The sequence below is a fragment of the Cucurbita pepo genome, unplaced genomic scaffold, assembly GCF_002806865.2.
Source record: "Cucurbita pepo subsp. pepo cultivar mu-cu-16 unplaced genomic scaffold, ASM280686v2 Cp4.1_scaffold000109, whole genome shotgun sequence".
NCBI lineage: Eukaryota > Viridiplantae > Streptophyta > Magnoliopsida > Cucurbitales > Cucurbitaceae > Cucurbita > Cucurbita pepo.
The window spans coordinates 213,444-285,532 of record NW_019646433.1 but is presented as its reverse complement, the minus strand read 5'-3'; the positions used below and the strand labels follow the sequence as shown (position 1 = coordinate 285,532).

General features: G+C 38.1%; 2 protein-coding genes and 2 pseudogenes across 2 annotated transcripts; 3 read left to right on the top strand and 1 right to left on the bottom strand.

Moving 5' to 3' along the window:
- The first annotated feature begins 4,099 nt into the window (after positions 1-4,099).
- Positions 4,100-7,924, top strand: LOC111783869 (beta-Amyrin Synthase 1-like). Its single transcript, XM_023664702.1, is given in 13 exon segments — positions 4,100-4,312; positions 4,386-4,664; positions 4,754-5,005; positions 5,568-5,756; positions 5,851-5,964; positions 6,144-6,263; positions 6,328-6,450; positions 6,534-6,632; positions 6,723-6,782; positions 6,878-6,924; positions 7,020-7,422; positions 7,498-7,581; positions 7,657-7,924. Coding segments are annotated over 13 exon segments (2,094 nt in total). The 3' UTR covers positions 7,768-7,924.
- Positions 7,925-39,263: 31,339 nt separating this feature from the next.
- Positions 39,264-47,775, bottom strand: LOC111783853 (annotated as a pseudogene).
- Positions 47,776-53,076: 5,301 nt separating this feature from the next.
- LOC111783870 (beta-Amyrin Synthase 1-like) lies at positions 53,077-55,958 on the top strand. The gene is made up of 12 exons (XM_023664703.1): positions 53,077-53,370; positions 53,442-53,693; positions 53,836-54,024; positions 54,131-54,244; positions 54,339-54,458; positions 54,524-54,646; positions 54,724-54,822; positions 54,912-54,971; positions 55,059-55,105; positions 55,211-55,613; positions 55,688-55,771; positions 55,848-55,958. The coding sequence occupies exons 1-12, from the start codon at positions 53,110-53,112 to the stop codon at positions 55,956-55,958; spliced, it is 1,863 nt and encodes a 620-aa protein (XP_023520471.1). The 5' UTR covers positions 53,077-53,109.
- A 3,780-nt stretch (positions 55,959-59,738) lies between these two features.
- On the top strand, positions 59,739-63,748 carry LOC111783868 (annotated as a pseudogene).
- The last annotated feature ends 8,341 nt before the right edge of the window (positions 63,749-72,089 follow it).

Below are 72,089 nucleotides of genomic sequence, written 5' to 3'. Positions count from 1 at the left end.
ATGATAGTACGGACGCGTACGTTACGAGGCAGGAATACGATCATTATAGTTATCATAATGTTGTGATGACCGAGCAGGAATACGATCATTATGTTTATCATAATGTTACGACGATCAGGTAGGGGTACGGTCATTATGGTTAACCTAATGTTGTCGTGACGGTTACTAGTTCTAACGGGTGTCTGGCCTAAGGAGCTCTCGGAGTATGCTCGCTTGACAAGGAAGGTGGCCCAGTGGTGTGCGAATTGACTAGTGAGTCCATACTTGCACGTATGAGCTGTGTATAAAGTATATGGTACACATCCAAATTACCCGTTAGGACAGTACCATAGGAAAATGGATTTAAATGATAGGTCCCATCATTGTATTAACATGTTCTTGCATTTAATCCCAATAGTAGGGTCACTTATTGAGTATTTCTTTAAATACTCAAACCATGTGCTACTACATTTTTTAGGTTAAGGCAAGGCATTCCTGTACGGCTGACGACCGCATTGCAACTCAAGACCATGGCACATGCATAGGGTAGTCGTATTTATTTTCTTAGACTTGGTTTAGAATAGGATGTTTTTTAATTTAAACGTTTATTTATTTTATTTAGCCTTTTGTTGTGTCGTTTTTAAATATGTTTTCAAAACACGTAAGTTCATGGCTGTGTTTTAAGTTCAAATGTTATGTTTTATGAAAGTTTAAATAAAGTATTTCCGCATTCAATGTTATGATATGTATACAGTAGTGACCTTAAATCAAGTAGAAAATTCCGGATTGTTACAAATAAACTTCACGATCGAACTAGAACTAGAGATGTAACACCTACAATAAGAATTAGCTGCCCATGTAACACCTAAAATAAGAATAAGGAGTATAGCACCTAAAGGATCGAAGGAAATGAATTAATGGATTAAAAAAAAAGTCATTTCAAAGACATTATCAATCATTAAAGGAGTTAAAAAAGGCATTTGGAGAAGGATTAGAAAAGAAAAAGTAAGCAAAAAGGAGGAAAATGTCATTTTTCTCATTTTTAAGAAACTTTTAGAATTGAAGAAATGACCAATGAGGGTTAAATAAAAAAAAAAAAAAAAAAAATCAGATTTTTTTAGAAAAAATATTAAAATAATAAAAAGTAGCATATTACAAAAATGCCTATAAAGTTCTACTTAATTACATAATAGCCATCGAAGAAAATCAGATTTGAATTCTATAACGTCCATTATTATCTGTATCATCCCATTCAACCGGTTAGATTGAGCTGAAATTTGAACATGTTTGAGAAGACTCACAATTTCTTAAACAGATAAATGCATTCAAAAGATGTGTTTTTACATTCTTAGGTTCTTAAACTTTAATTAAAAAAAATTTCGAACCATTTTCTATCCCATCTTCCTTCAAAAGATTTATTTAAAATAAATTTTTAAAAGCAAAAATCACCTAAATGCCCATCACCTAAATGTTCAAATATAAACAAAATGAGTAATACTTAAATTCATAATGTTAGACGAACACGACTCTCCTATATGGTATGATATTGTTCACTTTGAATATAAGCTCTAGTAGCTTTGCTTTGGGCTTCCCCAAAATGACTCATACCAATGGAGAGTGTATTATTAGATTATAAACCCATGATAATTTCCTAAATTAGTCGATGTGGTACTTCCATCATCCAACACATAAATCATACCTTCGATTTCAGACCGATTTAGGTGATTCAAAAGCTTATAACAAAAAAACAATAACGTTTTGAGCAACTTTTTCTAAACGACGCTGGACCAAAAATTGCTCCAAACTTGTCATATTTGAAGATTGAAATCGATTTTCTATACTTTTTTCCAAGAAACCTCAAGCCCTTTCTTTCCTTTTCTTTTCCTTCTTTTATTTTTCCCTCTTAACTTCTAGAATGGTAACCCATCAATTATTACTGCATAGGGACAGTTGGGGAACAACGAACTAACTCAATTGATAAGGGTCTACTTATTATAGAGAAGAGATGTGTGTTGTCACCATCTATGACTATTGACATAATAAACAATACTATTATGAGAGCTTTGATTGTGCTTAGCAAGCCTGTCAGGTATTATTGTGAGAGCTTTAAATAATGTATAGTAGCAAACTTGTTAGGTACTATGGAGGGAGCACCGCTTAACACTCAATAGTAGACATTATGGAGCTTTTTGAAATCGAAAAGATTAGGGTTTTAAAGACTTAATGCTCAATAGTAGGCATTACGTGAGCCGATATCATAAAAGTATCCAATTCTATGGCTGTGCAAACTAACGGTTGAAATATGGAGCATGCTCCCTATTTATATTAAAAAACTGAGATATATATAGTAAGTAGTATATCTGTTAAAATTATATATAGTAAATTGAAAACATGTATATCCCATAGACACAACTTTAAAAGTACTTTCTCCGTCGTTATACATGAAGTATCAATATAAACTTTTACCAATATTCCTCATTGCATTTTTTCTCTCCTATTTCTTTGTGTTCATCTAGATCGAGTGTGTGCATTATTGTACGATCCTAACAACTTGTACGAGGCGAAATTCACCCCGATCTGTGAACATAAAAAACTTAAAAGAAAATGCAGATTAAAGACTATCTCCACCGGAAAGATCTTCACCTTTTAATGAATGCAGATTATTTTGGAAAGTAATAGAACATGCCAACTAATTTGTGGACTAATAATTGAGGCTGTAGTCCAATTCTGTCGATTCAACATAAATGTTGGTTGTGTTGGACATTGAATTTATTAGGAGTAGGTGATAGTTATAATTAAACCTTCCACTTTAAAAAATAAAAAATAAAAAAAAAAAATAAAAAAGCATCGTTATAATAATGTATGCAAACGGAACCAACATAGAACATTAGAACTCTTTAGAGTAAATTTTTTTAATCATTTTTTTAATAATTCATTGGNTTTTTTTTTTTTTTTTTTTTTTTTTTTTTTTTTTTTTTTTTTTTTTTTTTTTTTTTTTTTTGAAGTATAATGAAAATATTGATTATTTTCTCTTGATTTTATTTATATGTGAAAATGTTGACGTTGATACGGAGGCACATAAAAGTAATATCCTCGTCTATATAACAAAAAGACATTTGTGTGAAAAGGTACAATTTCGAGAGTGAAAATGTGGAGACTTAAGCTGGGAGAAGGAGCAAACGATCCATACTTGTTCAGCTCCAATAACTTCGTGGGAAGACAAACGTGGGACTTTGAGGTTGATGAAGGCACTCCAGAAGAGCGAGCTGAAGTGGAAGAAGCCCGCCAAAATTTTTATGTGAATCGCTTCCAAGTTCAATGCAGCAGTAACTTTTTTTGGAAATTTCAGGTTTTCTTTAATGATTGCATAAATCATTTTAAGTATTTATCTATTTTAAGTTTTAAACCTTTTTTTAGTCGTGTTTTACTTTCCTAAGTTTAAATCTAAATGGGAATAACTACCGTGTTTAGTTATTTAATATATATTTTTTCCGATATCAAATATAGTTTGATAGGTTTAAAAAATATGAAATTTAATTTATTGTAGCTCCTCTATCTTCCTACCATTTGCATATTCCATTCGTACTCACCACCAGTTGCATAAGCTAGAGCGGAGAATGAATCCATTTTTATAAGAATGTGGAAACTTTTTCCTAACAGATCCGTTTTAAAAACTTTGAGAGGAAACTCAGAAGGAAAATCTCAAAGAAGATAATATCTGGTAGCGGTAGACTTGAATTGTTATAAATCGTATTAGAGGCAAATACGGGGCGATGTGCCAGCGAGGAGGCTGAGCCCCATAGGAGGTGGACACGAGGTGGTGTGCCAGCAAGAACGCTGGACTTTGAAGGGGGTAGATTGGTGGGAGTCCCACATTATTTGAAAAAGGGAATGAGTGTCAGCGAGGACGCTGGCCCCGAAGTAAGGTGGATTGTGAGATCCCGCATTCGTTGGAGAGGAGAATAAAACATTTTTTATAACTGTATGGAAATCTTTCTATTATATACACGTTTTAAAAACCTTGAAGAGAACTCTCAAAAAGGAAAATTTAAAGAGGACAATAAAACAAATGAGAGTAGGTTGGAAATGAAGTTATAATAAGTTATTGAATATTATGAGAATGCAGGTTCTAAGAGAGAGAAATTTCAAGCAAACAATTCCAGTAGTGAAAGTGGAGGAAGGAAGAGATGGGGACGAGAAAGTAGCATTAATTAAGAAGGAAACAGTGACCATTGCACTGAGAAGAGCCACCAAATTCTTTGCAGCCTTACAAAGCCACCATGGCCATTGGCCTGCTGAAAACTCTGGCCCTATGTTTTACTTCCCTCCACTGGTACTCTTCCTTTTTCTATTCATTTTATCTTATATAATTCTACCACAATATTACCCTTTTCTTTTCTTTTCAGGTATTTTCGTTGTATATTACGGGACATCTCCGCAACATATTCTCAGAGCACTACCGAAAGGAAATCCTTCGCTATGCATATTGTCATCAAAATCAAGATGGTGGATGGGGATTGCACATTGAGGGACAAAGTTGTATGCTTTGCACTGTTTTTAACTATATTCAACTCCGTTTGTTGGGGGAAGAACCTGACAAGGATGAGTGTTTTAGAGCTCGAAAATGGATTCTAGATCATGGAGGTGCTATTTATATACCTTCCTGGGGAAAGATCTGGCTCTCGGTTAGTACTATTTATATACGTCTATACTATTTTATTTGAAACCGCGTAACTCAAATTTAACGAACTAAACTTCTAATTTAACTATGTAGATTCTGGGAGTTTAGGAGTGGGAGGGAGCAAACCCTATGCCTCCAGAGTTTTGGCTGTTAGGAAAATTACTTCCTTTCATTCCTCAAAGTTTGTTTTGCTATTCTAGATTGACACTTCTTCCTATGTCGTATTTATTTGGGAAGCGATTCGTTGGAACTCTTACCCCTCTCATTCTTCAGTTACGCCAAGAAATCTATACTCAACCTTACAATCACATTAAATGGAGTCCAACACGCCATTATTGTGCAAAGGTAAGTTCCTAAACCATTCAATCCTCCCTACAAAAATGCATAAGTAAAGAGATTATAGAATTTCTACACAAATCAATATTCATCATTTCAAAAGGTTTGAGATTTCTATGTGTAGAAATTTATCATTTCCATTTCAAGTACGGTATGAGACTTTGATTATTTTGATTGAATTGGATATGATCATGCAGGAAGACAAATGCTTTGAACGTTCATTATTTCAGAAGCTCACATGGGATGCTATTCAATACTTTGGAGAACCCATTCTTAATAGCTGGGCCTTTAAAACGATAAGAAATAGAGCTNTACGCCAAGAAATCTATACTCAACCTTACAATCACATTAAATGGAGTCCAACACGCCATTATTGTGCAAAGGTAAGTTCCTAAACCATTCAATCCTCCCTACAAAAATGCATAAGTAAAGAGATTATAGAATTTCTACACAAATCAATATTCATCATTTCAAAAGGTTTGAGATTTCTATGTGTAGAAATTTATCATTTCCATTTCAAGTACGGTATGAGACTTTGATTATTTTGATTGAATTGGATATGATCATGCAGGAAGACAAATGCTTTGAACGTTCATTATTTCAGAAGCTCACATGGGATGCTATTCAATACTTTGGAGAACCCATTCTTAATAGCTGGGCCTTTAAAACGATAAGAAATAGAGCTCTTCAAGTAGCTAAATGTCATATGGATTATGAAGATCATAATAGTCATTACATTACAATTGGATGCGTTGAAAAGGTTAATTTCATACTTGTTTTTTCTTTTATAGTTAATAACATTATAGGAATAAATGTAATTGAGCTAATATGGTGGAGGGGTATTGAACATGCAGCCATTGTTTACACTTGCTTGTTGGGTTGATGATCCTAATGGAGAAGCTTATAAGAAACATCTTGCTAGAATCAAAGATTACTTATGGATTGCTGAAGATGGAATGAAGATGCAAGTAAGCATTACCCATCATTAAATACTTTGCTAATTATAAATAAATAAATATAATCTTTGGTCTTAAAATGTCAATTTCAATCCAACATTTAAATAGATTTATGACACATTGTTATAAATATACATAGCAAATAATAAGAGAAATATATAAAGGACTAACATATAGTCAATCATGAGCAGAGTTTTGGTAGTCAATCATGGGATGTTGCTTTTGCCATTCAAGCACTTCTTGCAACAAATCTCCATCATGAATTCTCGGAGACACTTAAGAAAGGGCATGACTTCATTAAACAATCACAGGTACTAAATTTTTTTAATTTGAATAAATATTTTTTATATTATTTAAATGTATTCTAATATAAAGGTTAGAGAGAATCCTTGCGGTGATTTTCGAAGTATGTATCGTCACATATCAAAAGGAAGTTGGACATTCTCTGATCAAGATCATGGATGGCAACTTTCTGACTGTACCGGAGAAAATTTACTGGTATTTTATTTTGTTTTCATAGTTTTCAAAAAAGATATTAAATTACTAATCTCTCATATATATATATATAAATGACGTGTCAGTGTTGTTTGAGATTTTCGACCATGCCTTCCAACATCGTAGGAGATCCCATGGAACCACAATGGCTTTTTGAAGCTGTGAATGTCCTACTATCCCTCCAAGTAAGGATTGTAATTTCGAATTTGAGTTAGAATTATCTTTTTCTTGTCAACTTGGGGATGAATTGCTGAATTTTGTTGTCAAATAAATAGGCAAAAAATGGTGGAGTTCCAGCTTGGGAGCCTACCGGAGTTGTACCATCGTGGTTTGAGGTAGCTGAAGCCTTATTCCATATATAACTATTTTGTGAAGCAATACTTAAATACATAATAAGTCATCACAACTAATTAATATAATTATTTTTCAGCTATTGAATCCCGTAGAATTCTTAGAATATACGGTATTGGAGCTCGAGTAAGTAGACAATTTAAGAATATTACTTGAAACATATTACATACGGATAAATGACATTGAACTGATTATTATTTGGTTTGTTTTGGTAAAATTAGATATGTAGAATGCACGTCATCGTCGGTACAAGCACTTGTTCTGTTTACGAAACTATTTCCAAATCACAGAAAGAAAGAGATAGAAACGTTTTTAAGTAAAGCAGTGAAATATATGGAAGAAACGCAGAAAGAGGATGGATCGTGGTATGGTAATTGGGGAATTTGTCACATTTATGCAACATACTTCGCTATAAAAGGATTAGTGGCAACTGGAAACACTTACCATAATTCCTCAACCATACGAAAAGGTGTGGAGTTTCTTCTTAAAATTCAATGTCCAGATGGTGGGTGGGGAGAGAGTCACATTTCATGTACGCAGAAGAAATACATTCCTCTTCCAGGAAATTCTTCCAATCTCGTTCAAACTTCTTTTGCTTTAATGGCTTTGATCCATTCTCAGCAGGTTTGTTTTACCATCTTTTACTTTATAATTATGTAAAGCTTATATATAAAATAAAGAAATGATGTATGTATGTAGGAAAAGAGAGACCCAACTCCTCTTCACCGTGCAGCAAAGCTATTGATTAATTCTCAACTGGAGGATGGTGATTACCCTCAACAGGTATGCTATTGTAATGTGTGTTTTGGTTAAACTATAACCTTTATGATACTAAAAGAGAGAGTTATTTGTATGCAGGAGATAGGTGGAGTATTTCTAAACAATTGCATGCTACACTATGGACTGTATAGGAACGTATTCCCATTGTGGGCACTTGCAGAGTTTTGTAATATGGTTTCATTGCCATAGTTTCAACCAAATTTATGTAACATGCTTTCCACTTTTATTCATTACATTTCCATATACTATACATGTCACTCGATACTCGAAATTAAGGGAGAGACCAACCGATTATACCATGAAAGCTTGTAATAAGAGATAAACAATGTTCATGTGGTATATGAAATTTCATAAAAGAATTTTATGGGGTACAAAATGTATGATATAGCTAAGCATTACTATACGAATTTGTAAATGCCCCAGGTCACTTCTCTGTGGCTTCATGACTCCCATACACTCTCTTGCCTATATTAGCGACATCATTCACCTAAAAAAATGTAGAAAGAGATGATTATAAGAATACTCTGTAATCAACCTACTTGTAGGCTCTTTTCACGTCCTTAACCTGGTAAGTATCTATGGCCTTTACTTTGGGTTCTAGGGAGTACATACTAGGTCCTAAATCATTATTTTATACAACTTAGGTGGCTTACGTTACTTATGCAGTGAATGATCAGTGTCCTAAATTGAGGTACGACCTCATAAGTAAAACTGAGGGGTCAATAGGGTTGGATCGAATCTGTAAAGCTCTCTAAACATCATTCGTGGAGGGTAGCTAACAACCCTTCCACGGGACCATACCACCAATAAAATTTGGGGTTGCGATCCCCTGTGTGTCGGTTAGCTACGAGGTCAACTTATGTGGTCCACACTCTCCAGCTCAAGAACAGATTTACGACTTAGAGGTCCTGTTTAGGAGACCCTTAGTTATCTCCACTAGGTTGGGCACGAGTCACACTACCCTATTCGACTAAGCCTAGCTCGATTGTAACAAAAAAAAAAATGTTGTAACATTCCTCAATCCCGCACTCATAAAACTTCCTCCTCATTCCCCTCAAAAACAAAAAAAAAAATAATATAATAATAATAATAATAAATAAATAATAAAAAAAAAATCAAATTTCTTCTTGTATACCATAAAAGTTTTCCTCACATCTTAGCAATTATACAACAGCACCACCGTAGAAATTCTCCATGAGTTCTGATTAGTAATGGAATGATTGTCTTTAAGAAGAGATCGTCACAGTTGAAGCACCACGGTACAAGTGGAAAAGAATTCGAGGGACAAAGACAAGCTAGTTCAGAATTAGATAGAAACTTTGTATAAGGCCAACCAAGTAAGTGATCTTACAATCAGCTCGGTTGGAAGACTTGTCTTTATATATGACGACACGTGCTTAGTGGTTCTTGTACGTGTCATTTATGCTTTATATGTTGATGTTTGATATTATGATGACGTTATTTGATGATGATATGATGACGATGACATAATGATAAGGATGTATGATATTATAATGACATTATTTGATGAAGATATGATGATGATATTATGATGATATTGTATGATGATGACATGATGACGATGTCATGAGGATGATGTATGATATTATGATGATGTACATGATGATGATGACGACATAATGATGATGATGTATGTTAATATGATGACGTAAGATTGTATGATGATGAGATGGTTTAACATGATATTATTCCATATCAAGATGATGTGCATGTATTGAATGTCATGATGCATTATGACGATGATTTATTTTTCTAAAGATACAACCCTAGTTGAAGTTAATGATGATGAGCGTATGAAGACCAACACCTACATGTTACTTAGAGTAATATATGAACGGTGTATAGAGTTGTGATACGAAGATGATTTAAAGATGAAAACTATAGGGACCGCATGCATTTTGTATATACATATACATTGGGATACTTCCCCATTTATGATGATGAGTATGAATGCGTACGCTATGATGATGATGATGATGATGATGATGATGATGATGATGATACCTCGCATGACTCTCAAGGGTCTGTTGACCTCTGGACGTTGCTACGGTCAACTAGCTCGATTATGATGGGTCTAGGGGGTGCGAACCGCCAAGAGATCCACGCTTGCATGTGTGGTCCGTGTGGAGGGAAGTACTATACATCCAATTTTTTCAGACGGGAGATCACCCTTATCATGGTTTTTAAATGATAGGTTCCTAAATCATGAGTTTTTTGTGTTTGCATTTCCCGACCCCAATAGTGGGGTCACTTACTGAGTATTTTTAAAAATACTCAAACCGTGTGCTACTTCTATTTCAGGTAAAGGCAAGACATCCTTGTAAGGCTGACGACGACATCAAAATTAGAGACCATGTCACATGCATAGGGTTGTTGTACTTATTTTCTCACGCTTAGGTTAGAATATGGTGTTTTGAAGTTTAACGTTTATTTATTTATTTAGTATTAAGTTGGATCATTTAAAAGATGTTTTTGAACACATAAGTCCATAGTAGTATTTTAAGATGAAGTTTATGTTTTATGATGAAGTTTTAAACGTTTAATTTCACATATGAGTATAGATGATGATAACGGTAGAAACTCTTGGTAAGTGAAAATCTAGGGTCGTTACAGTATTGTGAGATCCCACATCTGTTGGGAAGGATAACAAATCATTCTTTATAAGGGTATAGAAACATTTCCATAGCAGAGCGTTTTAAAAACCTGGAGGGGAAGCCCAAAAGTGATGGTGTTACTATAACACGTGCAGAAGCAATTTGGATCTCAGGCACTCTAAGTACATCAATTATAGTAAATTAGCTAGCATGTTCAAAAGTATTAAAACTCAATGAGTTTGAATACTAATCTTTCGTAGTTCAAAATTCCTTTTTCCTCACGAACCGGTTTCGAACCACCACTAGTGTCTTCCCTACTATTCTCCGGCCTTAGAACGGGATTGTGGAATCCGGTGAGTGACTAAACTTTATATGAATTATAGGAAAAGAATATAACCAAATGAATCGATTAAATTAAAAGCTAAGAACATAATTGTTAACTAAACCAGGAGGAAGACAAAGGAAATAAGAAAAAATGAAATAGAGATGGAAATAGAGAACACTGGGAAAAGAAAAGAAAAAAAAAAAAAAAGAAGGGAAGATTTGGGAGTAGGAATAGATTAACAAAATTGCCAATAATATCTAGTTATAGTGAAAATAATTACAGAGGAAGAGGGAAGATTGAGGAAAGATTGGTTGAAGAGAATTTAAAAATAAAATAGGAAATATTAGAGAGGAAGAGGGAAGATTGAGGAAAGATTGGTTGAACAGAATTTAAAAATAAAATGNTGGTTGAAGAGAATTTAAAAATAAAATAGGAAATATTAGAGAGGAAGAGGGAAGATTGAGGAAAGATTGGTTGAACAGAATTTAAAAATAAAATGGAAAATATTAGAGGGCATGGAACTCCATCCAATTTTGTCTAACAGTAAATATCAGAATTTTAACAATGTAAATGAGAGAAATAATTTTATAGAGTTCAAACTTGAAACTAATGTCATGGGCTCACGTAGGTTGACTTGGATTTCAAAGGACGGAATCGAACTTTCATTAAGGATATATTCGTGACAACGACTTAAGCTAACCAGGTAAGTGACCTTACTATCGGCATGGTTATATTTGATGTTGACACGTGCCCTATAGTTCTGCACGTGTCAATATATTGATATGTGTGAATTGTCTGTGGATCGATATGCTTCCTATATGTTATGTTATGTTATAATATGTGGATTGTATGATAATAATTATGGTACGATGTGCTCTAGGAGATGTTTGGATAGGATACAAGAAGGATGCACAAAACGAAATGTAACAATAGGAGTAAGATACGTTCATGAAACGTTAAGGTTAGGTTACATACCGGAGTGCTATGGATAGGAGAGATTGATGAAAGAATACAGTTAGGTTATGGGTAGAAAGGGATAGGTTTGTGATAGATTGATAGAACGATGGCGTTAGGATACGTTCTGGTGATGATATGACTAAGATACGTTACGTAATGATATGTCTGTGATAGGTATAAGAACGTTAGGGCTATGGTAAGTTAGAGAACCGTATGACTATGAAGTGTTTATGTTATGACTTGTTTATTATATGATGCATTGTATGCTAGATTATTGTGCTTAAGTACGTAGTTATGTGAGCGTGAATGGATGCTTTTAGTCTGATGTGATGTGTAATGCATGTAACGATGTGTGGTCCTTGAACGATTATGGCTTGTTTGTATGAATATTTGAATGTAACTGCATGAATTGTATGACATGAAATACGGTAAATTGCATGAAACATAACCCTGTTAGGAATATGTATGATATGTAAAGAAATGAGAATGAGAATGACATGTAAGCATGAAAACGTGACAGGGGGTTATGTTCATTAATGATAACTATAGGACTAGTGGGACCTCATGCATATTGTGTGCTCATGCATTTGGGGAGATACCCCTATCCCATCACGAGGGTACGGACGCGTACATCCAATGGCAGGACAACGATCGTTATGCTTTGCATAGCGCTGCCGTGACGGTTCTAGTTTTAACGGGTCCCGGTGGGCCCCCAGAGCATGCCCACCGGCTAGGGACAGTGGCCCAGCGGTGTGCGAACTAGCTGGTGAGCCCATACTCGCACGTATGGGCTGCGTGTAGAGTATATGGTACACGTCCACGATTACCTGTTAGGATTACACCGTAGGGAAAACGAAACGAAACGAAACGAAACGAAACGAAATGAAAGATAGGTCCCATCATTTCATTGCATGTGATTGTTGCATAACCCCGATAGGGGGTCACTTACTGAGTATTCTAGAAATACTCAAGCCTCGTGCTACTTTACTTTTTTCAGGTTAAGACAAGGCACTCCTATACGGTTGACGACGGCATCACAACTCGAGATAATGGTGCATGCATAGGGTAGTGGTATTTATTTTCTTAGTCTTAGGCTAGAATAAGATGTTTTTTAAAACTTAAACTCTTATTCATTTTATTTAGTCTTTTGTTGTGTCGTTTTAAAGATGTTTTCGAAACACGTAAGTCCATGGCTATGTTTTAAGATAAAGATTATGTTTTATGGAATTTAAATGAAGTCTTCCGCATTTAATGTTTATGGTACGTATATAGTAGCGACCTTAAATTAAGTAGAAAATTTCGAGTCGTTACAATAAATAACATGACATATGACAATGAGTTTTTTGAGGAATTAAGAGACACTGAAGTCAAGAGAGTGATGATTGACAATGGTGAACACTTGGAAGTCAAGGGAAAAGACACAGTAGCTATAACAAGCTATAAAGCTACAAAATTTATTCCAGATGTTTTATTTGTACCTAACATTGATCAAAATCTCTCAAGTGTTGGTCAGTTACTTGATAAAGGCTATAAAGTGTTGTTTGAGAATAAGCAGTGTTTGATCAGAGATGTTAGTGGCAAAGACTTGTTCAATGTCAAAATGAAAAGAAAAAGCTTTGCTCTAAATTCAATGGAGAAAGAGCGGATGACCTTTATATCCAGAGCTAGTGCCACTGAAATTTGGCACAAAAGACTTGGCACTTTCATCATCGAGGTTTGCTTCATATGTAGTCAAAGAAGCTGGTAGAAGAACTCGTTGACATTGTTGATGACATGCCTCTTTTCCGTGCTTGTAATTTTGGGAAGCAACATAGGCAACCCTTTCCTAAACAGGCATGGAGAGTCTAAAAAAAGCTGCAGCTGGTTCATACTGATCCTCAGCGAACACCATCATTAAATGGTAATATTTATTACATTTTTTTTATTGATGATCTAACAAGAATGTGTGATCTTCTTGCTGAAGCAAAAGTCAGAAGTTGCAGGTGTATTTTGGAAATTCAAAGCCAGAGTTGAGAATGAAAGTGCATGCTTGATTCAGACTATAAGATCAGATAATGGCAAGGAATACACTTCATAAACTTTTAACAGGTTTTGTGAAGAGGTTGGAGTTGAACATCAATTGACAGCACCATTCACTCCTCAATAGAATGACGTAAGTGAAAGGAGGAATAGATTCATTATGGAGATGACGAGATGCATGCTTCATGAGAAGGATCTTCCAAAATGCTTTTGAGGCAAAGTAGCAAACACTATTGTGTGCTTGCAAAATCGAATTTCAACAAAAGCTGTGAAGGACATGACATCATTTGAAGTTTTGTATGGTTACAAATCTTCTTTAAAGTTCCTTAGAGTATTTGGGTGTCTTTGCTTCACTTACATTTCACAAGTCAAGCGTGATAAGCTTGACAAAAAGGCACAAGCTGGCATCTTTGTTGGGTATAGCACTATATCTAAAGCTTACAAAATTTTTCCACCATACACTAGTCGTGTTATTGTGAGCCGAGATGTTCATTTTGCTGGAAATGAGCAATGAAATTGGGAAGAACTGACGAAGGTGAATAAGATTTCTAATGCACCAAACAATTTACTCTTTGGTAGCATGTTAGAAGAGTCTGAAGATGAACAAATAGAAGAGTCTAAAGATGAACGACAAGAAGAGTCTGAAGATGAACGACAAGATGCTTTGGTTGATGATGCACCTGTCAGAGGAGGAGCTTTCGATGATCGAGAAAAACAAAACCTGGGAGTTGGTTGATTGACCTCTAAACAGAAAGATAATTGGAGTAAGATGGGTGTTCAGGAAAAAGCTTGGAGTTCGCAGCATCTATACAAGAAGAAGTGTTAAAGATCACGTGTTTTTTTAAGATTGTTGTCAGTTAGTATCCGATTAAATCTCCTTATAATTAGGAGATGATTTAGTTTTGATTTGATCTACTGGTTTGTTACCAGATTTTTTGCAGATTTTTAAGTAGAATTTTTAATATATTTTTATATTCTCTATGTATAGAGCCTTCTTGCTCTTCATAATACAAGCTTCTCATCAACCATTCAATCACTCATTCTTTCACTAACAGCCTTATCGTTAGGAGATGATTTAGTTTTGATTTGATCTACTGGTTTGTTACAGATTTTATGCATATTTTTAAGTAGAATTTTTAATATCTTTTTATATTCTTTATATATAGAGCCTTCTTGCTCTTCATAATACAATGTTCTCATCAACCATTCAATCACTCATTCTTTCATTAACAGTGACATTTCCACCTAAACGTTGACATGGTGCTCTCACAAATTGCACCTTCCTATTTCATCAAGAACGTCCAAGAACTTTAGGTTAGTCCACGAATGTCTAGATCGAAATGTTTATCAAGATTTTTGTGTGTTAGCGGCGTTTTTTGTTCTGATTCTTGGACTCATACCCTCATCAGTGTTATCTCCTTAAGTTTTGGAGTGAAGTTGGCCAATATTCTCGTTGGAATAAGAGTTTCAAGAAAATGCGATTTTAAGTAAGAACCCGTATTTTTTCCCAAATTCAAAATCGAATAATAAGAAAATTATATTGTATGAGCAAAATATGAGATCTACAATGTTCGTGAAGAAACTTTGTTGATTTGGGTTATAGATTGGAAGATAAAAAAATTCGAAGCAAATAGATCGAAAACGTGAAAATCCTAATGATCTGGAAAATTGAAAACATGCAGGAGGAGAGAGAGAATCGCCGCCACGCGTCACCCAACATACGGAGAAGTGCAGCAGAGTTGGTGAGTGAAACATGGCACAATTTCGTTGGAGAACCGTGTCACAACCATACTATGAAGAGAGTAGGTTGTGACCCTCACATCATGGCAAGCAAAGCGACGTCCCTCAAGAGACACCCATCCGGCCATATGCGGGCCAATATAGAAGAGTGCCATGATGCGATCGAGGAGGACGATGCACCATCCAACACACTACCACGCAAAGTGGGCATTGAGGACAAGTTGAGACATAACAAGACAAAGACATTAGAATAGACATGAAAGACAAGATAGGCTCGTTGAAGGGCCGGGTAGGGCCCCGAGCCTTAACCTCAAAAGTCGGGGTTTCGGAAGAAATTTGGGCATGCGGTTCGGGAGTTAAGCCCGTCCATATGAAATATGAATGCTCGCCAAGTTTGGTGTCAATCAAACACCGGACAGACAATGCACGACACCATATGACCACTCTCCAAAATCATGTCTACACCTGGTAGAATGAAAATGGCTCAAAATGTAGGGGTACTATGGTGTTAGCTCTCCACCATCCCTGGGCTCTGTGGCCTAAGTGAGCTACCCTGTGGCACATNAGGTGAAGGTGGTGGTGATGATGGCCTTGCTCTTCTTCTGCCATGGTTTTGAGAGATTTGGTATGGAAAATTGTTGCTTTGTTGGGGTGGTGTGATGTTTGGGTGTGGGAGAAGTTGGATTTTATACTACTTTGCAGGGGTAATTGTGGAAATGAATTAAGTGTTCCAAAAGTCGGAAGCTTAAGACTTAAAGAGACTGTTAGAAAATAATTTCATAATTATTGTCCAAATTTAATTGTTAGGTTGGTGGAGCCCATCTCTAGGAGTATAGAATATTTTGTTTCTACTCAATATCGAGTACCGGTTAGTTTATTTAATCTTGTATTAACTGTAATTCATTTGTATTTACTATTTGTATGTCAAATTATGTCAGTTAAGGGAAGTTTAGCGGTTAAAGGAAGTTTAGCGGTTAAGGAAAGTTATTAGCCGTTATTATTGTGTAGCTATTCTGTCTATATATGTACTGTGTAACAAGTTAAATAAGAGGAGTAAGTTGGTTCCTCTCTTAGTTGTATGAGTGGTTTCTGACATTTGATATTAGAGCCAAGTTACATGCCAAAGATCATGTCATCAAAGTCTACAACAAAGGAAGGTCTGGTATCACTCCAATACCCGACGTTATCGAGAACCAACTACTTAGCATGGGCTATGAAGATGAAGGTCTATTTGCGTGCTCAAGGGGTGTGGGACGCAATCGAATCAACTGAGTCTCTGGATAATCTTGATGAAAGAAAGGATCAAATGGCCTTAGCAACTATCTATCAAGCAATCCCTGAGGAGATGTTGTTTTTGTTAGCAGAGAAAGTGATAGCAAAAGAAGCATGCAGACGTTAAAAACTATCCATGTCGGTGCTGAACGTGTAAAGGAGGCAAAGATCCAAACTCTGAAGATTGAGTTTGAAATTATGAATATGAAGGAGTCCGAGACTATTGATGATTATGCAGCAAGGTTGACAGGAGTTGTTAATAAAATACGTACTNATAAGTTTGAAGAGGCATACTTGGTGAAAAAATTTCTCCGCACCCAAAGGCAATCGTTGAGTGAACTCTATCTTCTTTGTGTTAGTTGACCTAAGTCAATACCTTCTAAGTTTCTTCATATCGCATAGGCAATAGAGCAATTTGCCGATTTAAAGGTGATGACCATGGAGGAAGTCATCGGCCGTCTTAAAGCATACGAGGAACGGATTAGTGGCAACAAAGAGAACGCTGAGCATGTTTTATNTAGTGGCAACAAAGAGAATGCTGAGCATGTTTTATTGACTCAAGGAGAATGGAAAGCAAAAGAATCGAAAGGCAAAGGTGAAAGTTCAATGTTCGAGGAAAAACGTAGCGACAATGGAGGCCATAGCCGAGGGCGAGGTCCCAGTGGTCGCTGGAGAGGGAGAGGTCATGGACATGGAAACGACTCGTTACATCAAGAGAAGAAGGGTGACAAGAGAAAGGTAAAATGCTACAATTGTCAAGGCCTAGGCCACTATGCCTCAGAATGTCGGAAGATGAAGTGTTATAATTGTCAAAAGATTGGCCATTATGCATCCCACTGTAGATCGAAGAAAAGAGAGGATTAGGCGCACTTGACTGAGATGCAAGGTGGTGAGTATGAACCAGACTTACTTACAGCACAAGTTTGTGAAGTCCGAACTCTCGGTTCACCAGAGTTGACGGAGATGGCTCTTTATGAAGAGAAGGTTGTCCCGGAAGAAATTGAGAAGAAAAACAACACTTGGTTCCTAGATACGGGAGCCAGCAATCATATGACTGGTTGTCGAAGTTGGTTCTCGGAATTGAACGAGTCAGTGACCGGCACGGTGAAGTTCGGAGATGGATCACTTGTAGAGATAAAAAGATGTGGAGATGTGATGTTGCAATGTGAAAATGGAGATCACTGTATCCTTTCCGATGTATATTTCATTCCTAAACTTAAAAGTAACATTATAAGTTTAGGACAATTGGATGAACAGGGCATTAAAGTTGAGATCGAATATGGTTTACTTGTCATTTTCACAAAGGCAAAGGAGTTCTTGGCAAAAGTGAAGCGGTCAAGAAATAGGCTATATACAATAGGCCTCAAAACAACGAAACCAACATGTCTACTTGGTAAGTTGTCTGAAGATTCTTGGTTGTGGCATGCTAGATATGGNTAGGCCTCAAAACAACGAAACCAACATGTCTACTTGGTAAGTTGTCTGAAGATTCTTGGTTGTGGCATGCTAGATATGGGCATTTGAATTTTGAGGCTTTAAGAAACCTGTCTACGAAACAAATGGTGAAAGGAATTCCGCACGTTGAAAGGATCGAACAAGTTTGTGATAGTTGTGTAATCACTAAACAACGAAGAACACCATTCCCACAACAAGCGAATTTTCGAGCCGTTAGTGTTCTACAATTGGTGCATGGCGATTTGTGTGGTCCAATTACTCCAACAACTCATGGAGGCAATAAATTCTTTTTGCTGTTGGTAGATGATTTTAGTAGATATATGTGGATTGAATTGCTCAAAAATAAATCTAATGCATTCTTGGGATTCAAACGTGTAAAAAATAAAATAGAAACTGAATCCGGAAATAAATTGCAAGCGCTTAGAACTGATAGAGTATTAAATAAAAGCTATGGTCCTCCTTAAATTTAGTTAAGTTGTTTTGACCTTTCAAAGTTCTAAATTCACGCTAATGGAAGAGCGTAAATTTGGCCGGCCATTTTTGGCTAACTTTGGGCGAAGTTTTAGGCCACTCTTTCTATTTTGTAATTATGTTTGTTATTTAAAGAATTCAACTGATGAGAAACAAAACATCGGGTCTTCAGCAAATTCTCTCCCTCTCTCTTTTTACTTTCCGCTATTATTTCTTCAAAGGAACTTTCTTCGGCCGTTTGTTTTTCGTCGACGTTTTGCCAGAGTCAACAAGTGGTATCAGAGCCAAGTTGAAGCGATCGGTGGTATATCATTACAGAAGAGCTAATCTTATCAATAGTCAAGTTGAATAGCTCAAGTGGTTAGAGTGTCGACCTAACAACACCGCCACAAAGAGGTCGACGCCGTGATGACAGGCATCGAGTTGTCATTGAGCCTATAGGCGCAAGTGTTATGGCACGCCATCGAGCGGATCACGGGGCTCGCCAATAGCAAGACTATGTAACGTCGAGTAGCGGAAGAAAAATATCGCTTCAGCTGTCGACAAGGAGGGCCGTCTACTCCTTACGGAGGAGGGGAATGGCTTGCACGCCTACAGCTCCGCGACAACACTGGCGAGAGCAACGGGCCCTTTCAAGGGTTATGGGGCACGCTGTCGAGCAAGAGGAAGGAGAAACGATCGAGTACCAGGAGGATCGACCTGGGAGGGAATAAAAAATCCCGTTGGGTTCGGTGTACAGCGAGTGCGGGAATCCAACATCGAGCAGCTGCGGAAAGAGCTCTCGGAGATCCGCTTTAAGGACGGCAAATCCATCGATGATTTTTCAATGCAGATCACGGGGCTCGCCAACAGCATCATCACTCTCGGTGGCAGCATCAGCGAGACAGAAATCGTGAAGAAGAAGAGAGGTGATCGGAAGACTACGTAACGTCGAGCAGTGGAAGAAAAATACCGCTTCAGCTGTCGACAAGAAGGGCCGTCTACTCCTCACAGAGGAGGAATGACTTGCACGCCTAAAGCTCCGCGACAACACTGGCGAAAGCAACAGGCCCTCCAGCTACAAAGGCGGTAAGAAGCCATGGCGGGAATCCAACATCGAGCAGCTGCGGAAGGAGCTCTCGGAGATCCGCTTTAAGAATGGAAAATTCATCGATGATTTTTCAATGTGGATCACGGGGCTCGCCAACAGCATCATCACTCTTGGTGGCAGCATCAGCGAGACAGAAATCGTGAGGAAGAAGAAGAGGTGACCGGAAGACTACGTAACGTCGAGTAGTGGAAGAAAAATACCGCTTCAGCTGTTGACAAGAAGGGTCGTCTACTCCTCACAGAGGAGGAATGGCTTGCACGCCTAAAGCTCTGCGACAACACTGGCGAAAGCAACAGGCCCTCCAGCTGCAAAGGCGGTAAGAAGCCATGGAAGTCCCATGGGTGCACACGCGGGAAAGATGGGGATTAAAAAGAGTCGACCGATGGCAGGCCGATCCAGTGCTCGAACTGCAGGAAAGAGAGGTCACCTAAACAAGAATTGCTGGAGCAAGCTCAGGAACAAGGAAAAGGCCGAGAAGGCCCATGTGGCTCCAATCCGAGGAGGACGAGCACGCTCTCTTCATGGTAAGTGTCATATGTCCCCAATTTCGATTCCAAATCCACGGAGGTGGAGGTAATCGATGATGACGTCGAACCTGAGGAAGAGCTCTAGCTGCGCGTAGCTAAGGCCCGTCTACTCCTCACAGAGGAGGAATGACTTGCACGCCTAAAGCTTCGCGACAACACTGGCGAAAGCAACAGGCCCTCCAGCCGCAAAGGCGGTAAGAAGCCATGGAAGTCCCATGGGCGCACACGTGGGAAAGATGGGGATTAAAAGAAGGAGTCGAACGATGGCAGGCCGATCCAGTGCTCGAACTGCAGGAAAGAGAGGTCACCTAAACAAGAATTGCTGGAGCAAGCTCAGGAACAAGGAAAAGGCCGAGAAGGCCCATGTGGCTCAATCCGAGGAGGACGAGCACGCTCTCTTCATGGTAAGTGCCATATGTCCCCAATTTCAATTCCAAATCCACGGAGGTGGAGGTAATCGACGATGACGTCGAACCCGAGGAAGAGCTTCAGTTGCGCGTAGCAAAGGCGACACAAGCTGGGGATCCAATTCAATTGAAGGGAGTAGCGAGTGCTCGCTCAGATCGGTGAGAGGGACGAGCAGCACGAGCACCAACGATGGATCCTCGACACAAGGGCAACAAATCATATGACCGGGGCTAGATCTTCATTCTCCGAGCTCAACTCGGGGATTCGAGGGACGGTGAAATTCGGCGACGGCTCCGTTGTCGAGATCGAAGGGCGCGGTGACACAATATCACTTTTGAAGGCAGCGGACTAGTGATTGTGTGGTACTCACTTTCCAACGACAAGTGAGCTAAGCCAATTTGTTCTTGCGTCGCCTACGGCCAAGCGACGTATGATCGAGCCTCTAGCCTCAGTTTTAAAAGAAGGTTTTAGAAAACGAGAAGAGAGAGATTTTAGAAAGAGACGTTATACAAGCAAGCAAGAGAGAGATAACAACGGCTTAACATATATAACCTTGGGTAGGGAGAAGTTGACAACTAGTCATATCCCCCTATAGTACATTCTGAGGCTTTCATGTCTGGCAGGTCTAGACATGATATTTTTCAGGTGTCATACGCCCTAGAACTACAAAAGTAAAAACACTAGAATGAAAAGACATGACAAGGGTTTGGCTTGTCATGAGCATGCGGCCATGGGCAACACGCCCTGGACGAGCATGACCGTGACATCCTCCCCCACCTAATTGGTTGACGTCCCTGTCAACCGACTACTTTCAAACCTTGCGATGTGGGTGGCGGCGGAGTTCAAATCTTCGGCGCGTTCCCAGCTGGTTTCCTCTGTAGGGAGATTCTTCCATTTGACAAGGAATTCGCGAATCGTCCGTACAGGTCTTCCTATCTTCCTAACCCTGTCGGCTAGGATCTCCTCTACTTCTTTGGTTTCTTTTTGTTGCAGATCGATGCTCGGTCTCGTGATTGCATTTCGTTGGTCGTCGTCTGGGTCAGGGTGGTAGGGCTTCAAGTTGCTCACATGAATTACTGGGTGGATTTTCATCCATGCAGGTAATGCAACTCGGTAGGAGGTAGCCCCGATCTTTTTAAGGACTTCAACCGAACCTTCATATTTTCGAACTAGTCTCTGGTCCTTTCGGCTGCGAAATCTGATCTGTTTTGGTTTCAGCTTGATGAGAACTTGATCTCCCGCTCGAAATTGAAGGGGGCGACGCTTCTTGTCTGCCCACTTTTTCATATGCTTGGAAGCCTTCTCTAAATATGCCCGGGCTATATCTGTTGTCTGCTTCCATTCTCTTATGAAGTTTTGAGCTTGAGGGTTCTTTCCTGCATAAGAATGATCAATAATATGGGGTAAGGCCGGTTGTCATCGACTTACAATTTCGAAGGGACTCTTTCCCGTAGACGAGCTTGTCTGACAATTGAAGCAAAATTGGACGACATCTAATAGTTGTATCCAGTTTTTCTGGCGAGCGTCGAGAAGTGACGTAAGTATTCTTCGAACAAGCAATTGAACCGTTCTGTCTGTCCATCGGTTTGAGGGTGATAGCTCGAGGAGAAGTTCAAGGTTGTTCCCAAGAAGGCGAATAACTCAGTCCAGAATGTTCCAATGAATCTGCCATCCCTATCGCTGATGATGCTCGACAGAATGCCCCATAACTTTACAACGTGTTTGAAAAATAGTTGGGCTGTGAGTTCAGCCGAGCATAATTTGGGCGTGGGAATGAACGTTGCATATTTTGAGAATCGGTCTACGATAACCAAGATGGCGTCATATTTCCCGACTTTTGGGAGGTGTGTTATGAAGTCCAGAGACACTTTCCCAGGGTCTTGTTGGCACGGGCAGAGGTTCCAAGAGTCTTGAGACTTTGGCTTTCTCGACTTTGTCCTGTTTACAGATGAGGCACGTCTTGGTGTATTGCATGATGTCGTCTCGCATGTTTGGCCAGAAGTACCCCTTTTTTATTAGGGCGTTTGTTCTTTGCCACCCCGGGTGTCCGGCCCATAAGGTATCATGACATTCCTGCATGAGCTTCTTCCTCAGTTCTCCCATTCTTGGGACATACAATCTGTTTCCTTTTGTCATTAGGAGGTCTCCCTCAACCCAAAACTGTCGTGTTTTCCCAGGTTTAGCTAATTCGATGACGGCTTTGGACGATGGGTCTTTATGCAGGTGTTCTTTGATGATGTCGCGTATCGATCTTACTAGAGTGGATATGGGCTAACATGCACAGGGCCGCATGTTCACCCTTTCGACTCAGTGCGTCGGCTGCTTGATTACTTTTCCCTGCTTTGTGTTCGAACTTGAAGTCGAATTCGGCCAACACTTCCTGCTACCAGGCTTGTTTTGCCATCAATTTTGGTTGATCGAAGAAGTGGAAAATGGCGCTATTATCCGTCTTCACCACGAACTGTGTATCTCCGTTCGGCATCGTTGAGCTTTCGACTTTCGTAAGCGATGGGGTGGCCTTCCTGAATAAGGACCCCACCTAGGGCAAAGTCGGAAGCATCTGTTTCTAGTTCAAATGGTTTTGTAACATCTACCAACCCGAGGACAGGACCCCTCGTCATGGTTGTTTTCAGATCCTCAAAGGCCATTTGACAATTATCTGACCACGACCAAGGGTGGTCTTTCTTCAACAGCTCTGTCAATGGGGCGGCTCGTCGTGAAAACCCTTCGACGAACCGCCTATAGTAGTTGGCTAATCCTAAGAAGGACCGCACATCGGATACGGAAGTAGGAACCTTCCATTCTTGTATAGCTTTTATCTTGTCGCTATCCATGCTAATCTGTCCACATTTGATGACATGTCCAAGGAAATTGATGCATGTTTGTGCGAAGGCACATTTTTCTTTCTTGACATACAGTTGGTTCTGCCGCAGCTTGTCGAACACCAGCTTCAAGTGCACTTTGTGTTCCTCCAGGGTTGTGCTGTAGACAACTATGTCATCGAGGTATACTATGACGAACTGATCCAAGTATTCATAGAAAACTTGGTTCATCAACGTGCAGAAAGTAGCTGGGGCGTTTGTCAAGCCAAAGGGCATTACTAGGAATTCGAAGGCCCCATATCTTGTTACACACGTCATTTTGGGATCGTCTCCTTCGGCAATACGTACTTGGTAATACCCTGATCACTGTTAAATAAAAGCCATTCCTTATTTAGTTAGGTCTGAATTCACGCGAATGGAGAAGCGTGATTATAGGAGCCATTCTTTTGGCAATTTGGGCGAAGTCTTCGTCCACTACTCCTATTTTTGTATAATTGTTTTTTCTATTTTTGTAATTAGATTTGTTATTTAAACCGTTCAACTGAAGTAAAATAAATCATCGAGTCTTCAGCATTATTATCAGTGAATCTCTCACTCTCTCTCCTTTTACTTCCGCTAATTTTTCTTTCGAAGAAAACCTTCGGCCTATTTTTCGTCGACTTCCGAATTGCCAGAGTCAACAATCACAAGTCCAAATTCGTGAAGTATTTGGCCCCGTGAAGTTGGTCGAACAAGTCGGATATTATCGGCAGTGGATATTTGTTGCGTACCATCACCTTGTTTAAGGCTCTATAGTCTATGCACAGACGCAACGTCCCATCCTTCTTCTTCTGGAACAGTCGGGGGCCCCATAAGGTGCCTTTGCCGGGTGGATGAATCCCGTCGTCAACAACTCATCTAGTTGTTTCCTCAATTTGGCTAGTTCGGGCGAAGCCATCCAGTATGCGTTCTTTGCTAGCGGCTTAACCCCGGGGAGGAGTTCGATTTCGTGATCAAGGCCTCGACGAGGTGGTAATGTTTGGGGTAAGCTCTTTGGCATTATGTCGGCATAGCTGTTTAGTACCTTCTTGATTTCGTTTGGGACAGTTTCTTCGGTGGTTGCTTCTTCCATCAGTGGTATGGCCATAAATGTAGGTTTCTCTCGTGCGAGTCCCATTTTCAATTCTATGCCCGAGATCATTCGAAGGTTACCTGGTTTCTTGATGCTTGCAGGTATTACTGTGGGGTTGTGGTCGGTGATCACCAAGCATTTCGCCAGTGGCATTGGGATAACTTTGTGTTCTAAGAGGAACTTTATCCCAAGTACCACGTCAAAGACGTCCATGCGAACCACGACAAGGTCTAGCTCCCCTGTCCAATCTCCTATTTTAAAGGGGACTCTTTTGGAAACTCCCACAATAGGCAAGGCCTTAGAGTTGACACCTTTCATTTTCCCAAGGTCTGTTCCTATGGTGAGTCCCAATCTTCGGGCTTCTTGATCGGTGATGAAGTTGTGGGTCGCTTCTGAATCTATCAGAGTGCTCTTGCTCGGTCGAGAATTTATTCTCTATTATCTCCTTAGGTTCGACCTTCCGTTGGAGGGCTGAAAAGAATTTAAGCGCGTCCATTAGGGGATTGTCTTGATCTTCCTTCTTGTCTAACATAGTCTCGACCCTTGCGTCATTGCTCTCTTGAATGGACACTTGGAGCGCAGTGAGAGAGGCCCGATGAGGACAGTAGGATACTTTGTGGGGACCTTTACACAGCATGCATTGTAAAGGCGTCGTCGGGTGGTTCCTTTGATGGTAACGTTCTCGAGATATCCCCACTTGGTTGTTCTGAGGAGGCCTATCCGTCCATCCACTTGGTCTGTCGTTACCTCCGTTCGGTCTGTTGGGGCTTCCATTTCGATGACCTGGTGGTTTGTATGTTTTTCCCCCAGTGTTTGGGGCCGGTGTCGTTCTTCTTTGGGATCCCGCTTCGTTCCCATAGTCTACCAGTCTCTCGGCGTAGGCCATTGCGGCAGCTAGGGTTTGGACCTTGTTCTCATGTAGCTTTATTTGTGCCCACGGCTGCAACCCATTTATGAAGAAGAACACCTTGTCCTTCTCTGAAGTGCCACTGATATCTAGCATCAGGGTTGAGAACTGTCTGACATAGTCTCGTATGCCTCCAGTATGTTTCAGGGCTACTAGTTTCTCCATTGCTATATGTCCTGCGTTTTCGGGGAGGAATTGTTCCCTCAACTCTTTCTTGAGGTCCTCGCACGAGTCGATGGTGCACAATCCATCCTCGATGTCTTGTACCTTCGTACGCCACCACAGTTTGGCATCGCCTACGAGATACATTGAGGCTACGGTCACCTTCTTGTCGCGGTACAAGCCGTTGTGGCTTTGAAGTACTGTTCGACATCAAAGATGAAATTTTTCAACCCCTTGGCGTCCCGATTCTCTTTGAAGGCTCTAGGGTCTGGGAATCGCAGTTTGTTGGATCCTACATTAGTTTGCCCAGCCGTGTCGTTCTCCACGGCTTTCATAGTCACTTCAATTCGAGTGCTCATGGAGGCCATCCTGTCTTGGATGTCGTCGAATTTTGTTCTGAATTCATCAGCTAATCCATTGAACAAGCTCATCATTGTATTTTGTAGCACGTCGAACTCTTCGCCACGTCCCTCTATGTGCGCGATAGAGCTATCCGANCCGCACCGATGAGCTGTTGGAGCTTGTACACGGCGATATCTGTGGGCCCATCAAACCGGCGACCCCAGGCGGTAAGAGTCTCTTCCTCTTGTTAGTCGATGACAAGAGCNCTGCGATTGGCAACCCATCCAGGCGATTACCCATTGCGTCGATTTCTACGACTTTCTCACTCATTTCGATCACCCGTTTTTCCAGAAAGCGGAGGGTGTCAGGGACTTCTTTGAGGAACAACATTTCCTCCTCTATTAGCATAAGCCGATCGGCTTGTGCTTTGGGTGTCGACTTTGTCGTCGACATGTTTTCGGTCTTTACTATGTCACGGAGCTAACAAAGCTCTAATACCACTTGACACAATCGCACTTTTGAAGGCAGCGGACTAGCGATTGTGCGGCACTCACTTTCCAACGACAAGTGAGCTAAGCCAATTTGTTCTTGCGTCGCCTACGGCCAAGCGACGTATGATCGAGCCTCTAGCCTCGGTTTTAAAAGAAGGTTTTAGAAAACGAGGAGAGAGAGAGATTTTAGAAAGAGACGTTATACAAGCAAGCAAGAGAGAGATAACAACGGCTTAGCATATATAACCTTGGGTAGGGAGAAGTTGACAACTAGTCATATCCCTCTATAGTACATTCTGAGGCATTTCATGTCTGGCAGGCCTAGACATGATATTTTTTAGGCATCATACATCCTAGAACTACAAAACTAAAAACACTAGAATGAAAAGACATGACAAAGGTTTGGCTTGTCATGGGCATGCGGCCATGGGCAACACGCCCTGGACGAGCATGACCGTGTCACGCGGCACCATCCTGTTCATCAGCAAGAGAGGCGAGCACCGCAAGCTGACCGACGTCTACTTCATCTTGGAGGTGGCGCGAAGGTACGGGCACTCAAACTTTCCTGCTCTAGAAAAGCTACAGAAGGAGGAGATGGTGCACGGTTTGTCGGCAATCAAAGGCGTGAACAAGCTGTGCGACGGGTGCCTCATCGGCAAGCAGAGGCGCACACCCTTTCCGTCTCGGACATCCTACCGCACCGATGAGCTGTTGGAGCTTGTACACGGCGATATCTGTGGGCCCATCAAACCGGCGACCCCAGGCGGTAAGAGTCTCTTCCTCTTGTTAGTCGATGACAAGAGCCGCTTCATGTGGCTAACCCTGCTGCAAACGAAAAGTGAGGCGGTAGAGGCGCATTAAAGCGCGAGTAGAGGCCGAATGTGAGAAGAAGATACGAGTACTGCGCACAGACCGAGGCAGAGAAATCACCTCGGCAAGTTTTGTTAAGTACTGCGATGAGTTCGGTATACAACGGAACCTAACAGTGCCCTACTTNGATCGGCTTGTGCTTTGGGTGTCGACTTTGTCGTCGACATGTTTTCGGTCTTTACTATGTCACGGAGCTAACAAAGCTCTAATACCACTTGACACAATCGCACTTTTGAAGGCAGCGGACTAGCGATTGTGCGGCACTCACTTTCCAACGACAAGTGAGCTAAGCCAATTTGTTCTTGCGTCGCCTACGGCCAAGCGACGTATGATCGAGCCTCTAGCCTCGGTTTTAAAAGAAGGTTTTAGAAAACGAGGAGAGAGAGAGATTTTAGAAAGAGACGTTATACAAGCAAGCAAGAGAGAGATAACAACGGCTTAGCATATATAACCTTGGGTAGGGAGAAGTTGACAACTAGTCATATCCCTCTATAGTACATTCTGAGGCATTTCATGTCTGGCAGGCCTAGACATGATATTTTTTAGGCATCATACATCCTAGAACTACAAAACTAAAAACACTAGAATGAAAAGACATGACAAAGGTTTGGCTTGTCATGGGCATGCGGCCATGGGCAACACGCCCTGGACGAGCATGACCGTGTCACGCGGCACCATCCTGTTCATCAGCAAGAGAGGCGAGCACCGCAAGCTGACCGACGTCTACTTCATCTTGGAGGTGGCGCGAAGGTACGGGCACTCAAACTTTCCTGCTCTAGAAAAGCTACAGAAGGAGGAGATGGTGCACGGTTTGTCGGCAATCAAAGGCGTGAACAAGCTGTGCGACGGGTGCCTCATCGGCAAGCAGAGGCGCACACCCTTTCCGTCTCGGACATCCTACCGCACCGATGAGCTGTTGGAGCTTGTACACGGCGATATCTGTGGGCCCATCAAACCGGCGACCCCAGGCGGTAAGAGTCTCTTCCTCTTGTTAGTCGATGACAAGAGCCGCTTCATGTGGCTAACCCTGCTGCAAACGAAAAGTGAGGCGGTAGAGGCGCATTAAAGCGCGAGTAGAGGCCGAATGTGAGAAGAAGATACGAGTACTGCGCACAGACCGAGGCAGAGAAATCACCTCGGCAAGTTTTGTTAAGTACTGCGATGAGTTCGGTATACAACGGAACCTAACAGTGCCCTACTTCCCCCAACAGAACGGAGTGGTAGAGCGCCAAAATCAGACCATTATCGGGATAGTAAGGTCATTGCTGGTGACGGTCGGGATGCTTGGGAGATTCTAGGAAGAGGCAGTAATGACGGCCGTCTATCTCCTCAATCGGTCACCAACCCGAAGCCTCGATGGGAAGACGCCATATGAGGCCTGGTACAACAAAAACCCAGCTGTACATCATCTCCGCATGTTCGGCTGCATCGCATACATGAAGGTAACGCATCCCCACCTCGCCAAGCTCGATCCCAGGGGGCTAAAGGTCATCTTCATCAGCTATGAATTCGAGAGCAAGGCGTACAGACTCTATGATCCTATAGGGGGGCGAGCTCACGTATCTCGCGACGTCATCTTCAACGAAGGCACCTTCTGGCAGTGGAACGAAGTGATCGAGGCAGGCCACAACCCAAATCAATTCACGGTGGAGTACCTCGTCACTGAGCCAGAAGGAGGAGTCTAGCATCAGGAACCGTCACCGCCGCCAACAGGTGCACCCCCTGAACCAGTGGAGTTCGCAACACCACGGACTGCGGATTCGACGCTGGATGCCAATCACGATGATGATCTGGTGGTCAGGTACCGAAGGATGGACGACCTAGTGGGAGGAGGTGAACCACTTGGACTGGTAGCGCGCGAGCTCGAAGAAGTGGCCGAACTGCATGCCATCAGTGCAGATGAACCGAACACCTTGGCCGAAGCAGAAAAGAACCCGTGCTGGCTGAAGGTAATGTAGGAGAAGATGACATCCATCACCGAGAACCAGACGTGGAGTCTGGAGGATATGCCACCGAGACANGTTTGGCTTGTCATGGGCATGCGGCCATGGGCAACACGCCCTGGACGAGCATGACCGTGTCACGCGGCACCATCCTGTTCATCAGCAAGAGAGGCGAGCACCGCAAGCTGACCGACGTCTACTTCATCTTGGAGGTGGCGCGAAGGTACGGGCACTCNCAAATGAGTCTTCAAACTGAAGCGCAACGAAAAAGGAGAAGTTGTAAAGCACAAGACACGTCTGGTGGCGAAGGGCTATGTTNTCAAAGGCGTGAACAAGCTGTGCGACGGGTGCCTCATCGGCAAGCAGAGGCGCACACCCTTTCCGTCTCGGACATCCTACCGCACCGATGAGCTGTTGGAGCTTGTACACGGCGATATCTGTGGGCCCATCAAACCNAGTCTGCTTTCCTTAACGGAGAGCTAAAGGAGACCGTCTATGTTCGACAACCACCTGACTTTTTGGACAACGACAACTCCGGTAAGGTACTGCATCTGCACAAGGCACTCTACGGGTTTTGAAAAACCCCACGAGCCTGGAACGCGAAGCTCGACAGTACCCTACTATCACTGAAGTTCAAGCGCTATGCCTCTGAGCATGGCATGTACACGCACGACCATGGCAAGCAGCGACTGATCGTGGGAGTGTACGTCGACGACCTCATAATCACTAGAGGCGACATGGAAGTCCTCGTAAGGTTCAAGAAGGAGAAGTCAAAGAACTTTGAGATGAGCGATCTCGGCGTGCTCAGCTACTACCTCGGCATCGAAGTGCAATAGAATTATACCGGCATCTCCATCTGCCAAAGTGCGTACGCGAAGAAGCTGCTCGACACAACTAGGCTTGCGGACAGTAATCCTACAAGGACGCCAATGGAGGCCCAGCTTCAACTAAGGAAGGTCGGCACTACGACGACAATCGACTCCACCAATTACCGCGGCATTGTCGGGAGTCTGCGCTATCTAGTAAACACTCGTTCTGATCTTGCATATTCTGTTGGATATGTAAGTAGGTTTATGGAAGCACCTAGGGAGAAGCATCTAGTGGCTGTCAAGCGCATCCTGCGCTATGTAGCCGGAACCAGAGGCTGGGGTGTAAGATACTGCGCAGGGAGAGGAAAGGAGAAATCCAAGTTCGTCGGCTACAGTGATAGTGACATGGCCGGTGATGATGATGATCATAAGGGCACCAGTGGAATGATCTACTTCCTCTTAGGCGGCGCGATCTGCTGGCATTCAACAAAACAGAAGGTAGTTGCTTTGTCTTCCTACGAAGCATAATACATCGCCGCTTCGATGGCAGCAACACAGGGGGTGTGGCTTTCGCGACCAATGGAAGAACTCATCGGGAGAGAAAGCGATCCACCAATGCTATACGTGGACAACAAAGCTACGATCTCCCTAATCAAAAATCCAGTTTTGCACGACCGGAGCAAGCAAATAGAAATCAGATTCCACTACATTCGAGAATGTGCAGATCAAGACTCATCAAGATTGATTTCATTCGAACAGAGGAACAACTTGGAGACATTTTCACCAAGTCCCTAGCGCGGGTAAAATTTGAAGAACTACGTTCAAAGATCGGAGTTAATAAGGTAGATATAGCACAACTTTTAGGAAGAGATTATTAATAAAAGCTATGATCCTCCTTAAATTTAGTTACGTTGTTTTGATCTTTCAATATTCTGAATTCACGCTAATGGAAGAGCGTAAATTTGGCCGGCCATTTTTGGCTAATTTTGGGCCCACTCTTTCTATTTTTGTAATTATGTTTGTTATTTAAAGAATTCAACTGATGAGAAATAAAACATCGGGTCTTCAGCAATTTCTCTCCCTCTCTCTTTTTACTTTCCGCTATTATTTCTTCGAAGGAACTTTCTTCGGCCGTTTGTTTTTCGTCAACGTTTTGCCAGAGTCAACATAGAGGTGGAGAATTTGCAAGTATTTAGTTCAAAGAATATTGTGAGAGCAGGGTGATTAAAAGATATTTAACAGCACCCTATTCTCCGCAACAAAATGGTGTGGTTGAACAACGAAACCAAACTGTTATTGCAATGGTGCGAAGCATGTTGAAGTGCAAAAATTTGCCGATGTATTTCTGGGCAAAAGCGTTGAAGACAGCTGTCTACATCCTTAATAAATCCCCAACGAAGAGTGTAATTGAAGCAACTCCTTATGAGAAATGGAGAGGAAGAAAGCCTAATGTAGAGCATTTTAGAGTGTTCGGAAGCCTGGCATATGCAAGAAATACAACACCAAATTTAACCAAATTACAAGATCGAAGTGTGCCAATGATTTTCGTGGGATATGAAGCAGGTTCAAAAGCTTATCGTTTGTATGATCCTAAAGTGAAAAGACTTCATATCAGCCGAGACGTCAAGTTTCTAGAAGAAGAAGAATATAAATGGGCTGTGCAACAATTGGAAGAAAATAAGAAGGAAGGTGGTAAATTCGCTGTTCATTATGATCCACAAGTCCATGTGAATGACGAGGACATTTTAGAAGAGCGGGGAGAATCATCAGGGACTCTATTGGGAGACGATTCATCACCAGCAAATGATTTATCACCAAGAGACAATTCATCACCAGGAGACGATTCATAATCGTTAAGAGAAATTTACTCTGATTCTATTGAGTTGAATGAAGAAGCTGGGATGTGTTTTCTTTCACTTGAGGAGCCGAATTCATATATGGAAGCAAGAGATAATGAGAAATGGCAGCAAACAATGCTAGAAGAGTTGTCTGTTATTGAAAAAAATGGCGCGTGGGAGTTCGCAAAACTACCAAAGGGACATCGAGCAATCGGGTTGAAATGGGTATATAAGTTTAAGAGAAATTTGGATGGGGAGATCGTGAGGTATAAAGCCTGTTTAGTCGCAAAGGGTTTTGTCTAGAAATATGGAGTAGATTTTGATGAGGTATTTGCACCTGTTGCAAGGCTTGAAACAGTGCGAGTCTTGATTGCTATAGCAGCGCAGGAGAGTTGGGAGATTCATCATATGGATGTCAAGTCAGCGTTTCTTAATGGTGAGTTGAAGGAAGAGGTTTATGTAGAACTACCAGAAGGATTTGTTGTGGAAGGTCGAGAAGCGAATGTTTTACGACTCAGGAAAGCATTGTATGGCTTACGTCAAGCACCTTGTGCCTGGAATGCAAAACTGGATAATTGCTTAAAGTTTCTTGGATTTCAAAAGTGTCATTTAGAGCATGCTATGTATACATGTTGGAAAGAAAATAAAATTCAAATAGTTGGAGTTTATGTTGATGATTTAATTATTGTCGGGTCAAGCAAGGATGATATTTTGAGCTTCAAGCAACAAATGAAGAAGTTGTTTGAAATGAGTGATTTAGGATTGCTGTCTTATTATTTGGGAATAGAAGTTAAACAAGAGGTTGATGGAATTAGGTTATCTCAGTCAAGTTATGCGGCAAAGCTTTTGGCAAAACTTAGAATGATGGATTGTAATCCGTGTCATGTTCCTATGGAGCCGAAAACAAAGCTAAGCAAAGTGAGTAATTGTCCATCTGTTGATTCCACTCTTTATAAAGAGTATTATCGGAAGTCTTCGTTATTTAGTGAAAACATGACCTGACTTATCATATTCCGTCGGAGTTATGAGTTGTTATATGGAAGCTCCGACTATGGTTCATATGGCAGCTGTGAAGCAGATACTCAGGTACGTGAAAGGAACTATTGATATTGGATGTCATTATGTGAAGGCAAAGCAAGTAGAAAATCGCTTAATCGGATATAGTGATAGTGATCTTGCTAGAGATATAGATGATCGAAAGAGAACTACGGGGACATTGTTTTTCTTATATGGCAATCCAATTACATGGACTTCAAAGAATCAAAAGATGGTGGCACTTTCATCCTATGAAGCGGAGTATATTGCGGCGACGTCAACTGCTTGTCAAGGAATATGGTTAGGACGTTTACTGAAGGAATTGCATGGGAAGGAAGTAAATCCAGTTCGTTTAAATATCGATAACAAGTCTGCTATAGCATTAGCGAAAAATCCAGTTCATCATGATCGCAGCAAACATATAGACATGAGGTTCCATTTCATTCGTGAATGTGTGCAAAAAGGAGAGATTGAAGTGGATCATGTAAAAACTGAGAATCAATTGGCTGATATACTTACGAAGCCATTAGGACGACAAAAATTTGTGGAGCTTTGAGAAAGAATTGGTTTGAAGAATATAAGAATGTGAAGATCGAAATACAAGATTAAGGGGATGATTTGTTAGTTTATTTAATCTTGTATTAGCCGTAATTCATTTGTATTTGCTGTTTGTATTTTAAATTATGTCAGTTTTAGTATTTGTGGCTAAGATCAAGAGAAGTTATTAGCAGTTATTAATGTGTGGCTAAGATTGTAAGAAGTTAGTTTTTCTTTCTGTCTATATATGTACTGTGTAACAAGTTGAATAAAATAAGTAAGTTGGTTTTGTTTATTTTCTAAGTATTGTCTCTCTTAGAGAATAACGTTATTGTGCAAAAATCACTTTCTTGTATGTGTGTTTCTGTCACCAGGCGTCATGGATGTGCCGGTATTGCGCCCTAGTCTGCGTGTTGGAGGTTGCTACATACACCCGCTATCCGGTACGGTATCCGTAAATGACTCAGCATGGGCATGGGAGGGTTTATGCCTCGATAGAACCCAGATGGATGGATGTTTGGGAAGTCCCGATGAGATGAACGACACGCGGGCCCATTCTCGATGGCATGACCCAACGAGTTATGATAGCCGATGACACCCCAAGACTCGGGATGGCGTCAAGACATATGGACCCTATCGATGGGGATCGAGATGGCAAGATGAGATGCGACGTTGTATTGAGAGACATTGGCCCGAGTAGAGCCAAGGTCGATACGAATGACTTGGCCTAGTGTAGAGGCAAGTCGGATGTGTCGCAGACGATGGAACATGCACGCGCAGGCGGCGTGTATAGTTGAACAAGCTTGGATTCCGCACAAGCGATGTTCGATTGGTGAAGACAAACCTCGCCTAAGGTCCAATGAAACCACAAAGCCGGGGCGAAAAATATATATGGGGCTTAATTCCCCTTAAGGCTAGTCGTGAGCGTGTCAAGATCACGACTCCGCAAGGTAAAAAATGTAGGACTGTGACAAACCGCGCCCTACTAGCGAGAAGACACGCGTCAGTGCACGGATTCGAGTTGGCCCATACCCGAACCGACGTTCCGCATGCGACCTAGTAACCGTGTGAACGAACCGCCCTAAATCGCTTCGACTCGTCAGATTTGAGCTGAGTTGATCCACGACTGTGCAAAACCACTATGCGTAATATGCGCGTGTTGAAACCGTGTATAAGTACCCTCTTGAGCGTGTGAAAGGTGCGTATAAGTGCGTGAGTAGTTCTTTTTCCCTCGTTCGGCCTCAATTTGCTTGTTTTTGCCCCGATTTCAATACTGGCATTATTATTCTATGAATTAGGACCCATAAAGAAAATTTCAGAAGTTTTAGAACCCTCTCCGACTATAAATTCAAGCTCAAGAAGGCACGCGTCAACTAAGTAAGAAACCATTTGGATTCCCACGAGCAGTTCTTGTAGGAACAACTTGGAATAAGCATGCATGTTGTCAAATTGATAAACCTAACTAGCCGAACCTAGCATATTAACATGTAAGTCATGGAAATGAATTAATTAAGAAAATCAATGGGCTCTAGATATGATTGACTATGGAATTACTTTAGATTGAGAATGTGATACAGTATGTATGTATGCATGATAAAGGAGGGAAGGAAATTTGTGAAATCTGTGCTCCGGGTGAAGATGGACGTTATCTTCCAGTTGAGCATGAGCATGTTTGTTAATATTGCATGAACTGCTGCATGTTAACTCTAGTACATGAATCCTTGTGTTTTCTTTCTTGTTGATAATAGGAAGAAACTACGAGCCTAGACTAGGGTGCTTAAGACTGAGTAGACTAGACAAAGACCTAAAATGAGATACCTCTAGAATACCGTGCATTTAGTTCCGCAAAAGGATGACAGGCGGACCCAAACCCTAGTATAACAGATCACGACAAGTTTGAGAGACCTTGCACGAGAATCCTAGAGATGAATGAATTCAAGTCTAAGCCACAAAATTCGCCATAGAAAGACTTAGTAGGACCCACAGTAAATGTAGACAAACGAGGTAACCCGCCAAACTTGAGCAGTGTGGATAGTGTCACCAGAACCTCCACTTCCCTTTACTCCAATAACGTACCGTTGAGACTGAACTCCGATATTGAGATCGTTGATCTAGGTATTGTCGGACAGGGTAGTGTGATTTGTGCCCCGACCTAGTGGTGATAGCTAAGAGTTCTCCTGAATAGAACCTCTAAGCCATAGAAATTCGTCCCTGATCGGGGGAGCGTGGAACCATGTAGGATGACTTAGTAGCTGATCGGCACACAAGGGATTGCAGCCCCCCGATTTTAGTGGAAGTATGGTCCCGTGGGAGGGTCATCAGCTAACCCCCACGAATGATGTTCAGAGAGCAATATTGATTCAAGTCCAGCCATACTGTCCCCCCAGTTTTACTTATGAGGTTCCACCTCATTCTAGGACACTGATCATCCACTGCATATGATGGACAATGTAATGACCCGAAATTTTCTGCTTAATCTAAGGTCGCTACTGTATACGTACCATAAACATTGAATGCGGAAGACTTCATTTAAATTCCATAAAACATAACCTTTATCTTAAAACACAATAAAATAAATAAGCGTTTAAGTTAAAAACATCCTATTCTAGCCTAGGTCTAAGAAAATAAATACCACTATCTTTTGCATGTGTCATGGTCTCGAGTTGCGATGTCGTCGTCAGCTGTACGGGAATGTCTTGCCTTAACCTGAAAAATGTAGTACCACATGGCTTGAGTATTTAAAGAAATACTCAGTAAGTGACCCCACTATTGTGGGTTAAATGCAAGAACATGCGAATGCAATGACGGGACCTATCGTTTCAATCTATTTTCCTATGGTACAGTCCTAACGGGTAATTTGGACGTGTACCATATACTTTACACAGCCCATACGTGCGGGTATGGGCTCACCAGTCCGTTTGCACACTACTGGACCACTTTACTTGTCGTGCGAGCATACTCTGGGAAGCTCCTTAGACCAGACACCCGTTAGAACTAGTAACCGCCACGGCAGCGCTATGCAAAACATAAAAAACGTACCCCTACCATTGGATGTACGCGTCCGTATCCTTGTGATGGAATAGGGGTATCCCCCCAAATGCATGAGCGCACATAATGCATGAGTTCCCCAATATTTCTACTTTTATCATTAATGAATATAACTCCCCTATCATCTTTCATGCTTAACATGTCATTTCTCATTTTTCAGTCTACGTATCATACATAATTCTAATGTGGTTACATTTCATTTCATTTATCATGATATCATGTCATTCATAACATGCTGTATACATACAATTTAGCAAACATAACAGTCCATGCTTTTAACATGTCATTTCACAACGTGCAATTCATACAACAATTCCCTCAATGGTCACATAAAACAATCTAAACATAACATATCACATCACAATATATCGTATCATAAACATGTCATATCGTATCATAAACATGTCATATCGTAAACACTTTGTGGACATATCGTTCCCTAACTTATCATAGTCTTAACGTTCTTATACCTATTACAGTCATATCGTTATGTGAACGTATCTTAGTCATATCATCACAGGAATGTATCCTAACGCTATCGTTCTATCAATCTATCACAAACCTATCCCTTTCTACCCATATCCTAACCATATTCTTTCATCAATCTCCCATATCCATAGCACTCTGGTATGTAACCTAACCTTAACATTTCATGAACGTATCTTACTCCTATCGTTAAATTTCGTTTTGTGCATCCTTCTCGTATCCTATCTCAAACATATCCTTGAACACATTGTATCATAATTATTATCATACAATTCACATATTATAACATAACATAAACATAATATAAACATACTTGTTCACAAATAATTCACACATATATATGACACGTGCAGAACCACAAGCACGTGTCAACATCAAATATAACCATGCCGATAGTAAGGCCACTTACCTGGTCAGCTTAAGTTGTTGTCACGAATGTATCTTTAATGAAAGTTCGATTTTGTCCTTTGAAATCCAAGTCAACCTATATGAGCCTATGCCATCAGTTTCAAGTTTGAACTCTATAAAATTATTTCTCTAATGTAATTGGTCCATGGTTAAAAGTCTTGAAATATTATATATCTATAATTATATTTTTATTAAAAATCTTATTTTTCATGGTTAGTGTTGTATAAAAAAAAAAATATATATAGAGTTATTTGAAGTTATTCTGGGCTTTAGTGTCCTCCCTATTTACTTTTTCTCTCTATGTCGGTGGTTTTTAATATTCTTTTTTTATCTGTATCTAGTGTGTTGTCATTTAATCTTGTTATCATGTATTCCAAATTTTGAGGGATGGGTGTTTTCAAATCCTTCTTTATCTAAGTGTTTACTGTTCACAAATTTTATTGGTCATTCTATTTTTAATCTATTCATTTGGGAACTTATATAAATTTAATCTAATATTACAAATCTGACTTGATGTACTAGAATTCGTATAAATGATTAACATTTAGTTTCTAACTCAAAGCTAAACCATTGTAATAATTTATGAATAGGACTGATTTCTAAAAAAGAAATAGGATAAAAGAAAATGAAGATTTAATATATACCTTGTTGATCAAATCTATCTTCATGTAAATCTCCTGTTAATCTAACTCAGTAAAAGACATTCTCATCTTTTTCCTCAACTAAATCTGATAATTGTTGTTTTTTTTGTTTCTTTTTCAGTAACTGTTACTTTCTTGGGTTGAGAAGAGATAATTGTGAGGGAGGGATGAGAGGTTAGTGGAGAGTAGGGGGAAAGGTTGTTTTTCTTTTTTGTTTATTTATTTATTTATTTATTATTATTATTATTTAACTATTTTTTTTAATAATTGTTTTTATTTGTTGATTTCTTTATTTATTTCATTATTTATTATTTTATTTATTTATTATTTTTTTTGGGCTATTACATTGCAAGCTTCTAAGTTGTACACAAGACATTGCACCTTAGTTCCCACTCTCTAGAACCCCTAGACAAGGCCTTGGATATCTACTAAGATATAGATGCGAAAAGAGCTTAAAAGTAGGTTGCTTACTGAGTATTCTTTCTACTCTTCTTTTTCAGGTGAGTGATGCCACATATCGAGGCAGGAGCACCTACAGAGTCTTAAAGTCACAGAGGAGTGTCCCGAGATTTTTAAGAGTCTGTACATGTTCGTGCACATGTACCCTATACATATATTTTTTCATGAAATACATCCACTACTTGAGTACTTTGTTTTGATTTTAATTCTTCGATCTTAATTGCTAAATTTTTTCCATAATTTCTTCTTGTCTATCTCTTCTTATTTCGTTGTATGGTTTGTTAGTGTAGCCCTTGATTTCGAATCTCAAATTTTGGATGATGAAGTTATATGTATAAACTCTAATGTTAACTTTGTAGGGTATTAGGTTGACTTGGATGGTAAGGTAAGGGATGTTCATAAATTTTAGTTTCCAAAAATAATTTGAATGTAATTCTTAAATTTTGTCAAGTTAATTGTTTGATCATTAGTATTCAACCTTATAGAAAAAAATCTTTATCACGGTTGATTTTCATTTTGAGAAAAATTATATGTTTAAATATTATTTTAAATTATTGTATGCAAATATCAATTTAGATTAGATTATATACTTTGTATGTGAATATCAAGATCACTATTAAAGAAGAGAAGCAAAAGTTGATGGAATGTAATAAAATCTGAAAGCATGTTAAATAAATTTGGTTAAGACTATGACAATCAAACCTTATTACAATACTCTACAAGTGCCCACAACAGAAATACATTCCTATATAATCCATAATATAGCATGCATGTGTTCATAAGTACTCAACCAAACGACATACAAATAACTCTTTTTTAAATACAACAAATTGTTAATAGAATAAAAGTTATATTGAACATATTTATTCCTAAGTTAGGAATTACTAAACTTATAGTTTAATGAAAGAAAGTTACATTAACCAACCGGGGAGGGTAATCACCATTTTCCAATTGAGAATTAATCAATAGTTTTGCCGCACGATGAAGAGGAGTTGGGTCTCTCTTTTCCTACATACATACATCATTTCTTTATTATTACTATAAATATATATATGAGCTTTACATACTTATAATAATTTAAGTAAAAGAGTAAAACAAACCTGACAACGAATCAAAGCCATTAAAGCAAAGGAAGTTTGAACAAGATTGGAAGAATTCCGTGGAAGAGAGGATTGTATTTCTTTTGTGTACATGAAATGTGACTCTCTCCCCACCCACCGTCTGGACTTTGAATTTTAAGAAGAAATTCCACACCTCTTCGTAGGGTTGAAGAATTTTGGTAAGTGTTTCTAGTTGCCACTAATCCTTTTATAGCGAAGTATGTTGCATAACATTTTCCCCAATTTCCATTTCATGATCCATCCTCTTCCTGCATTCCTTCCAAATACTTTACTGCTTTACTTAAAAATGTTTCTATCTCTTTCTTTCCATGACTTGGAAATAGTTTTTTAAACAAAACAAGTGCTCGTATCAACGATGACGTGCATTCTACATATCTAATTTTACTCATTCCATGGTTCATCACAAAGGAAATAAAATAAATAATAATCAGTTCAATACCATTTATGTGCATCTAAAATTTTTCAAGTAATATTCTTAGATTGTCTACTTACTACTGCTTTAATACCGTGTATTCAAAGAACTCTACTCGATTCAATAGCTAAGAAATATAAGATAAAACAAAATAATGATTTTAATTAGTTGTTATGATTTATGATGTATTTAATGTATTTAAGTATTGCTTCAGAAAATAGTTGTGAAAATAGTTGTGTATTTAAGTATTGTCATCCATAATCTTGAGAATGTCCAATTTCCTTTTGATATGTGACGGTACATATTTCGAAAATCACCCGAAGGGTACTCTCTAACCTTTATATGAGTATAGGTTAGAATAATATAAACAATTATTTATTTAAATTAAACACTTTTAATACTTGTGATGGTTTAATGAAATCATACCCTTTTTTAAATGTCTCACACAATTCAGAGTAGAAATTTATTGCAAGAATGGTTTGAATGGCTAAAGCAACCTCCGATGGCTGACTACCAAAATCCTTCTCGTATACATATATGTTAGTCTTTTATAAGTTTCTCTTATTATTTGTTGGATATATTTATAACAAAGTTCCACAAAAACATTTATTTAAATGTTGGACTGAAATCGACATTTTAAGAACAAAGATTATATTTATTTATTTATAATTAACAAAATATTTAATAATGGGTAAAACTTACTTGCATCTTCATTCCATCTTCACCAATCCATAAGTAATCTTTGATTCTAGCAAGATGTTTCAATCTTTGATTCTAGCAAGATGTTTCTTGTAAGCTTCCCCATGAGGATCATCAATCCAACAAGCAAGTGTAAACAATGGCTGCATGTTCAATAACCCTACACCATATTAGCTAAATTATATTTATTAATATAATATTATTATCTATACCGATAATAATAAAATAAAATAAAAAGAAGTATGAAATTAACCTTTTCAAAGCATCCAATAATAATGTAATAACTATTATGATCTTCATAATTAATGTGAGATTTAGCTATTTGAAGGGCTCTATTTCTTAGTTTTTTAAAGGCCGAATAGGCTCTTCAAAGTATTGAACCGTATTCCATGCTAACTTCTAAAATAATGAACGTTCAAAGCATTTGTCTTCCTGCATGATCATGTCCAGTTCAATCAAAGTAATCAAAGTACATGAAATGGGTTCTCATGCCGTGCATGAAATGGAAATTATCAATTTCTACCCACATAAATCTCAAAGTTTTTGAAATGATGAATATTGATTTGTGGGTAGAAATTCTATAATTTCTTTACTAATGCATTGTGATTGGGAGGATTGAATTGTTTAGGAACGTGGCGGGTTGAACTACATTTAATGTGGTTGTAGGGTTGATTATATATTTCTTGGCGTAATTGAAGAATGAGAGGGGGGAGGGGTCCAACAAACCGCTTTCCAAATAAATACGACCCAGGAAGAAGTGTCAATGGAGAATAGCATAACAAACTTCTTGGAAGGAAAGGAATAATTTTCCTAACAACCAAAATTCCGTAGGCAGGAGGTTTGGTCCTTCCCACTCATAAACTCCTAGAATCTACAAAGTTAAATTATAAGTTTAGTTCCTTAAATTTGAGTTATGTCGTTTCAAATGAAATAGGGTAGACGTATATATATAGTACTGACCGAGAGCCAAATCTTTCCCCAAGAGAGTATGTAAAGAGCACCTCCATGATCTAGAATCCATTTTTGAGCTCTAAAACACTCATCCTTGTCAGGTTCTTCCCCCAACAAACGCAATCGAATATAGTTAAAAATAGTGCAAAGCATACAACTTTGTCCCACAATGTGCAATCCCCATCCACCATCTTCATTCTAATGACAATATGCATAGCGAAGGATTTCCTTTCGATGATGTTCTGAGAATATGATGCGGAGATGTCCCATAATATACAACGAAAATACCTGAAAAGAAAAGGGTAATATTGTGGTAGAATTATATAATATTGATTAGTCTTCTAAAATCATAATATTGATTACCAAACTACAATAAACCAATTATGATTATTTGATATTTAGAAAGAAAACTACTAATAAAAAAATTTATATAATAATTAAAGAGAATCTAAAAATTTCTAAAATAGGTTATTATTGCATGGACTTAAAACTATGGTTAATAATTTTGGCGGGCTTATTCCACTTCAGCTCGCTCTTATGAAGTGCCTTTATCAGGCTCGAAGTCCCACGTTTGTTCTCCTACAAAGTTATTGGAGCTGAATAAGTATGGATTATGGGCTCCTTCTCCCATTCTAAGTCTCCATATTTTCACGCGCCCAATTGTGCCTTTCGAGACAAAATTTTTCTATTTATGCATGAGTGTATTACATTTACGTGCATGGGCTGACGCCAACCTTTTCATTAGTATTTTAAGTATATTTCTATTATACTTCAAAAATCTAAATGAATTATTACAACCACCCACCACCTAATAAATTCAATGTCCAACACATCATGATTTTAAGATCGATTATGGCCCTCAATTGTTAGAACACAAATTAATTGCATAAATTAATGGCATGTTTATATAACTTTTCAAAATAATCTCTTAAAATAACTTTTCCAACTAAATTTGTTTGGTTAAATATNTTTTTTTTTTTTTTTTTTTTTTTTTTTTTTTTTTTTTTTTTTTTTTACCATGAAGAAGCACTTAGTAGAGATGATTATAATAAAATGATGTAAATGGTTTGACTCAAAAATCAAAAAATTTATATTTGTAATTAGTAAAATAATTTTTTTAAATGTCGTACAAAAACGGTAAGGGATATATATATAGATATAAAATCAATGCGGTCGCCGGCGACTCGCGACTCGCGACCTCCATGGATCTCCAAACACTCCCACATACTCCATTCACGCACCAAGAGGTAAGTATGATTGTAAAGATCCTAAATTTTCACTTATCTAGAGTCGTTACTGTCATCCTCATCTAAACTCATATGCATAATTAAACATTTAAAAAATTCATCATAAAACATAACCTTTATATTAAAACACAGCTATAGACTTACGTGTTTTAAAAATACCTTTAAAATGACACGACAAAAGACTAAAGAAAATAAATAAACCTTTAAATTAAAAACATCATATTCTAGCCTATGTCCAAGAAAATAAATGCGACTATTGAATTTTATGTCCTAAAACTCATAGTTTGTAAACAAAAACATATTATGCTTTCAATAAAATTATTATTGATGTTTATTCAGTAAAGATTGTTATTGAATAAAGTGAATGTTACTATCATTAATCTAAATCCAATAAACTAAGAACAACTGGCTATAGTATGATTACTTGAACTATAAGAGTAGATCAAGTTTAAGTATATAGTCAAAATGATCTATAGTACAGGGATAAGGCTGAGTACCTTATTCTGGGGACACTATGGATGCGGCCCACTTTTGTATACGATATAAACAATGTGATCACTAAATTGTACATGTGGAGACATGTGAGTGGTGGCGTGCTATGCAATGAGTACTGCATAAGATAATCCATGAAGAAAACCGCTCTCACTTTATAATGTCGTTTACTGTTGAGACTGATTTTTTCATTCGATGACCTAGGTAACTCAATCTTAATCCTAAGCTAACTATGAACTCCTATTTATTCGGAATTATCCTTAGATTTGTGTGGGTGAGAGTGGTCCAAGTTTGTTGACTCAATAAGCCTCCCATTTCAGGGGTAAGACTGAGTGAATAGCTGGGGACATAGGGTGTAAGATGGAATTAACTCCTACCCGCTTTTAGGGATAGTAGAGAGGTTGTTCCCTTAAGTCTGACTCCAAGTCTTGAACAAGGGGTCCCACCCTCTCATTGGCCCAAGAGGGATTCGGTTTGGCGGTTGGACCACAAACCAATTGTTCATTAGAGGATCAGTGGCACTTAAGGAACACGAAGTAACTTTAAGGGTAAAACGGTAAATTGACCCAGCTCTAGTTACGAACAACCTNGCTCGACATGATCAATCTTGCTTGTGGAGTGATTCGAATCTCAAACAAGTGTTTGAGATATTTGATCAACAAGAGTCATTCAAGCTAGACATGATCGATCTTGCTTGTGGAGTGATTCGAATCTCACAAGTGTTCTTGCCTTGAGATATTCGATCAACAAGGTAATCCGAATCTTATTCCCCTTGTAGTTGATTCCTTATCTTATCAGCTATAGTGAATTTTTCTAGTAGTTAACGAATGTTGGTTAACAAGGTTAATGAGTTTAGCCGGTTAATCTCGAATCGTTGGAGTCCATGAACTATAGGTCCATCAGGTCCCTCTTCCAGCNAGTGTGACGAGTGAGTTCGAAGTGTTCGAATTCAAATTAGGAAATACACGCTAAATATATACGATATATTTAACCGCATTTTGTTTTAATTATGAATTAAAGAAAAAAAGAGAATGGAGATATTTAAATAAGATTTAAATATTCTAATTATGAATAGGATTCATATCTGAATTGATTGGAATTGACATTTTATTTAATTAATCATTTAATATTATTTTGATTTGAAATTAATTATTTAAATTAATTGTTGAATTAAAATAAAGAAAGTCAATTGACTTCACCTAATGGAAAAATCTATGTTTGAGTTAGTGAAATATCGAGTGTCAATGTATGATTTAACAAAACTGGCATGTTTGCAACATAATCCCACAAATTTGAGTGGAATTTTGAGTGTCAAAATTTGGTAATCTCAAATTTGCATGAACATGCAAACTTTGAGAAAATCTCTCAAAACTCTCTCTTTACATATACTAAATTCCTATCAAGTTTAGTCACTCACCGGATTCCACAATTCCATTCTAAGGCCGAAGAATAGTAGAGAAGACACTAGTGGTGGTTCGAAACTGGTTCGTGAGGAAAAAGAAATTTGAACTACAAAAGGTTAGTATTCAAACTCATTGAGTTTTAATGCTTTTGAACATGCTAGCTAATTTACTATAATTAATGTACTTAGAGGGCCTAAGATCTAAATTGCTTCCCCACGTGTTATAGTAACATCATCAGCGACTATCCTATACATATGTCATGGTCTCAAGTTGCAATGTCAGCCGTACAGGGACATCTTGACGTTACCTAAGAAGAAGTAGAACATGGATTGAGTATTTTAAGATATATCCAGTAAGTGACCCTACTATTGGGGTCAGGGAATGCAAACACATGCAACTCATGATCTAGGGACCTATCATTTAAAAATCATCATAGGGGTGGCCTTCAGTCTCGAAAAAATTGGATGTGTAGTACTTCCCTACACATGACCCACATGTGAATCCTCAGGGGGCTCGCACACCCCCTAGACCCTCTCTGGTCAAACTAATATGTAACGATATTCGGAGGTCAGCAAAACCCCATAGTGTCATGCTCCCGTGAACACCCTCATCATCATACTGTGCGCATCCGCACTCATCATCACAAATGAGGAAGTAACCGGATATATATGAACACAAAATGCATGAGGTTCCTATAGTTTTCATCTTTAAAGCACAACCCTATACACCGTTCACACATTACTCTAAGTAACATGCATGCATTGGCCTTCATACATTCATCCTCATTTGTTTAACTAGGGTTGTGTCTTTAAAAACTTGTTATCATAATGCATTGTGTCATTTAATACATGCACAACATCTTAATATTGAACATTGTCATATGAAGTCATTTCATCATCATACATCTTGCATCATCATCATGTACATCATAACATCATCATATAACATCATCACATCATTATCTAACATCATCAAGTCATCATATAACCTCATCACATCATCATCTAATGTCATTAGATCATCACATAACATTATCACATCATCATATAACATCATCACATCATCACATTATCATCTAACGTCATCATGACATCACATAGCATTATCAATCATCATATAACATCATCACATCATCATATAACATCATCGCATCATTATCTAACGTCATCAAGTCATCATATAACATCATCACATCATCATATAACATAAAGTAGAAATGACACGAGCAAGGGCCACTGAACACGTGTCGTCATACATAAGACAAGTCTTCCGACCGAGCTGATAGTAAGGTCACTTACTTGATTAGCTTAAGTTATTGTCACGAATTTATCCTTAATGAAATTTCGATTCTGTTCTTTGAAATCCAAGTCCACCTATGTGAGCTAATGACATTAGTTGTAAGCTCGAACTTCTATAAAATTATTTCTCTAATTTACATTGTTCCAGGTGCTAACTTCATGCGAACATTAAAGTCTTTGCATGAATAAAGTCTTGAAATGTTTATATATGTTTGTTATAATATTATTTTCATGCAATCCATTTGAAACTCTAACATTTTCGAGATATTTTCTTTCCTCTTACGGTGTGTTTCCCTTTTTTTCTTCTTTCAATTATGTTCACAATCCTCCCTTATTTTATCTCGGTTTATTTAATTTATAATTCAGAGGTAATTAATTGTAACAAAAATCATTAGGAAAATGTAATATATGACTGACCTCTTCAAATATCTCTCGGATGAAGTGGTGATAGGTTGGAAAATTTGTTACTTCTTTTTTTCTCTCTTGTTTATTTATTTATTTATATTTCTTAAAAAAAAAAATTGTACCGTTGTTACAATGATAGCGTGACACATCGAGATGATTGGGTGCTTATCTGTAAAAATGGTCATGTTGTTAGGATCACACAACAACTCACACATTCCATCTAGATGAATCACACAACAACCCACACATTCCATTTAGATGAACACAAAAAATAGGGGAGAGAAAATGTGAAGAGAAATATTGGCTACAAGAAAAGAGAAATATTGGCTAAAAGATTTAAATACATTTAGTTTAGGAATATACACAAGAGAAAGAATCTCAAGGCAGGAAGTATATATTCAAACCGCTACTAAAGTGTCTATATATATAATTTCAGTTTACTATATATAGGTTTACCAAATATAATCTATACTACTATAAATAGTCGTTTACTGACCCTTTTCTATGTATAGCTTTACTATATATATCTACTCCCTACCATATCTCTAGTAATTCTTTACTCTAAATAGTTTATGTAAATGACTATTTTCCAGGTATAATTTTACTATCTATAATAATTGAATAAGCTATAAATATAAATAGGTATCAGACTCCATATTCCAATAATTTTAGCCAACTGATATATTCAATCAAGAATTTCATTTTCAAACGACTATCAACAACTTCTCTGCACCATACAAATTAAGGCTTTGTACAATCTGTACAAAGAATCTTCTCATGCTACTTCCTACCCAATTCTTTTAGATAGTCTGTCATCCATATTATCTTCTTTCTAACTTTAGTTATTTCCACGTACTCAGCCTAAGTAGATAAAATAGCAACGCATTTCTGAAGCCTAGACATCCTATCATCCATGGCTTGCTCCCACTTGGTTGCATCCTCCAACTGTAGGGCGTCATCAAAGGGCTCTGATTTCCCTTCATTAGTTAGCAACAGAATTTGTAAGGAAGGAACATACCTATCTGGTACTCTAATGGCTCTAGATGATCTTTTCAACTTGCTAAGGTGTCACTTGCTCCACCTCTGGTTCCTCAGCAACCGTCTCAGAAGTTTCTTGAGTATCTTCTACAACATCCTTCTGTGAATTGTTCTGCAATTCAACCTCAACACCCACTTGTTTCGTTGTCCTGGAACCTTTCTTCTCTTTGTCCTTATACATAACATTTTCATCAAAATTCATGTCACAGTGTCTCAAAACTTTTTGGTTCTTGTCATCCCAAAATTTGTACTCGAACATGTCAGAACCATAGCCTATGAAATAGCACTTCACAACCTCAGCATCAAGCTTGTCAGTCTTCTGTAGATCAACACGAACATACATAGTGCCGCAAAAAGTCCTCAAGTGATAGTACTTGAGTTCTTTTCCTATTCATACTTCTTTTGGCAACTTGAACTCCAAGGGTACTAACGACCCTCTATTGATCAAGTAGATTGTTGTATTTACAACATCGACCCAGAATATCTTCGACAATCCACAATGAATCCTCATACTCCTTGCTCGCTCATTCAATGTTCTGTTCATCATCTTAGCAACACTATTTTGTCTTACTTTACCTGAAACTATCCGCGGTAATCTAATTTCCTCAGATGCACAAAATGCTTTGAATTCTGAATTTTCATACTCTTCTCCATTGTCAAACCTCAGACATTTGATCTTTAAGTCAGTCTAATTTTCAACTTCATCTTTCTACTTCTTGAAGGTGGCAAACACATCTGACTTGTGTTTCAGAAAATAAATTCACATCTTCCTGCTGAAATCATCGATAAAGATGACGTAGAATTTTGATCCTCCAAGTGATGAAATTGGAGACGATCCCCAAACGTATTTATGGACCATATCCAACCGCACTTTCTTCAGTTCTCTGACAGCCTTTGTGAAGCTGATTGTTTATGTTTTCCTATAACATAGCTCTCACAAGGACTCATATCAACAGATTTCAAACCTTCCAAAACTTCTTTCGTAGCTAGCATCTTCATTCCTTTGACGCTCACATGTTCAAGTCTATTGTGCTATAGACTTGAATTTGAAGCACTCTAAGCAACAGCAACCATGTTCATACACCCTACAGTGGTGTCACGCACTACCATCATAGCACCCTTCACAATCTTCTACGAACTCTTCCCAACTGTATTGCATAACTTGTATTGTCTAACTGACCAATAGAGATCAGGTTCTTCTTGAGATTAGGAATATATCTGACATTCTTTAATGTCTATTGATTTCCTGCCGAAGTTTTTATGTAGATATCCCCTTTCCTTCAATCTCCAAGGCTTTGTTGTCGGCATAATACGCCTTCTCGAAATTTTCAAACTTGAAATTCTGGAACAACTCTTTATTTGGAGACGAATGAAAAGAAACAATTGAATCCAAAATCCAGGATTCAATCAGACTGTCCACGCTGAGGATTAGAACATCCCCAACATCTTCTACTGAATTTATAGAATCATTATCCTCCTCTGATTTGTGATTATGCTTCTTTTTTGGTCATGTACAATCTGTCTGAAAATGACATTTTTATCAAAACTCTAACACGTTACATTTGCTTTGTTTGGAAACATTTAACGGTTTTTTATTTTGATCGGCCTTTGTTGGACTCTTCGATTTACTTCTTCCCCTCCAGTTAATACTGAGAACACTACTAGATGAATCTCCAATTTCTCGTTTGTGAATACTTTCGCTGAGAATTACATCTCAGATTTCATCGAACTTTAGTTTCTCAAATCATCGGGAACTGCTAATCAAAGCAACAACAGTATCCCACGACTCGGGTAAAGATGACATCAAAATCAATGCTTTAATTACATCTTCGAAATTAATGTCCACCGAACTCAGTTGATTGACAATCATATTGCATTCATTTATATGGTCTGCAATAGATCCACTTTCAGACATTTGTAGATTGAACAATCACCACATCAAATACACCTTGTTCATAGCTGACGATTTTTCGTACATATTCGACAATGCTTTCAACAGATCTGACATTGTCTTCTCCTTGATGATGCTGAACACCATGTTTCTTGACAGCGTCAACCATATCAACCCTAAGGCCTGTTGATCCTTGAGCTTCCACTGATCCTTGAGCTTCACCCCCAACAGGGGTTCATGAAGATCTTTCTGGTACATATAATCTTTAATCTGCATCTTCTAGAAACCGAAATGGATCCATCAAATTTCTCAACTCCAATCTTTGAAATTTCCATCTTCACATATTGCGGTGAATCTCGCCTAGCTTTGATATCAGTTGTTAGGATCACACAACAACGCACACTCGATCTAGATGAACACAAAGAACAGGAGAGAGCAAATGTATGGAGGAATATTGGCTAAAGGATTTGTATTGATGACTTTAGGAATATACACTAAGAGAGGATACAGAGAAGACAAAAACTACATCTTCAAAGCAAGTGCCTAAGGGATATATATAGTTCAGTTTACTATACATAGTTTTACCCGATATAACCACCTATTATATATATACTATTTACCATATATATCTCTACTATTTTTTAATATAAATAGTCGTTTAGTACGACCATTTTCCATATATAGTTTTACTATCTATAAAAATTGAATAAGCTATAAATAGGTATCAAACTCCATATCCCAACATATGGGTCTCTTGAACAGGACCGTTGCGCTATAAACTTGTCTTGAGAGGGGCGTGGGACCACATAGATAATCTAGTAGTTGGCCCACACATGGATGTCGCTCCCTTTGATTCAGAGTGACTCTATGTCTATCTGGAAGGGCTGCAAGCTAACCTTCTATGGATGATGTTCAGAAAAGTTAGTTGTCATACTATCCTAACATATTTTATGAGGTAGTGTCTCAATTCAGGATACCAATCATTCTATTGCTATGTTGTGCGAGTTAACTAAGTCTAAGTAGAAAGTAATTCACCCTAGAGATGAGATTTGACACCAACTAGATTAACGACACTAGAAATGAGTGAAGCTCCTCGAAACTTAAAGTAGGTTTATGATGGACATAAGAACTACTTTGAACTTCCAGGTCTTCTTAGAAGCTCAAATAGCTGTAGAACTAGGACCGAACTTTTTAAAGCCTAGAAAAAGTCTGTGGTAACTTACTAGATAAGAATGCGATGAGTCTACAAGTAGGTTGCTTACTTAGTATTTTTTATAGTCACTTCTTTCCTTTTTTCAGGTGTTCATAGGCAACTAGACAAGGTGGGGGAGTATTGAAACAAAGGATGTCGTCCTAGAGGGTCAGTCCTGTCTTTATATTTTGTTTGTAGTTGTATCTCAAACTCATTCTACATTTGTATTAAACACGAACCATAACGACTTTTAATTGGATTTCATTTTGAATTTAGTTAGGGTGTTTTTTATTTTAATTTGATTTACTTTATTTTAATCTTTTATTTTATTTTCTTTTGTCTTCTGGCCACAGTTTAAGATTGAAGCTTAAAAAATTGGGTCATGAGAAATGTCCTTACCAATATTTGTTTTGCTTCCATACATTATGAGTTTTCTAGTATTTGCTGTAACGACACTATTTTTCTTTTTAAAATAAAGTCGCTACTACACGCATGACATACATAATATATTTGAAAAATCCTATAAAACCGTTTACTAAAAAATTGATATGGATATACATTCACAAAGAAAAATAATTTAAACTAACAATAGAGTTTAAAAGAAAAGCAATGCCTTGATCTAACCTAAGAGCTACCACATACAATCAAAATGCGACTACGCTGACTTTATTTCCATGGTCTCCATAGGGACGCCATCATCTGTATATGGGGACATTACCTTTACGTAAAAAAAAGTAGTCATGACTTAAGTATATAAAAATACTCAGTAAGTAGTCACACTGTTAGAGTCGGAAAATGCAGTTACATGCAATCATAATAGAACCTATCTTTCCATAAAACTTTTCACTGGTCTATGTTTTCCAGTTCGATTAGGGTTTAATGTGTATTACTTCTCTACACACAGTCGACGCACACGTACATGTATCCATTAAAAAAACTAGTTACATACCTTTTAGACATGACTACGGGGTAGCGCATGCTCACACTTCTAGAAGCCACAAAGGGAAAGGAGCGCGTATAAAATCAAAGTGTAAGCGTTCGTACTAGTTATAACGAAAGTATCCCAATGCAAGATATTTTAACCAATTATTTTGAAAAGGAATAGAAGCATGCAACTAATTTGTGGGCTAATAATTGAGGGCCATAGTCGTGTAAAGTCGATTCAGTTAAAATGATGGTTGTGTTGGGCATTAAATTTATTAGGTGGTGGGTAGTTGTTATAATTAAACCTTCTATTTTTAAAAATAAAAAAATAAAAAAAGTTGGACTTAATTTATTTACGTGTCAGCTCCGCAAGAAACCAACATAGAATATACGTAGGCAGTAGGTGCTTTGAAGAAACTAATTTTTTTATCCCATTACACATTCCAAATAAAACTATGATGTCTAGAGGTTACACTTAGAAACATTAATGACAATAGAAAAAAAAATTAAAATTAAGTTAAGTAGGCAACGGTCAAAGTCCACTGCTAGCAGATATTGTCTGCTTTGAGCTTTTTCTTACGGGCTTCCCCTCAAAGCTCTCAAACTCGTCTCCTAGGAAAAGGTTTCTACACTCTTACAAAAGGTGTTTCGTTCTCCTCCCCACCAATGTGGGATATCATAAAGTACTCATTTAAAATATTTAGATTAATTTCATTTTGTTTAATAATTCATTGGATTTTCTTTTTCTCTACCAAGACATTGACATAACGAACATAAAAGTAAAACCCTCGTCTATATAAGTAGAAAAAATTTGTATGGAAAGGCACAATTAAGAGAGTGAAAATGTGGAGACTTACCGTGGGAGAAGGAGCAAATAACCCGTACTTGTTCAGCTCCAACAATTTTGTGGGGAGACAAACGTGGGACTTCGAGCCCTATGATGGCACTCCAGAAGAGCGAGCTGAAGTGGAAGAATCTCGTCAAAATTATTACCATAATCGTTTCAAAGTCCCATGCAACAGTGATCTCTTTTGGAGATTTCATGTCCCCTCTTTATATATTATAAAAGTTTTTATTTTCTAAAATCAAATATAGATTTATAGGTTTAAAAATGATTAAATCTAACGCTAGAATGAGTTTAAAATGATCTTTACATGCATGGAATGTGTGTCATTTGAAAGAGAGTTTGAATAGCTGAAGTTAGAACTTAGTAACCCTTCTTCTTCAGCTTCTTATTTTACCATATATGTTTGAACTTATAAGATTCCATTTCATAATAAAATCCAATTTTTTTTCTCAATTCAAAATTTTGCTAAGATTTCAACTGACCCATTTCGAGTCGTCGAACAACTTCCCCTTAATCGAGGTCTGGGGATTCACTCCCAACAATCATCAATAATCCTTCCCTCGAATAAAGTACACCATAGAACTCTCAAACAGCCTCCCCTTAATCGAGGCTCGACTCCTTCTCTGGAGTCCTCGAACAATGTACACCCTTTTTGAGCTTAAGCTCTCATGATATGATATTCCTTACATATAAACTCATGATCATTCCCTAAATTAGCTAATGTGAGACTCATTATTATATTATGATTTTAGAAGACTAATCAATATTATATAATTCTACCACAATATTACCCTTTTCTTTTCAGGTATTTTCGTTGTATATTATGGGACATCTCCGCATCATATTCTCAGAACATCACCGAAAGGAAATCCTTCGCTATGCATATTGTCATCAAAATCAAGATGGTGGATGGGGATTGGACATTGTGGGACAAAGTTGTATGTTTTGTACTGTTTTTAACTATATTCAACTTCGTTTGTTGGGGGAAGAACCCGACAAGGATGAGTGTTTTAGAGCTCGAAAATGGATTCTAGATCACGGAGGTGCTATTTATACACCTTCCTGGGGAAAGATTTGGCTCTCGGTCAGTACTGTATATATCTCTACCTTATTTAATTTGATTTAAGTTACTAAACTTATAATTTAACTATGTAGATTCTGGGAGTTTACGAGTGGGAGGGAGCAAACCCCATGCCTCCAGAATTTTGGTTATTAGGGAAATTACTTCCTTTCATTCCACGAAGTTTGTTATGCTATTCTAGATTGACACTTCTTCCTATGTCATATTTATTTGGGAAGCGATTTGTTGGACCACTCACCCCTCTCATTCTTCAATTACGTCAAGAAATCTATACTCAACCTTACAATCACATTAAATGGAGTCCAACTCGTCATTATTGTGCAAAGGTATGCTCCTAAACCATTCAACCCTCTCTACAACAACAATGCACGAGTAAAGAACAAATCAATATTCAACCTTTCAAAAGGTTTGAGATTTGTATGGTATGAGGCTTTGATTACTTTGATTGAATTGGACATGATGATGTAGGAAGACAAGTGCTTTGAACGTTCTTTATTTCAGAAGCTTGCATGGAATGCTCTTCAATACTTTGGAGAACCCATTCTTAATAGTTGGGCTTTTAAAACAATAAGAAATAGAGCCCTTCAAATAGCTCAACGTCGTATTGATTATGAAGATCATAACAGTCATTACATTACAATTGGATGCATTGAAAAGGTTAATTTTATACTTCTTTTTTCTTTTATTGTTATAATTATAGATAATAATATTATATTAATAAATATAATTTAGCTAATATGGTGGAGGGTTATTGAACATGCAGCCATTGTTTACACTTGTTTGTTGGGTTGATGATCCTCATGGGGAAGCTTATAAGAAACATGTTGCTAGAATCAAAGATTACTTATGGATTGGTGAAGATGGAATGAAGATGCAAGTATGTTTTACCCATCATTAAATATTTGACTAATTTATAAATAAATAAATATTATCTTTTGATTTTGTCATACATACAAACATGAGCAGAGCAGAGTTATGGTAGTCAATCATGGGATGTTGCTTTTTCCATTCAAACTGTTCTTGCAACAAATCTTCACCACGAATTTTCAGAGACACTTAAAAAAGGACATGACTTCATTAAACAATCACAGGTACTAAAATTATTTAATTTGAATAAATATTTGTTTATATTATTTTAATTTATATTCATATAAAGGTCAGAGAGAATCCTTCAAGTGATTTTCGAAATATGTATCGTTACATATCAAAAGGAAGTTGGACATTCTCTGATCGAGATCATGGATGGCAAATTTCTGACTGTACTGCAGAAAACTTACTGGTATTTTATTTTATCCATAATAATATTAAATTTTAAATTAATTTACTGATCTCTTGTATATATAAATGACGTGTCAGTGTTGTTTAATATTTTCGACCATGTCTTCCAACATAGTAGGAGATCCAATGGAACCACAATGGTTTTATGAAGCTGTGAATATCATATTATCCCTTCAAGTAAGGATTTTAATTTGAATTTGCCTTACAATTATTTTTTTCTTGTGAACTTAATGATGAATTGGTGAATTTTGTTGTGAAATAAATAGGCAAAAAATGGTGGAGTCTCAGCTTGGGAGCCTACCGGAGGTGTACCCTCATGGTTTGAGGTACCTAATGCCTTATTTGAGAGTTATTCTTGATAAATCGTAACAACTAATTAATAGGATTATTTTGTTGTATCTTAAACTCTTCAGCTATTGAATCCAGTGGAATTCTTAGAATACACGATATTGGAGCTCGAGTAAGTAGACAATCTAATAATATTACACGAAGATACATTGCATTGGACTGATTATTATTATTTGTTTTGTTATGTTGTGATGAACCATGGAATGGGTAAAATTAGATATGTAGAATGCACGTCATCGTCGATACAGGCACTTGTTCTGTTTAGGAAGCTATTTCCGAATCATAGAAAGAAAGAGATAAAAACGTTTTTAAGTAAAGGAGTGAAGTATTTGGAAGAAACTCAGAAAGAGGATGGATCATGGCATGGATATTGGGGAATTTGTTACACTTACGCAACATACTTCGCTATAAAAGGATTAGTGGCAACCGGAAACACTTACAATAATTCCTCAACACTAAGAAGAGGTGTAGAGTTTCTTCTTAAAATTCAATGTCCGGACGGTGGATGGGGAGAGAGTTACATTTCATGTATGCAAAAGAAATACATTCCGCTTCCGGGAAATTCTTCCAATCTTGTTCAAACTTCCTTTGCTTTAATGGCTTTGATCCATTCTCAACAGGTTTGTTTTACTCTTTAAATTCAATTAGTATGTAAAGCTTATATATATAATAAAGAAATGACGTATGTATGTAGGAAAAGAGAGATCCAACTCCTCTTCACCGTGCAGCAAAGCTATTAATTAATTCTCAACTGAAGAATGGTGATTACTCTCAGCAGGTTGGTTATCGTTATGTGTGGTTTGGTTAAACTATAACTTTTGTGATATTAAAAAAGAGAGTTATTTGTATGACAGAAGATATCTGGAGCATTTATGAACACATGCACGCTACACTATGGACTATATAGGAACGTATTCCCATTGTGGGCACTTGCAGAGTATTATAATAAGGTTTCATTGCCATAGTCTCTAAGCTTTTGTTTCATTCCATCTCCATATATATATATATATATATATATATATATAAAAAAGACATTTCAACTTTTGCTTCTCTTCTTCTCATCGTTTCCCATAGTGATTTGAATTATATTCGCATACTACAATTTAAATTAATATTTAAACATCAAAATGAATATTCATTTGATTATGATTTGAATTAATAATTTCAATCGGTCATATTATCTATCATAAAGAGTTACAAAAACAATTACGAATGTATTTTTTTTTTCTTTTTTTTTTTAAGAACTAATTCTTCTATCTCAACCTACCAACCCTTTCCCACATTCATTCAGTGGCCCAACTGACTCAATCTGATTCATTTAACGTCAAATCCCAATCGTCATAATAAATTTCCTCCCAAAATGTCAAAGTTGATTAGTTGCCTTTGCTAAACGAACAATACCCTAGGGCCATATAAGTGCATACTCATGCTCTAAAGTTATGACACTTTAAGTTTGTTAGTACTATGATACGTACTTTAAGTGCTCATGACCTTTCCACACGTAGTGTGTTATGAAGCCCTGATTTCTCTTCTAGGTGAAATGTCCTATGTCACAATCTACAATGTAAGTCATCGAAGATAATAACTATTTTATGTGGGGAGAGTGTCACACCATCATTAAGAAAATAGTAGGTTGTGACCCTCACGTACATACTAATACTAACAAGGTAGGGTCTTGCCCTCTCAAGTGCAACCCTTCCACCCACATGAGGGCTGTAACAACATAGAAAAAAATTGTGTGGTCGCCGAAATTCTCGCACCCACCTCGGTCTCACACCCACCCGATGCTCCTGCTTCGCTAAAGCAATCCCCCGAACATCAGAACGACATTTCAGAGGAGAGACAAGGTCGCCAGAGAAAAATTGCTTGGTGAGCAAGACGACGTCTCGGGTCCAATACGCTACCTGCAGCCCAACTTACAACAAACCGAAAAATCGACCCACTTTACCTTCAACACAAACCATCTGCAGCCAGCCCGTTAGTAGGCCTGTAGCCCGTGATCACCATACTCCCGAGGCCCAAACTGCAGCCAGACCAAACACCAGCAGCCACAACCCGCGATCCGCGCCTCGACCTGAAAACGACCTGCACACGCAGCTGCTCCCTACTACACCTCGTGTCACCATCTGCAGCGTGCACCCCTTCAGCTCAATAAACTTAAACGGCTCGACTCGACTCCACGACTCAGTTTCTTGGATATTCGGCTCGATATTTACTTTTCAGCTTGATACCTAATATGTTTACCTTCAAGTGATTGATTGTGTGTTCTCCCTATGCAGCGTGTTTATCTGCACAGAGCTAGAATTAGAATACTAGAGCCCAGGCTGTCTAGACGATGACCTAAGTTAGGACACCTCAATAGAGTGAGAACTTTAGGATTGTGAGCAGCTATTAGAGGGTCTAGACCCTAGTGCTCCGAACTAAGAAAGACTCAGGAGTCATAAAAAAGTACACTAGTGTTCCGTGTTAAACCACCTTAGCTGCTTTATGAACCTAGTAAGCCTCTGTGGCAATTTATGATGACCAAGTTAGTGTTTAGATTGTGTTTTCCATGCTTTAAGTGAGATAGGAATATCTCCCAACCAAAGCATGGATGAGTGGACCAAGTTAAGATTAGGGCATTAGAGCTAGAGTGGTTACACATTAACTTAGGTCAATACGTTTTCAGTAGACCGAGTACTCTAGAATAGAAAGTAGCGATTAGAGGTTTAGACCTCGGTGCATCCAAAGATCAAATTAGCCCAAAGAAGTCAATCCCCAACCTCCTGAAAATGCGAGATGAGACTTAAACCGCCTAGATGCCCCTAAAGACCTAATAAATCTCAATGGCAAGGACGATTAAGAAAGCCTACAAGGCCTAGAAGTAGTGTGACGATGTCATCCAAGTCTTTGCCTCCTACCTCCTCTAGTATACCTTTAGCACCAACCGTGTGGAAAAGTTGTCAAACAAGCTAGTTATCATATTATCCTAACATATTTTATGAGATAATGTCTCAACTCAGGATATGGGTCATTCCACCGCTATTGCTACGCGAGCTAACTAAGTTTAAGAACAAGAAAGTAATTCATCCTAAATATGAGATTTGGCACAGTAGATTAACGGCACCAGAAATGAGTAAACCTCCTCCAAACTTAAAGTAGGTTTGTGAAAAGCATAAGATCTGCTCTGAACTTCGAGGTCTCCTTAGAAACTCAAATAGCGGTAGCACTAGACCTGAACTTCCTAGAGCCCATAAAAAGTCTATGGTAACTTACTAGGATAAGAATGCATCGAGTCTATAAATAGGTTGCTTATTCAGTGTTTTTTATACTCACAATTTTTCCTTTTTTTTTTTATCCATAGGCTACTAGTCAAGGTGGGGGAGCATTTGAATAAAGGGTGTCATCCTAGAGTGTCAGTCTTGTCTTTGTATTTTTGGATCTTTTGTATTTTATTTTTAATTATATCCCAACCTCATTCCCGAATTGTATTAAACACGAACAACACCGACTTGTAGTTGCATTTATTTTTTTAGTTTAACTATGGTGTTGCTTGTTTTAATTTGATTTAAATTTTACTATATTTTTATCTTTTATTTTATTTGCTTTTATTTTTGTCTTTTTTTTTGTCACGGTCTAAGATTTGAAGCTTATCTTTTATTTTATATGCTTTTGTCTCATGTCACTATTGCATGCATGACATACCTAATATACGTAGAAAATCCTATAAACAGTTTACTAAAACGTTTCTATTGATACAGTTCATAAAGTAAAATCATTTAAACTAACAATAGAGTCAACAAAATAGCAAAATTTAAATAATAAGAATTTAAAAGAAAAGCAACGCCCTCATTTAACCTTAGGGCTACACTATATAATCAAAATGCGATTAAGCGGACTTTATTTTCATGGTCTCCGTAGGGACATCATCATCTGTATATGAGTACCTTACCTTCACCTAAAAAAAGTAGTCATGACTTAAGTATGTAAAAATACTCAGTAAGTAGTCATACTATTGGTGTCGTAAACTGCACTTACATGTAATCATGATGGGTCCTATCTTTCCAAACAACTTTTTCTTGGTCTCAGGTAAGGGTTGAATGTGTATTACTTCTCTCCACATTCTACACACGCGCACATGAATCAATTAGGCAGCCTCAGTACATACCCCAAAAGTCACAAAAGAAAAGGAGCGCATATAATATCATGGTATATTCGTCCATACTAACGAGAAAGTATCCCGATCCAAATTATTTTTCGAAAGTAATGAAAGCATGGAATAGTATGTGGACTAATAATTGAGGGCCATAGTCTAGTACCGTCCATTCAATTAAAATGATGGATGTGTTGGGCATTGAATTTATTAGGTGGTGGGTGGTTGGTATAATTAAACCTCCCACTTGAATTTTTTTTTAAAAAATAATAATAATAAAGTGGACTTAATTGTTTGATACAAAAGGAACAACCTAGAATATTAGAAATGTTGTAAGGTGAATGTAGGTAGTAAATGATATGAGATTACAAATTTTATTACACATTCCACATAAAATTATGATGTTTATATAAATATTAGAGAATAAGTTAATATTATAAACATATTACCCTTTTAAATAAGTTTAAATTATTCATCGGATTTTTCTTTTTGGAAGTATCGGACTTTTTTCACTTGATTACGTTGACAAGACCGATGAACAATAAAGTAATACCCTCGTCTATATATACAAAAAAGACATTTGTGTGCAAAAGGCACAATTGAGAGAGTAAAAATGTGGAGACTTAAGTTGGGAGAAGGAGGACACGACCCGTACTTTTTCAGCTCTAACAATTTCGTGGGACGACAAACGTGGGACTTCGAGCCTGATGATGGCACTCCAGAAGAACGAGCTGAAGTGGAAGAAGCCCGCCACAATTATTATCAAAATCGCTTCAAAGTCCAATGCAGCAGTGATCTGTTTTGGAAATTTCAGGTTTGCTCCAATTAATTAGGATATAAATTTTAAGTTTTTAACTTTTTCCTAAATCTAAATTTGTTTTGTGTTTAGTTTTTTCTTTTTCTGATATAAAAAATAGATAGATAAATTTGAAAGATATTAAACATAGTAAGAATTTAAAATGATTTTAATATTATATCTAAAAAAATATGGATGAAAGTTTAAAAATAGTATTAATACCCTCCAATCATCTTTAAATTTTTAGTATTTTTAAAAAGATGTTCTTAAAGTTTTAAAAAATGTTTAAAGGTGATTTTAAAAGTTATTCCATCTAAAATTTAATTAAAAATATTATTTTGAGATTTTTTTTTAGATAAATTGTAAAGATACTTTTATTAATTTAACCCAAATTTAAAACTTTCAGTAAATTTAGTTAACTTCATCATTAAATGTAAAATTTGGAAGGAACTAGACACATATTTATTTGGTCTACTTTATCAATAAATGCGTATTTAAATAAGTGATTGAATACATCCTCCATGCAGTTTCTAAGAGAGCGAAATTTCAAGCAAACAATTCAAATAGTGAGAGTGGAGGACGTAATAGATAAGGAAACAGCGAGCATTGCACTGAGAAGAGCCACCAAGTTCTTTGCAGCCTTACAAAGCCCTCATGGCCATTGGCCTGCTGAAAACGCTGGCCCTATGTTTTATTTCCCTCCATTGGTACTCTTCCTCTTTCTATTCATTTTATCTTATATAATTCTACCACAATATTACCCTTTTCTTTCAGGTATTTTCGTTGTATATTACCGGACATCTCCACATCGTATTCTCAGAAGAACACCGAAAGGAAATCCTTCGCTATGCATATTGTCATCAGAATGAAGATGGTGGATGGGGATTGCACATTGTGGGACAAAGTTGTATGCTTTGCACTGTTTTTAACTATATTCAACTCCGTTTGTTAGGGGAAGAACTTGACAAGGATGAGTGTTTTAGAGCTCGAAAATGGATTCTAGATCATGGAGGTGCTATTTATATACCCTCCTGGGAAAGATTTGGCTCTCGGTTAGTACTATATATATATATATATACGTCTATACTATTTTATTTGAAATGGCGTACCTCAAATTTAACGAACTAAACTTATGATATAACTTTGTAGATTCTGGGAGTTTATGAGTGGGAGGGAGTGAATCCTATGCCTCCAGAATTTTGGATGTTCGGAAAATTACTTCCTTTTATTCCTAGAAATTTGTTTTGCCATTCTAGATTGACACTTCTTCCTATGACATATTTATTTGGGAAGAGGTTCGTTGGACCCCTCACACCTCTCATTCTTCAATTACGTCAAGAAATCTATACTCAACCTTATAACCACATTAAATGGAGTTCAACGCGCCATTATTGTGCAAAGGTATGCTCCTAAACCATTCAACCCTCCCCATAACAATACATGAGTAAAGAAATTATAGAATTTCTACCTACAAATCAATATTCATCCTTTAAAAGGTATAAAAATTGATAATTTCCATTTCATGTTAGGTATGAGACTTTGATTACTTTGTTTGAATTGGATATGATGATGCAGGAAGACAAATGCTTTGAACGTTCTTTATTTCAGAAGCTTGCATGGGATGCTCTTCAATACTGTGGAGAACCCATCCTTAATAGTTGGACCTTTAAAACGATAAGAAATAGAGCCCTTCAAATAGCTAAATGTTATATTGATTATGAAGATCATCATAGTCATTACATTACAATTGGATGCGTTGAAAAGGTTAATTTCATACTTGTTTTTTCTTTTATAGTTAATAACATTATAGGAATAAATGTAATTGAGCTAATATGGTGGAGGGGTATTGAACATGCAGCCATTGTTTACACTTGCTTCTTGGATTGATGATCCTCATGGGGAAGCTTATAAGAAACATGTTGCTAGAATCAAAGATTACTTATGGATGGTGAAGATGGAATGAAGATGCAAGTATGTTTTACCAATTATTAAATATTTTACTCATTTATAAATAAATAAATATTATCTTTCATCTTTACAATATATACACACACGAGCAGAGTTATGGTAGTCAATCATGGGATGTTGCTTTTGCCATTCAAGCAATGCTTGCCACAAATCTCCACCATGAAAATTCCGAGACACTTAAAAAAGGGCATGATTTCATTAAACAATCCCAGGTACTAAAATTTATTAATTTGAATAAATATTTGTTATATTATTTTAATGTATATTCATATAAAGGTCAGAGAGAATCCTTCCGGGGATTTTCGAAGTATGTATCGTCACATATCAAAAGGAAGTTGGACATTCTCTGATCGAGATCATGGATGGCAAGTTTCTGATTGTACCGCAGAAAATTTACTGGTATTTTATTTTGTTTTCCTAGTTTCAAAAAAAAAAAATTCAATTACTAATTTCTCATATATATATATATATATATATATATATATAAATGACGTGTCAGTGTTGTTTGAGATTTTCGACGATGCCTTCCAACATCGTAGGAGATCCAATGGAACCACAATGGTTTTTCGAAGCGGTCAATTTCATACTATCCCTCCAAGTAAGGATTGTAATTCGAATTTGCCTTATAATTATCTTTTTCTTGTTAACTTAACAATGAATTGGTGAATTTTGTTGTGAAATAAATAGGCAAAAAATGGTGGAGTCTCAGCTTGGGAGCCTACCGGAGCTGTACCATCGTGGTTTGAGGTAGCTTATTCCATATATAACTATTTAGTGAAGCAATACTTAAATACATAATAGATCATAACTAATTAATATAATTATTTTTCAGCTATTGAATCCAGTGGAATTCTTAGAATACACAGTATTGGAGCGGGAGTAAGTAGACAATTTAATAATATTACTTAAAAAAATATTACATACGAATAAATGATTATTATTTATTTTGTTTTGGTAAAATTAGATATGTAGAATGCACATCATCGTCCATACAAGCACTTGTTCTGTTTACGAAATTATTTCCAAATCACAGAAAGAAAGAGATAGAAACATTTTTAAGTAAAGCAATAAAGTATTTGGAAGAAACGCAGAAAGAGGATGGATCTTGGTTTGGTAATTGGGGAGTTTGTCACATTTATGCAACATACTTCGCTATAAAAGGACTGGTGGCGACTGGAAACACATACCATAACTCCTCGACCATACGAAAAGGTGTGGAGTTTCTTCTTAAAATTCAATGTCCAGACGGTGGATGGGGAGAGAGTCACGTTTCATGTATGCAAAAGAAATACATTCCTCTTCCTAGGAATTCTTCCAATCTTGTTCAAACTTCCTTTGCTTTAATGGCTTTGATCCATTCTCACCAGGTTTGTTATACTCTTTTACTTCAATTATTATAAGTACGTAAAGCTTTTATATATATATATATATATATATCATAAAGAAATGGCGTATGTATGTAGGAAAAGAGAGACCCAACTCCTCTCCACCATGGGGCAAAGCTGTTGATTAATTCTCAACTGGAGAATGGTGATTACCCTCAACAGGTAGGTTATTGTAATGTGTGTGTTTTAGTTAAACTATAACTTTTGTGATATTAAAAAGAGAGTTATTTGTATGGCAGGAGATAAGTGGAGTATTTATGAACACGTGCATGCTACACTATGGACTATATAGGAACGTATTCCCTATATAGGAACGTATTCCCTTTGTGGGCACTTGCAGAGTATTGTAATATGGTTTCATTGTCATAGTCCCGACCCAAATTTATTTAACATGCTTTCCGCCTTTGTTTCATTCCATCTCCATATATTTATATATTCTTTTAAATTGGACATACACGTTTCAACTTTTGTTTCTAATCGTTTACAATAGTGATCTATTGATATTCACATACAGTAATTTTAAATAATATTTAAACATCATATAATTTCTTGCAAAATCATCAATATTTGTGGTGAGCACCGCAAAATCATCTGCTGATTAAGCACTGTAAATCATCCATGTTTTTCCTCTCAACGATAAAATCAAGAACATATTCATTATCAAGATTTTTGTGACGAGCTATCCAGATTCCGTCACTAGTAGGTAGCCTCCTAGATCTTGAATTGGCAATAGATATTCTCAATCATTCTCCTAGACCGAGAACTGGGGTTGGCAAACTGTTCTCGATCGTCCAATATCATGACTACGTTATAAGCATCTTCAAATTTCTCACCAAAGCTCAAAGGTGGCATGCTCAAGATGTTCGTATTTTCTTTCACAACATCTTTGCGAGATTCGGTGATGGAATGATTAGATGATGAGTAAGCTTTCAAGTTAAAAGATGTCTCTCCATTATCACTAACAACCATCTTTAGCAAATGCCCTTCATTAGAAGAAGAACCTGTCAACCTATTTTCTCTTCCAACGATGTCTACTTGACCATAAACAAGATCTTCACAAAGGCGACATAAGACTATTGGCCAAAGTGATAAGATATCCTTGTTCGAGTTAATCTCTCTAAAGGAATCAAGAACTTGATGCTTATAGTAGTCCATGCACATAAACCTCTCAAGTAATTCAAGGAGAACATCGATCTTGGTGTTCTTAAATATCAAAATTTTCTTTTTGGCAGAATCGGCCAAATCCATCTTCAAAATTTCGGAGGTTAATTTAACACATCCTTATTACATTCAGTAGTCTGATTAGTCAAGATATTCACTTATTCCAATCAAATTAAATGGGATAAATTATCAATCTTGGAGTAAATCATTTATGCATGAACCAATAAGTGATGATATTCACTTGTTCCAATCAAAGTAAGTGGGACAAGTTACCAACACTGGAGTAAATCATTTATGCATGAACCAATAAAACCACATTGGGAGCAGCTCTTTGAGTTCTGAGATACATTAAAGACGGTTTACTTTCAGGGTTTTGCATCTTCCCGTGAAATTCAATTATTTTTTGGAAGTCTAAAAAGCAAACCAATGGGTCCAGATCATCAACAGAAGTCGAGTATCGAGCTATGACAAATACTTGTTTAGAGTTAACTTGGCTGAGATATATTCTTCAAGACTTGAAAGCTCCGATGTCCAAACCAGCATTGTTGTATTGTGATAATCAAGCAGCATTGCACAGTCAATCCAATTTTTCACAAACATATGAAGAACATTGAAATAGATTTCCATATGGTTCAGGAAAAGTTACAAGTTGGAATCATCAAACCATGTTATTTTTCGACTAAAATGCAATTGTCAAATGTTTTCAGTAAAGAGATGGAAAGACAACAATTTGATTTTCTAAAACACAAGTTGGGTGTGATTGACATCAACTCTCCAACTTGAGGGGACGTAGAATATCAAGATATTTAGGAAATATATTATAATTAGTTAAGAAATATATTTAGGAAATATCAATTTGAGGGGACTATTACAATCCACAATGTGATTTTTATTACTAGTAAGTCATCGAGGATGATGACTAGTTTAAGTGGGGGGAAAGTGTCACAACATCGCTAAGAAGACAGTAGGTTGTGACCCCCACATACAGACTAACAATGGGGCGACCTCCAAGTGGTGCCCATTTGGCCACATGAGGGTCAAGACAGACAAGTGTCATGATGCAACCGAGGAGGATGGTGCATCATCCAACACACCAAGAAAATTGTGCATTAAAGCCAAGTTGAAGCATAAGTAAGGTTGGAGAGAACGAGGGATACGAGTGTTGAAGACAAGTTTGGATAGGCATGATGTCAGGCCATAAACTCAAAAGTCAGGATTTCGATATGAGTTTCGACATGAGACTTTAGAGTTAAGTTTGTCCACATGTAAGATGAAAACTCATCAAATCATGTCCACAAAGTCGTACGACCGCTCGCCAAAATCACCTATACTCTAAAAGTATTAGAATTGCCTTAGAATGTACTATAGGGGGAGGCATGATGTCGGGTCTCCACCACACTAGCCCTGTGGCCTAAGCAAGCTACGTACATGTGTCACAGTGTGAGCGAGTGTTGCGAGACGAGCGTCTTAGGCAATTTGCTTTGAAATTTATTTTTCAAGGATGACGTCGAATGACATGGGTGGGCTGACATTGCATCCTAGCTCATGTGTCGGAGGTTGGTATATGCACTCACTATTCAGCATGGAGATGAGAACCTGGATAGATGGATGTTCGAAATGTCTTTATGAGATGATGACATATGAGTTGGTTCCGATACACATGTCCAAGCAAGCCAAGATGGTCAAGCTATCCCAAGACATGGGATGGCATCAATATGCATGGGTCATATTTTTTGGAACCAAGATGATGATTGAGATATGACGTTGCACATGAGTGACCTTGGCCTAGAGAAGAGGCAAAGTTGAGTCGAATGACTTGGCCTCGTGTAGAGGCAAGTTGGCTAGAGTCGCAGATGATTGAACATGCACGCACGAGTGGCGTGTGTGGCAGAACAAGCTTGGATTTCACACGAGTTGTGTTCGGTTGGTGAAGGAGAAGAAAAAAAATATCTGTCAAAGTCAACCGACATTTTGCTCATCATATTATTTTTGGGGTACGTTGTAGAACGAAGGAAACAAGGGGCTAGGGTTTTGAGGGAAACAAGGAAGAACAAGATTCGTCCAATCTGACAATTGGATCGAAATTAACCTAGTAGTCTTCATGAAAAGTATTCACTAAGTCAACAAGCAAAGGTTTGGGTGTTCGGATTGTTCAATTTTCCAAGAATCCAAAAGAACAAAGGTGAGTTCTAATATTTTTAGGTCTCGGTTCTTCTCAAAATCCTTGAGCAGGGGGAAATTTTGGTATTTGGATATTATTTGCATCAACGATTTGGCCAATCATTCATGATTGGTTCTGACACGCCATGCTTCATAATTGAAAAAACGAGCACTGTGGAAATACATCCCACTCAGCTGACTTTACTTGATTGAATTTTGATTCGAGGAAACAAAAGTNTTTTAGTCATTGTAATTTTCAAAATTTGAACTTTAGCCTCTATACTTTTTATAAATCGAAGGCGGTCCCTTTCAAAGGATTTTGGAGCATTGTGGATGGATGACCATTGGAATCAAATTTCTTGGTCTACAAATGCTTAGTCTTTTCCATAAGATGATATTATATACTCTGCTTTCACATGAACAAAACCCCCACCTCAAAGGGGAAATATTCTCTCTATTAAAGCTTCATTTCCATTTGTGGCTCTCATTCATTGGCTTTTCAAATTGCCTAAAATTATTTTTCCCTCTTTTTTTTTTCTTCTTTTTTTATTCCCTTCAATCATTCCTTAAGTCCCATAGATTTGATCATGTAGAATCTGACCATTCTAAGGCATTGGTCTCTATAACTTTAGTATGTCGATCTTGGAGTAATTTCACACATTTTGCATGAAGGAATCTAGAACCGAATAGCATGAGAAGTAGGATATCCGAGAAGCCTCCAAGAATGGTAAGAAAATTGATTTTAGCCAATTTTGGTGTTGAATAACTTTGCTTATAATCGATTAGAAATATCAAGAAAATACCTTCATGGAGATAGAATAAAACTCTACAACTTTCAAGAAAAATACCTCCTTTAAGCTCTTGGTATGAAATACGATAGGATATGATATATGCATATTGAAAATTGTTATGTCTAGAAGCATTGAATATTATGATATGACATATTTATGTAACTTGAATGATCTGATATGATTGACATGTAAAACGACAAACTAGCATGAAATACAACCCCAGTGTATACATGAAAGATGTGATAAACAGCATGAGAAAGGATATGAAAGACGATATGATATGTATGAAACGTCAGCGGGGTTGTATTAAAAGATAATGAAAATGGAAAAACATTGAGACCTCATGCATTAATGTGTGCTCATGCATTGGGGGATACCCCTATTTCTTCACGATTGTACGAACGCGTACACTACTAGGCAGAAACCATTATGTTTTACATAACGTTGTCATGACTACTACTACTTCTAACGGGTGCCCGGCACAAAGAGCTACTACAGCATGCTACCTCAACAAGAAAAGGGGCCCAATAGTGTGCAAACCAACTGGTGGGTTCACACTCACATGTGTTGGTCGTGTGTAGAGTATATGGTTGTAACACCCGAACCCGACGAGAAACTTAAAACTTAAGTTTTTCCCTATAAATTAAACTTTCGAGATTTTATTGAGAATCTTAGAGCCTGAATTTTGAGATGAGAAAGAAGAGAGAAATGCTTAAAAATATATCAGAAACTCAAGAAAAATAAAAATAAAAATAGTCGAAAATTAGAAAAATGGTCAAAGTCAACCCGGTAGTGGTAATTTGGTCATTCTGCCATCTTCCTCGTCAAGAACCTGAAATGGAGGTTAGTAATAGATAAATAAAATAAAAATAAAAAAAATAAAAAAAAAATGGAAAGGAAGGAGAGGAAAAGAAAAGAAAAAGAAAAGAAAAAGAAAAGAAAAAGAAAATAGAAGAGAAAAAGAAAGAGAAAGAGAAAGGAAGAGTTAGGGTTTTTAAGAAGAGGAAGAAGAAGAAGGAGGGAGAAACGCCCAAACCCGAATTGAAGCACCCTCAATCTTAGGTCTCCTACTAGAGCTAATCAGAATATCAAGAGGAGTGGTCTGAGCGTTGGATTGTTCGTTTCCGGCAAGAAATGGGCAAGAACGCGAGGTAAGTCTGCGACCTCTCTTGTTTCAAGATTTCACCATAGATTCGGGAGTTTTAGATGATTTAGACCTTAATAATCTAGTTGCAACACTTTGGGTGAGGGGTCTTGCACGTTTTGAGAGGAAACGCGCCAAAAATCGCGTCGAAAAACAAAATCAAGAAACTGTCCTACTTCGGTAAGAAACTGAATTTTTCTCGCAAGCGTTGAGCAACTGGTGGAGAGACGCATCTGGTGCCTCTGCTGACACGCATCGACGGTTGACCCAAAAACCCGACCCGCGCTCGGTGAAGCAACCCAACGACCCACGATCCAACCCGAAAGCTACCGCCACTCCCTATACGACACGTCACACCCCAGAAAATTCGAGGGGTAAGTCTACGTCTGTTGGGGTTCGAACGCGCCTCTGCCCGCACGTGCGCCCTGCGCGTGGAGCCCACGCGTGGGGAATTGTGCAGGCGAGTGGGAGTCCCCTGTAAGCGCGTGTAAGCGCGTGAGTGTCCTGTTTTCACCGGTTTTTCGTCCCGATTCCAGTGCTAATCCTATTTTACTGTGAACTAGGTGTCTAAATAGATAATTTGTAATTTTGGATTCTGTTACGACTGTAATCAAGCTCGGGAAAGCACGCGACATACTTGTAAGTAACCACACGGATTTAGGAAGTAATACTTGTAGGGTGCGCTTGGATTTGCATGCATGCTAGAGCAAATTATCCCTGAGTGGCTAGATCTAATGATCCTTTGTACTTAGGGAATTAAAAATATATCTATTGGACTTGCTGCCTTGATGAGATTTCGTACTCGATGTTCGTATGCTTGCTGGTCTATCTTACTACTGCTTTTATCTGTTTATACTAAGTTGTCGGACGGGAGAGTTCGTGTATCTGTGCTCCGAGTGTTGATGGATGTTACCGCCCCGCTGAGCTTGTACGATTGTATGTATTGTTAATCATACATAAACTCCTGTTGAATAATTTGTGTATCTGCACTCTGAGTATTGATGGATGTTACCGCCCCGTTGAGCTTGTATGATTGTATGCATTGTTAATTATACATGAATTTTCGTTGAATAATTTGTGTATCTGCGCTCCGGGTGTCGATGGATGTAACCGCCCCGTTGAGCTTGTATGATTGATGCATTGTTAATCATACATAAACTCCTGTTGAATGATTTTGTGAAGTTATGATATGATTGATAAGCTGTAGTGGTGTGCTACGCCTATGGTGAACTCTTGTAGGGATTGAGTTGGGTTTAGTTTGGGACCCTCCTGATGTTACAGTCCATGGTGTTGTGAGCGACGCTTAGAGGGAGAGACCCTTTAACCCTGGATTGTTATTGTAAGGATTCGAATTTTTGTTTTATTTATTTTAGATTTAGCTAAGATTTTATTTTTGCTGCCAAAACAAAAAGAATTATGGGCTGTAAAATGTACGATTTCTAGCAATGAAATTACTACCTTAATGGAAAAGTCATAAAGACCTTTTATATTCTCATATTCAACTCTCTTCCTTCCTTGAAAACGACTTTGACTCTCCAAACGTTTCGAGTTCTCGAGGGTGTCTGAGAGTACGGGAAAAACCAAGAGTGTTAGAGGGGGAAAGCGTGTAGTTGGTTCGTGGGTTTTCGAGGAGTTCTCGAAATCGATTAGCGTTGCTGTTTCGAAGAAAGAAATCGGGTGGAAGTAAGCATCGACGTCGAGATCGCTGCGTTGAAGAAGGTAGGCCGCCGGAACTGAAGGAGGAAGACGCCACGTCACCGTCGTCGGAAGTGGGTAGACTGTGTCGTCATCGGCAACAGCAGCGGCGCACCTTTGTTTAGGGTTATCAAGGTCTTCCGGGTGAGCAAGACGAAAGATTCGGGTCGGGCTACTTCGTCTCTAGCCTAGTCCATAGACGAACACGGGCCGCACTCATTCTGGCCCAATACGAGCCCAGCAAACGCGTGCATTGCTTTGCACGCGTATCCCGTGGCAGCTCAGCTCGGCTCCGTCCAAACCCGCAGCTCGGCTCCGTCAAATCCCGCATCTCAGCTTGGCGGCTTAGTTGGTCGGCTCGGCAGCTCGACTTGGTGACTCGATATCACAATAATATATCGATTCCAAGGTTTTTGACCCTTCCGAAGCTTTTTCTGCCCTCAGTTTTACCATCCGAGATCAGTATGGTCCCTAAATATTAAAGACAGATTAGGTCGGGGGTTTATTTTAATAAATAGCATGAGTTTAGCTAGGGTACCTTATGAAAGGTTCTAAATTCTTATGTGGTTATCATAGGGCATATTTAACCGCTAGGACTAGATCGTTGANGAGTGATTTCAACCAAGACTATCGAGGTAAGTGACCTTACTGTTGAAGTTAGCTTACTACGTGTTGTATGATGGTGCGTGCCCTATGGCCCCTGCATGCACCATATTTATGTGATATGATTATGTGATGTATGAATTATGTTGACTGTTGATTGTTGATTGTTTATGTTATGTGAAGTTATGAATGAGATGTTAGTATTATATGCCATGAATATGTTGATCAATGTCATAGATACACGTAGAATTATCGAGTCATGTCATGAGATGTTTATGTAATATGCCATGTAATGTAAGTCATGTGAGATGCCATGTGATGTAAGAAACGTAAATGCGATGTTAGCACTGCTTATGTAATGCCATGTTAAATATGTTAAGGGACCTCATGCATATATGTATGTCACGTGCATCGGGATTCTTCCCCTTTATGATACGAAAGAATGAAATACGATATTTATGTTCGCCATGATATCATGCGGGCCCTTTTCTGTTCTGTGGTGTCCGGCTACGTGTAACACGTTGTGCCCGACCAAGTCAGGCCCAGGGGGTATGTTTACGAGCCCGCCTGGTGGGTTCATGTACACGTACATGGGCCATGTGTGAAGGAGTACCACACATCCAACCCTACCCGGAATAGAAAAGCGCCCAAGACTATGAAAAGTTTATGAAAAGTTAGGTCCCGCTCATATGTTGCATGTGTTTGCATTCCTAACCCCAACAGTGGGGTGACTTACTGAGTATTTCATAAAATACTCAATCCACGTGCTACCTACATTTTTCAGGTAAACACAAGGCGCCAATGTACGGTTAACGGCGAAGCTGAGGCCACCATGGAAGTTGGAGACGGGATATTTTTTTTTTTTTGGAGTTTACTTTTATTAAACTGTTTTAAGTTATAGCATTTAGTATTTTTTTATTTGGATTTATTTTGAATTCAGTATTGAAGGTTTATTTTCGGAGTTTAGGTTTTGTTTTGGATTCATGAATATTTATGAAAGACTCTTTCAAGGTTATTTATGATGAGCTTTCGCTTAATGAGATAAGTATGCATGGATGACGTCACTAATTAGGTTAAAGAAAATTCGGGGCGTTACAGTTATGGACTTGGAAGTCTTGATTGAGTGAATCTGAAAGCTAGAACCCCTAACTCAATAGTTTTAACTACCCGTGAGATATAGCGAACCACATTAGGACATCGAGGTGTAGAGAGATGACCTCTTAGCCGACAGTATCTGGTTTAGCGTTCGAGTATGCCCCGC

Coding starts and splice junctions, on each gene's coding strand:
- LOC111783870 (XM_023664703.1), top strand. CDS start 53,110: ATGGGACATCTCCGCATCATATTCTCAGAACATCACCGAAAGGAAATC. Junction 54,025..54,130: donor CAATTGGATGCATTGAAAAG/GTTAATTTTATA, acceptor TTGAACATGCAG/CCATTGTTTACACTTGTTTG. Junction 54,647..54,723: donor GTACTGCAGAAAACTTACTG/GTATTTTATTTT, acceptor ATGACGTGTCAG/TGTTGTTTAATATTTTCGAC.